The sequence below is a fragment of the Lycium ferocissimum genome, chromosome 11, assembly GCF_029784015.1.
Source record: "Lycium ferocissimum isolate CSIRO_LF1 chromosome 11, AGI_CSIRO_Lferr_CH_V1, whole genome shotgun sequence".
NCBI classification, from domain to species: Eukaryota; Viridiplantae; Streptophyta; class Magnoliopsida; order Solanales; family Solanaceae; genus Lycium; species Lycium ferocissimum.
Genome location: NC_081352.1, coordinates 169446 through 241534, shown reverse-complemented (window position 1 = coordinate 241534; position 72089 = coordinate 169446). Strand labels below are relative to the sequence as shown.

Sequence of the window (72089 nt, the reverse complement as noted above, 5' to 3'; positions counted from 1 at the left end):
TAGTAGAGGCTCGTAGATACAGATGCGTGGGTAGTTGATGTCTTATGGATATATGGGTGTACATTTTGTATATCATTTTGTAGCCATGAGGGCTTATGTATATATATTTTTATGTGAATGAAATGTTGCCTTCGAGTTTGTGAATGTTCAAGCTGGGAATGTTGATTAGCATAATGAGTAGTGCTCGGTAGTAAGCTCCGAGTACCCGTCATGGCCCCTAGTCGGGTTGTGATAAAAGTGGTATCAGAGCAGTTCCGTCCTAGGGTGTGTCTATGAGCCGTGTCCAGTAGAGTCTTGTTTATGGGTGTGAAGCGCGCCACACTTATAAACAAGAGGCTGCGGGGCATTTAGGAAAATGACCATTCTTCTTCTCATTAGATCGTGCCATAGAGCCATGTTATAAGATTTTCTCCTCCCTAATTGTGCCTTGTGATTTCAGCGATGCCGATAAAGAGAAAAACAACAGCCGCCCAGAAGGGCAAGACTGCGGCAGAAAGGCAGATCGAAAGGGAGCCACCAACAAATATAGAAGAAGGTGAATCTCATAATGAAGCTCCATCCAATACCTCTCACACTCCGCCTATTCTACAAGAACAAGGGGGGGCTTCAGCTCCAGCTCCTATGCCTCCAGTTCCTCCACCGGGTGCTTCGGGTTAACAAATGACCGAAGCTATTTAGCTATTGACACACCTAGTTGCCGATCAAGCACAACGGCAGAGTACGGGTCCAGGTGACAGGGCGACTAGTGCTAGAGCCCGTGATTTCATTGTTACACGCCTCGTGTTCATAGTAGTAGAACCTACGGTTTCCTAGTCAGGTATGCCCTTGGAATAAAGACCCGAGCTTGAGTTTGGAGGTAGAAAATGTCTTACCCCGTGTGCGAGGGTACTAGCAGATATTCCTGGCAATTTATAGAGTTAGAAGTTGAACGAATCGAATCAACGCGATCTGAACTGAATCAAAAAAAATACGGGACACCGGTCATCGTCAACGGTGCGACATGGTCCGCGGCCTCGCATCCGAGGCGCAGGTCGACGAAGCAATTCGACGGACCGTCGACACGTCGACGGGTCGACACGTCGACCCGCTCGTCGAATCGGACCGTTGTAGCCTTTTTAGTTTCCAAGTATAAATAGGTGGTTCACGACCTTATTTCATATTTTACTCCTTTCCAAATCAGAAAAACCCTAAGATATTCTCTCCCAATAATTTTCATCATATTAGTGAAGATTTGACAAGACCCGGACCCCATAAACCCGAGATGGTGAAGAAGAAGGTTGCTTCTAGGGTTTCTTCGAGGTTGTGAAGTTTAGGGAGTTGAAGTTGAAGTGGTTCTTGGGATTCTTGACCCCTCAAGGTATATAAATGATTTCTACCCTTGTATTTTAGTTGGTTATAAAGAGTTTTAGTGATGTTAAGTGAAGAGAAGGTAATTGTGGAAGTGTTGAGTTGATGAAGGGAAATGTAGTGACATAGGGTTATTTTAAGAGATGATTAGAAACGGGTTTACGTATATTTTGATATATATATATATATCTGTGTGTGTGCGTGTGTGTGTGTGTTGTCATTGTTGAAGTGAGTATTGTAGTTGATGTGGGATCGAATGAGAAGTTGGAGAGTTGTAAGCTTACAAAGAAAATTATTGTCTATAGTTCATTGAGCTTTATACGTATTTGAGGATGGTTAGTAAGCGAAGTAAATAACCTAATTGAGGCCTATGTTATCTTAATTGTAGATTTACAAGTCCAAGAGGTAGAGGTTGGGCGATTGGAGATACTCCAAGGTACGTTAAGGCCATTCTTTCCTTCTTTTGGCGTGATCCTATGATATGATCCAACAAGCGAGTAAGCGAGCTTCCATATTTCTCTACTCTTAGAAGCATTAGAAGTACTTCAGTCTTTGATGTTCATGTACCCCATTTATGAGTAATCCTTCTATTCATGGGTCCAGTCTTATGTATCCAGTTCTGTGCAAACAGTTTAGTCATGCATTACATTCATTATATATTTATGTACATTGACCCGTGACTAGAAGGCATTATATACACGAATATTAGATATATGTAAAGTATGAGGAGAGATATAGGCGTTATATACGCATTACTACTATGATAATGCTATTGATTATGGCCACAGAAGACCCAATATGATATGACGAGATGCCATAGAGGCTTACAGGCGTTATATACGCACACATATCAGGCGTTATATGCGCACACATATAGATGCACGACCATCACTGATAGGTATGAGCATGCATATTATATGCCTCGGAGGCATTGTCGATTCGTGATTTATGCGTATTTGGCGGATACTAGCTCGTACAAGTACATGCGATCAGTCATTTCAGTTTATGAGTTCAGATCTTATCCATGATTCTTATGTATATATGTTGTTCTTATGCCTTACATACTCGGTACATTATCCGTACTGACTCCCCGTTGCTTGGGGGGCTGCGTTCATGCCCACAGGTATAGGGAGACAGACAGGTGGTCCAGCTCAGTAGGACCTCTAGATCTAGCAGTGGTCAGTACGCTCCATTTGATCCGGAGCTACAGTCAGTTTTGGTATGCCCCTTTTTGGATGTGTATACATATGGGTATGACGGGGCCCTCTCCTCTCCTTTCTACAGATTTTATTCCAGTAGAGTTCTGTAGACAGTTGTATGTAGTAGTCAGATGATGTAGCCTTATCGGCTTCTATTCTTTTGTGTACGATATATGTAGCGGCCCTGGCGGCTTGCCGTTCTTCCGCATGTCGTGTATATATATGCAGATTGTACAGAGTCCTGATGTTTCTCTCTTATGAGATCAGTTTATGCCTTTTATGGGCTTTTGATGTTCAGTATGTTTCAGATACGTGTTTAGGGGTGTTTGGTCGCTAGGGGTCAGACTCCCGTCACGGCATATCGGTTTGGGTCGTGACAGAAGTGGTATCAGAGCAGTTCTGTCCGAGGGTTGTCTACAGACCGTGTTTAGTAAAGTCTTGTTTATGGGCGTGTTGTGCACCACACTTATAAACAGGAGGCTACAGGACATTTAGGATAATTGTCATTCTTTCTCTCTTAGATTGTGCGATAGAGCCCTGTGTTAAGCGTTCGCTTCTGATGAATTGTCTTGATTTCAGCGATGCCCCGCAAGAAAGCTACAGCTGCCCAGAAGGGCAAGAGAGCGACTAGTAAGGCCACTATTCGTACTCGACAGGCCACGAGGGCCCAAGATAAGATTCAGAGTGAGGGCGGGTTCGAGACATCGCATGCCTCGCCTCCGGTGCAGAGCCCCGGTTCCTCGGCCGATGTGATAGGGCCGGGATGTACGGGATGCGTACGGTTGTTGACCGTATTAGTAGCCGCCGGGCTCAGCGGCAGGGAGTCGGTGTTGACCCAGCAGACAGGGCCAGTAGTTCGAGGGTTAAGACCTTCCTTGGGTTAGGTCCTCCCGAGTTTTCTGTGGTAAAGCAAAATATGAACCCCCAGGATTTCATTGATGGTATGCAGAGGACCTTGAGGGTTATGCACGTGGATGAGGTTGAGTCGGTGGAGTTGGATTCATATAGACTCCGGTATATTTCGATACAGTGGTATCAGGCATGGGAGTTATCTTGAGGAGAAAATTCCCCTCTAGCTGTGTGGCGAGAGTTCTTAGATGCTTTTCTTTGCCATTACTTACCTCCAGAGGTCTGACGGGCCCGAGCAGATAGGTTCCTACATATTGAGAGGCGGTATGAATGTGCAAGAGTATTGTGTACACTTCGATTCTTGGCTAGATATGCCCCATCCATAGTGGTAAGATGGAGGATAGAGTTCATCGCTTTGTGGCCGGTCTAGGGCCACACTTGATAGATGAATGCACGGCTATTTTGCTACCTTACGGCCAGCATGGACATCTCCCGTATACAGGAGTATGCACAGAATTTGGAGGATCGTAAATGCCAACGGAGGATAGAGCGTAAGCGTGACCGGAGCCGTGGTAAGAGGGCTAGATCTTTTGATACGGTTGGTGAGTTCAGGGGATGACAAAGGTAGCAGCATCCCAGGTGTTCTTATCAGCCGGCAGGGAGTGCACCTCCGCGGTTCCCAGGTCCGAGATTTGATCGGTCTTCTTATTCTGGAGTGAGCCAGAGTTCTAGAGCTTCAGGTTCTCAGTTCCGACCAGAGTCAAGCCAGATGAGGCCCCCTTTACCGCGATGTACTCAGTGTGGCAAGTTACATGCAGGTCAGTGTCGGTTGGGTTCAAATGTTTGCTATGCTTGTGGACGACAGCACGGGATGAGCGGTGCCCGGCGGGGGTTGGTTCCGTATGGTCCCGACCCTACGGGGTACGTAGGTGGATGGCTCATCTTGGCGCTCGCGCGCCCTTCGGGGGCAAGTTTTTCAGATGCCAGCAGGGCGAGGTAGGGGGAGGAGTAGAGCATCCAGCTCGAGCGGTCCTCAGCACCGCGTGTATGTATTGGCTGGTAGACAGGATCGCGAGACATCTCCCGATGTTGTTACAGGTATATTATCAATTTTCTCCCATGATGTTTATGCACTGATTGATCTGGGTTCCACATTATCATATGTTACGCCCTTTGTTGCCGGCAAGTTTGGGATAGAGCCTAAGTTGATTAAACCTTTTGAGGTGTCTGCCAGTTGGTGATCCGGTTATAGCTAGGTGGGTATACCGAGACTGTGTTGTTATAGTTTGTGACCACCATACCGTAGCAGATCTAATTGAGTTAGATATGATTGATTTTGATGTTATTATGGGCATAGACTGGTTGGCTTCTTGTTATGCTAATGTTGATTGTAGAGCAAAGATGGTTCGATTCCAGTTTCCAGGCGAGCCGATCTAGCAGTGGAAGGGCAATGCTGCTTCGCCTAGGGGTAGGTTTATTTCCTACCTTAAGGCAGAAAGAATGATCCGAAAAGGGTATATTTTTCACCTAGTTCGAGTTCAAGATGTGCAAGCAGAGTCGCCGACTCTTCAGTTTGTTCCTGTGGTTAATGAGTTCCCAGAAATATTTCTAGACGAGCTTCCAGGCATTCCCCCAGAGAGGGAGGTTTATTTCACTATCGACCTTTTGCCAGACACTCAGCCAATATCTATCCCTCCTTATAGGATGGCACCTGCGGAGTTGAAAGAATTGAAAGAGCAGTTGAAAGATTTGCTCAAGAAGGGCTTTATCAGGCCTAGTACATCACCGTGGGAAACGCCGGTGCTATTTGTAAGAAAGAAGGATGGCTCTTTCCGAATGCGTATTGAATATAGGCAAGTGAATAGGGTGACTGTAAAGAATAAGTATCCGCTCCCGAGGATCGATGATTTATTCGATCAGTTGCGAGGCGCTAAATATTTCTCGAAAATAGATTTGAGATTAGGATATCACCAGGTCAGGGTCAAGGAAGAGGACATCCCGAAGATGGCATTCCGGACTAGGTATGGCTACTATGAGTTTCGTGTTATGTCGTTCGGGCTGACTAACACCCCAGCCGTGCTCATGGATTTGATGAATTGCATATTCAGGCCCTTTCTAGATCTGTTCGTGATTGTGTTCATAGATGATATTCTGGTTTATTCGTCATCAGAGACCGATCATGCAGAACATCTGCGGACAGTGCTTGGAATTCTTCGAAGTAAAGAGTAGTATGCCAAGTTTTCTAAGTGTGAGTTCTGGTTGAACTCTGTGGCTTTTCTGGGTCACAACATTTTAGAGGAAGGCGTTAGAGTGGATGCCCAGAAGATTGAGGCTGTGAAGAATTGGCCAAGGCCCACGGCACCAACGGAGATACGTAGTTTCTTGGGCTTGGCAGGTTATTATAGAAGGATTTTCCTCTCTTTCAGCCCCATTGCCCAAATTGACTCAGAAATCAGCTTAGTTCCAATGGACAAATGCTTGTGAGCAAAGTTTTCAGACGCTGAAGGATAAGTTAACTTCAGCACCAGTTTTGACTCTTCCAGAAGGAGCAGATGGCTATGTGGTATATTGTGATGCTTCAGGTGATGGAGTACTCAGGTATTGAGACAGATTATGTGTCCCTAATGTTGCAGGGCTCCGTCAGCAGGTTATGGGAGAGGCACATTACTCCCGATATTCTATTCATCCAGGCTCAGCAAAAATGTACCATGATCTCAAGGAAGTTTATTGGTGGAATGGTATGAAGAGAGATATAGTAGAATTTGTCGCTCAGTGTCCAAATTGTCAGCAGGTCAAAATAGAGCACCAGAAGCCTGGAGGTCTATTGCAGGCTATGGAGATTCTGACATGGAAGTGGGAGGTAATTAATATGGACTTTATTACAGGGTTTCCCCGTACTCAGCGGAAGTGTGATTCGATATGGGTTATAGTTGATAGACTCACAAAGTCAGCTCGGCTTTCTGCACGTCGAGCTGCTTATGCGGCACCGAGGATTATGCAAGGCTTTATCTTAAGGAGATTGTACGACTTCATGGTGTTCCTACAACCATTATTTCAGATAGGGGAGCACAGTTCACAGCTAAATTCTGAAAGTCTTTTAAGCAAGGATTGGGGACTCAGGTGAGTCTTAGTACTGCATTTCACCCCCAGACAGATGGAGAAGCAGAGCGTACTATACTAACCCTTGAGGATATGCTTAGAGCTTGTGTACTTGACTTTCAAGGCAGTTGGGATGATCATTTGCCTCTTATCGAGTTTGCATATAACAATAATTACTATTCCAATATTCAGATGGCTCCTTGTGAGGCCTTATATGGGCGGAGATGCAGATCGCCCATAGGATGGTTCGATGTCGGGGAGAATTAGTTAGTAGGCCCGGACTTAATTCGGCAAGGTTGATAAGGTAAAAGTGATTTAGAGAGGGTTGCTAACGACTTAGAGCCGACAGAAATCCTATGCGGATAATCGGCGACGTAAGCTATAGTTCGAAATAGGCGACTGGGTGTTCCTATAAGTTTCGCCTATGAAGGTAAGTTGAGCCCTCGATATATCGGGCCATATAAGACCATTAGTATAGTGGGTACAGTGGCATATGAGCTAGGATTGCCTTCTGAGTTAGAGTCGGCACACCCAGTATTTCATGTATCAATACTTCGTAAGTATATCGGAGATCCTTCGAGAGTGGTACCAGTGAATGACATTCAGGCAACCGAGCAGTTATCATACGAAGAAATTCCAGTGGCTATATTAGACAGACAGGTATGTCGGTTGCGAACCAAGGATGTAGCTTCTGTTAAAGTCTTGTGAAGGAATAAAAATGTTGAGGAATGACTTGGGAAGCGGAAGAGGCAACGAAGATTAAATACCCGCATTTGTTCCCAGCAGTACAGGAGGTTCGATCTGAGGCATCATCACCCCCAGGTATTATTTCATTTTAGTTATCGTGATTAGTTGTGTGAGGCCATGGTATTGTGTGTTATAGTATGTATCCCTGTGTGGGATTATTTTAGGTTGCTGCGTGCAGGATGGATTGGTATAAGTACAGGGGAAGCTCTGCCGATTTTTTTTTATAACCCTGGATTGTTCGAACATTCGAGGTTGAATGTTCCTAAGGGGGAGAATGTTACACCCCTCGTGTTCGTAGTAGTAGAACCTATGGTTTCCTAGTCGAGTATGCCCTCGGAATATAGACCCGAGCTCGAGTTTGGAGGTAGAAAATGTCTTACCCCGTGTGCGAGGATACCAGTAGATATTCCTGGCAATTAATAGATTTTGAAGTTTAACGAATCGAATCGACGCGATCTGAACTGAATCAGAAAATCTGCAGGACACCCGTCATCGTCGACAGGTCGTTGCCATGTTCGATGGACCCTCTACGTGCGACGTTGATAGGGTCCCGCAGCCTTGCATCTGCAGGCGCAGGTCGACGGACCGTCGACACGTTGACGAGTCGTCAACCCGCTCGTCGAACCGGACCGCTGTGACCCTTTTGGCTTTCAAGTATAAATAGGTGGTTCACGACCTTATTTCATATTTTGCTCCTTTCCAAATCAGAAAAACCCTAAGATATTCTCTCCCAATAATGTTCAACATATTAGTGAAGATTTGACAAGTCCCGGACCCCGAAAACCCGAGGTGGTGAAGAAGAAGGTTGCTTCTAGGGTTTCTTCAAGGTTGTGAAGTTTAGGGAGTTAAAGTTGAAGTGGTTCTTGGGATTCTTGACCCCTCAAGGTATGTAAATGATTTCTACCCTTATATTTAAGTTGGTTATCAAAAGTTTTAGTGATGTTAAGTGAAGAGAAGGTAATTGTGGAAGTGTTAAGTTGATGAAGGGCAATGTAATGACATAGGGTTATTTTAATAGATGATTGGAAACGGGTTTACGTATATTTTGATATATATATATGTGTGCTGTCATTTTTTATGTGAGTATTGTAGTTGATGTGGGATCGAATGAGAAGTTGGAGAGTTGTAAGCTTACAAAAGAAATTATTGTCTATAGTTCGTTGAGCTTTATACTTATTTGAGGATGGTCAGTAAGTGAAGTAAATAGCCTAATTGAGGCCTATGTTATCTTAATTGTAGATTTACAAGTTCAAGAGGTAGAGGTTGGGCGATTGGAGATACTCCAAGGTATGTTAAGGCCATTCTTTCCTTCTTTTGGCATGATCCTATGATATGATCCAACAAGCGAGTAAGCGAGCTTCCATATTACTCTAATCTTAGAAGCATTAGAAGTACTTCAGTCTTTGATGTTCATGTACCCCATTTATGAGTAATCCTTCTATTCATGGGTCCAGTCTTATGTATCCAGTTCTGTGCATACAGTTTAGTCATGCATTACATTCATTATATATTTATGTACATTGACCCGTGACTAGAAGGCATTATATACGCGAATATTAGATATATGTAAAGTATGAGGAGAGATACAGGTGTTATATATGCATTACTACTATGATGATGATATTGATTATGGCCACAGAGGAGCCAATATGATATGACGAGATGCCATAGAGGCTTACAGGCGTTATATACGCACACATATCAGGCGTTATATACGCACACATATAGATGCACGACCATCATTGATAGGTATGAGCATGCATATTATGTGCCCGCAGAGGCATTGTCAGTTACGCAGATTTATGCAGATTTAGGCAGATACTAGTTCATACAAGTACATGCAGTCAGTCATTTCAGTTTATGAGTTCAGATCTTATCCATGATTCTTATGTATATATGTTGTTCTTATGCCTTACATACTCGGTACATTATCCGTACTGACTCCCCGTTGCTCGGGGGGCTGCGTTCATGCCCGCAGGTACAGGGAGACAGACAGGTGGTCCAGCTCAGTAGGACCTCTAGATCTAGCAGTGGTCAGTACGCTCCATTTGATCCGGAGCTACAGTCAGTTTTGGTATGCCCTTTTTGGATGTGTATACATATGGGTATGACGGGGCCCTGTCCCGTCCTTTCTACAGCTTTATTCCAGTAGAGGTCTGTAGACAGTTGTATGTAGTAGTCAGATGATGTAGCCTTGTCGGCTTCTATTCTTTTCTGTACAGTATATGTAACAGCCTAGCTGGCTTCCACTGTTCTTCCGCATGTCGTGTATATATATGCAGATTGTACAGAGTTCTGATGTTTCTCTCTTATGAGATCAGTTTATGCCTTTTATGGGCTTTTGATGTTCAGTACATACGTGTTTAGGGGTGTTTGGTCGCTAGAGGCCAGACTCCCGTCACGGCTCATCGATTTGGGTCTGACATTCATGAGTTTAAATCCCCTAAAAATTTTTGGGTCAAAGCCGGATGAGGACCCGCAAGGTTTTATTGATAAGATGCTGAGAACGTTGAGAATTATTCATGCCTCCGATACTGAATCTGTGGAGTAGACTCCGGGATGTGGCAGTTCTTTGGTATAATAACTGGATATCTTCAAGAAAGGAAAATGCACCTCCCCCGGTTTGGCAAGAATTTTCAGATGCTTTCCTTCGTCATTATTTGCTACCCGAGGTTCGAAGGTGTCACGACCCGACTAGGGCCATGACGGGTACCCGGGGCTAACCACCGAGCACCACTCATTCTATTACTCATTCTGCGGTCATTCATTAGTCTCATGCTTATAATCACAGAAGAACCATTTCTACTTGAAATATATTTACATTATATACATAAGCCCTCCGGCCATCAAAATATAATATATATATATATATATATATACGAGAAGAAACCGTGATATCATACTACCCACACATATGTATCTACGAGCCTCTACTAGAGTACTAAACATATGGACGGGATAGGACCCCGTCATGCCCAAAACATATATATACACAAAAGAATAAATCAATGGCACCTCCGGAACAATGGAGTGCTCTCAAGTCAGCTAATAGCTCCTACGAGTCCGGATCACCTCCCTGTCTACCTGCGGGCATGAACACATCGTCCAAAGAAAACGGACGTTAGTACGAACATTGTACTAAGTATGTAAGGCATCAACAATAATAATACATCAATGAAATAAGGAAGCATCAAATGAGGAGAAACTCAGAATCGATCGTCAATTATAAAAAGAAATGATGCATACGCCATTTACTATAATAATCATCATATCATGTATTCATATATGTATAAACCCGCCCGACCTTATAGGTACGGTGTGATAATCATTAGCTCGCGTCTGTGCCCCGCGTACCGGGTACCATCTCATGCCGCCCACTAGTGGTGTCTGCCCATGCCATCTAGATATGGTGTATACGCTGCGCACCTTAGCGGTGTCTGTCCAGCCATATAGGCGCGGTGTAATATCATCATCATGTACTCATCATAATGTATGCATAGAAACTCAAAGACAACTATACTTTATCGGGGTGATGTAAGGTCGTCAACCCCCAATTCCATTATGGAGCATTCGGCCTCACCTTGAAGGAATTAGCATATAAGGTGAGTGTATACAATAAACAACATCAATGGATCGTAGTTAACATCATTAGCTTTGTAGGAACATTATATCATGAACTCTAGAATTTTTAGACTTAAGCTCATCATCATCATTATCGTGCTCATAATGTATCTCTTATCTTTATCTCATATGGCTATTCATGAACATAGACTCTTAGTTTTCGAAATGTAGGAAATTCACGGAGAAGGAGGGAAAATCATGTCATAAGATTCATGCCTTAGAAAGAAAGGACAAGCCTCACATACCTTTTTTGTTTAACTATTCTATCGCTTGCTCGTTCTCCTTCAATGCCCACGTTTCTACCTTCAAGAGAATTCGCATTAACATTAGCTAAACGATTATATGAACGTGCTTACTAATGCTAGAGAAAATTGGGCAAAGATTTCCTTTGTTTATACAACTTTCCCCATATTCCATATCAACTTCCAAACATCCATACCAACATTCACAATATTATAAGCAACAATCATCATTCATCTACGTTATCCACATTTCTCAATTTCACTTCAATTTCTCCATAATCATGGTCATAGTTCACTATTGCGTTTTCTCACTTATAATACTTATCCCATGTTCTAAATGTCATTCATAACATACTTACAATCACAACATATCAATATTCATGACTCATTCCAAACTACTACTCAAAATCTCATTATTCCTATCTTTGTGACCCATTTTCTATCTCCCTCCATAATCTAAGTCTCTCAACCTCTCATTACCTTAAACAACATGAAAAGATCATAAAACTTACCTTAGATAGTGTAGGAATAATCCTTGAGTGTAAATACTTCTCTTGCACCAAAACCCTAGTTCACTTCCATTGGAATTTCTTGGCTTGGATGAACTTCAATGAGTTTCATACACTTAATTTGTTGGTTTGATGAAGTTGATCATAGATTTCTCTTGGGTTCTTGTGGATGAAGAGTGGAGAGGGTTCTAGAGGATTCTTGAAGTGTGAAGTGAGGAAATGAAATGAATTAAATGAGATTGGGTCCTTTATCAACATTTAAAATGCGACCGGATCACATAAACATACGGACCAACATACGGTCCGTATCTTTTATACCACCGTATGTCCGGCCGTATGTTTGGTCCAAGATGAAGGTCTCGTGCGGCGAACATACGGCGTATGTTTGACCGTATGTTACCCAACTTTCCGGAATTCGTTCTCGTCGACTCGTTTGATCTCCAATCCTTATGGAACCTTCTTAACACTTGTTTAACACCTCATTAAAAATCTAAGGGACATTATCACTCTTCTCCAAAACATCATTAAGCTATCATTAATTCGATACTCATAAATCTTGCCTGACACACAACATGTACCTTGCTTTCCTTAACAACTTCCGTCTCCTACCTCGAATGTCTTTGAAATCTCATTTAGAATCATCAAATGCTATTTCTTACTTATCAAGACATCGTATACTTCGTGCCCTTAGTTAGTCTATTCACTTCACGTTAACGGGAAATTTTTGAGGTGTAAATGTAAGAGCCCGTGCCGACGACGGTTTTTTAAAAGCGAGGGGGAATATAGTGCTCGGAAAGTATAGCCTTCACTTTAATTCATTGGCTAGATATGCTCCGATTATGGTGGCTGATATGGGAGATTAAGTACACAGATTTGTGAGTGGCTTAGGGCCACATTTGTTCAAAGACTGCTTGACAGCTTCATTGCAAGAAGGGATGGATATTTCCCGTATTCAGGCTCACGCCCAGAACTTAAAAGAGCAGCAACATCCGCAAAGGGGTGAGCGCGATATTGATAGAGGGCAGAGTAAGAGGGCCAAATTTGTTGGTGCCGGCAACGACTATAGAGGGGGATCGAGGAAGTCATATTTTAGACATTCAGGCCAGTCGGCGACTAGTGCACCTTCTCTATTTGCGGGCATGAGATTTGACCGCCCCGTTCATTCGGGAGATGGGTGGTCGAGCTCGAGAGCTTCGATTTCCCAGTTTAGGGGTAATTATAGTCAGAGGAGACCATCGATCCCACGATGTAGTCAGTGCAGAAAGTTATATTCAGGCTCGTGTCGCCAAGGTTCAGATGCTTGTTATGTTTGTGGACAGACTGGGCACTTGATGCGTGATTGTCCCTTGAGGTACGGTAGAGGTGGGATTCAGCCCACAGGATCAGCAGCTGGTTCTTCCTCGTCGCGCGCCGATAGGCGCGTACTACCCCGACTCCCGGCGAAAGCCGTGGTAGGGGCGGCAGGGGGAGCATCCGGCCCACCAGGGGGTACTCAGCCCCTTATCTACTCTTTAGCCGGACGCCAGGATATTGAGTCATCCCTAGATGTGGTTACAGGTATATTGACTATATTCTCTCATGATGTTTATGCGCTGATTGATCCGGGTTCCATGTTGTCTTATATTACTCCTTATATTGCTGACCGTATTAGGGTGAAACCCGAGCCAATTAAACCCTTCGAGGTATCTACTCCGATTGGTGATCCCGTAATAGCCAGACAAGTATACAAGAAATGTGTAATTGTGGTATGTGATCGTCAGAGTAAAGTTGATTCAGTAGAGCTAGAAATGTTAGATTTTGATGTGATTATGGGCATGGATTGGTTGGCCTCTCATTACGCTAATATGGATTGTAGGACAAAGATAGTCCGACTCCAATTCCCGGGAGAACCCGTGCTTGAATGGAAAGGTAATACATCATCCCCAAGAGGTAGGTTTATTTCCTACCTTAAGGCAAGAAATATGATAGCTAAAGACTATATTTATCACCTAGTCCGAGTTCATGACACCGAAGCAAAGCCGCCGACTTTTTAATCCGTCCCGGTAGTAAATGAATTTCCAGAAGTATTTCTAGATGAACTTCCAGGCCTTCCTCCAGAAAGAGAGATTGACTTTGCTATTGATGTGTTGCCGAACACCAAGACTATATCTATTCCTCCTTACCAAATGGCTCCTACAGAGTTGAAAGAGCTGAAGGCGCAATTGAAAGATTTGCTTGAGAAAGGATTTATCGGGCCCAATTCATCACCGTGGGGAGCACCCATCCTATTTGTGAGAAAGAAAGATGGGTCCCTACAGATGTGCATTGATTATAGGTAGCTGAACAAGGTGACGGTAAAGAATAAATATCCGCTTCCAAGAATTGATGATTTGTTTGATCAGTTACTGGGTGCTAAGCGGTTTTCCAAAATTGATTTGAGATCGGGGTATCACCAAGTGAGAGTTAGAGAAGAAGATATTCCCAAAACGGCTTTCAGAACAAGATATGGCCATTATGAGTTTCGGGTGATGTCATTTGGGTTGACTAATGCTCCGGCGGTGTTTATGAATTTGATGAACAATGTATTCAGGCCTTTCTTAGATCTGTTCGTGATCGTGTTCATTGACGATATTCTAGTATACTCTCGAACAGAAGCAGAGCATGCACACCATTTGCGTATTGTCCTTGGGATTCTTCGGACTCGTGAGTTGTATGCTAAATTTTTGAAATGCGAGTTTTGGTTAAATTCTGTGACTTTCCTGGGCCACATTATTTCAGTAGACGGCATTCGAGTAGATGTTCAGAAAATTGAGACTGTGAAGACTTGGCCAAGGCCTACAACGCCTACAGAAGTCCGTAGTTTTCTAGGATTGGCAGGTTACTATAGAAGATTTGTGGAAGGGTTTTCCTCTATTTCAGTGCCATTGACGAAGCTAACTTAGAAATCAGCAAAATTTCAATGGACTGATGCTTGTGAACGCAGTTTCCAAGAATTGAAGGATAGATTAACTTCAGCCCCATTTCTGACACTTCCAGAAGGGCCAGATGATTATGTTGTGTATTGTGATGCCTCTAGTGTTGGGCTAGGTTGTGTGTTGATGCAACACGGTAAAGTCATTGCCTATGCTTCAAGGCAGCTGCAAAAACATGAAAAGAACTATCCGACCTATGATCTTGAATTGGTTACGGTTATACATGCGCTAAAGATGTGGAGACACTATTTGTACGGCGTTCATGTTGACATTTATACAGATCACAAGAGTCTCCAATATATTTTCAAACAGAAAGAGTTAAATCTTTGACAGAGGCGGTGGATTGAACTACTGAAAGACCATGATGTGAGCATTTTATACCACCCCGGAAAGGCAAATGTAGTAGCTGATGCACTTAGCCGCAAATCAATGTGTAGTCTATGTGATGTCCCTCCAGAGAAGGAAGAATTAATCTGTGAGCTTTACCAGCTAGCTAGTCTCAGAGTTCGTCTAATTGATTCAGGCAATGCAAGAATTGGTATTCACAACCCAACTGTTTCGTCTTTAGATATGGAGGTGAGAGAGCGCCAATACGAAGACCCTCAGTTGAGTCACTATAGGAATACATTTCCTGAGAAAGAGAAGCCACCGTTTGAAATTTCTGCAGCTGGAGTTCTTAGATACCGGGACAGGCTATGTGTTCCAAATGTCACGGGACTACGTCGTCGGGTTCTAGAAGAAGCTCATTATTCTCGGTATTCCATTCACCCAGGAGCGACAAAGATGTATCACGATCTTAAGCTGATGTATTGGTGGGATGGAATGAAGAAGGACATAGCAGAGTTTGTAGCTCAATGTCCAAATTGCCAACAAGTGAAAATTGAGCATCAAAAGCCAGGAGGATTGTTACAAGCCATGGAAATTCCAGGCTGGAAATGGGAAGTGATTAACATGGATTTCATTGTGGGTTTGCCTCGTTCTCGATGAAATTATGACTCCATATGGGTGATTATTGACAAACTCATTAAAGCAGTTCATTTTCTTCCAGTTAGAACCACATATTCGGTAGAAGATTATGCAAGGTTGTATCTTAAGGAGATCGTGCGACTTCATGGTATACCGATATCTATTATCACATATACAGGAGCACAATTTACCGCTAAATTCTAGAAGTCCTTTCAAGAAGGTTTGGGTACTCAGGTAAGACTTAGTACAGCATTTCATCCACAAATCGATGGGCAAGCCGAACGCACTATTCAGACTTGGAGGATATGTTACGGGCATGTGTGCTAGATTTCGGTGGTTGTTGGGATGACCACTTACCTCTTATTAAATTTGCCTACAACAACAGTTGTCACTCAAGCATCCAGATGGCTCCATATGAAGCTTTGTATGGAAAGGAAGTGCAGATCGCCGATTGGGTGGTTTGAAATTAGGGAGACACAATTAATAGGTCCAGAATTGATTCAACAAGTGATGGAAAAGATCAAGGTTATCCGACATCGATTGTTGACAGCTCAAAGTCGCCAGAAATCTTATGCGGACAACCGCCGGCGAGACTTAGAATTCCAAATTGATGATTGGGTATTCCTGAAGGTATCACCGATGAAAGGTGTGATGAGATTTGGCAAGAAAGGAAAACTAAGTCCTCGATACATTGGACCTTATAAGATCATCTGTAAGATAGGCCAAGTCGCTTATGAACTAGACTTACCTCCAGAACTTGAATCAGTCCATCCACTCCGTAAGTGTGTCGGAGATCCTACTAGGATCGTGCCGGTAGATGATTTTCAAGTGACAGAAAAGTTGACTTATGAGGAGGTACCCATTTCCATACTAGATAGGAAAGTATGGAAACTTAGAAATAAAGAGGTAGCCTCAGTTAAGGTCTTATGGAGAAACAATAACCGAGAGGAAATGACTTGGGAAGTGAAAAAAAATATGAAGTTCAAGTATCCACACTTGTTTCCACCCCCGGAAGAGATCCAAGATGAGACATCAATGCTATGAGGTATGTATGCTTTCTTTTCATGCTTTTGGTCGTGTGTGGCTATAATTGCTTGCTATTTTGGTGTAGCCCAGTGAGGCGTTGTTATTGTGAGTTGTTGTGATAGGATGGTAGCACCATATTACAGGAGAAACTCTGGCAAAAATTTTGCAGGATTCCCGAGAACTTAACATTCGAGGACGAATGTTCTTAAGGGGGAAGAATGCTACACCTTCCGTTTTGTTGCAAGGAGATTTTGGCTTATTGGTGGCGTGAACCTTCGGTTCGGTAATCCGCACCAGAGTTTTGGACATGAGATATTTTACCTTGTATGTGTACAGGAGTATAAGTGTGCATTCTTGACATTACGAGGGAATTAGAAGTGAAACGAATCGAATCAGAGCAAGACGGAACAGTTCAGAAAAAACTGTTGAAACCAGTCAGCGTCAATGGCCCAAAGGACGACCGTGGACAGTCGACGAGCCATCGTCTGGCACCGTCAATAGGGTTCTACAATTAGATCTCTCAGGCGGCAGTTCGACAGGGCATGTCGACGACCGTCAACGTTGACCCTGCTCGTCGACCTGCGGATCTGGAACTTTCCAGCCCTGATTATAAATATAAGATCCCACATTTTTATTCCATTATTCTGCTAAAAACATATCCTACATCTCTCTAGAACTCTCCAAAACCCTCCCTCTATTCCTACAACAAACCTATACCAAGAAACCAAGGTCAAAAGCCAAGATTAAGAGATTCATGTGCTAGGAAGCCTATTAGGGTTTGCGAAGAGTAAGAATTTCTTTGGTATACAAGTGAGGGATTTCATTCTAATGGAGTAGATTGACTCAAGTCTTATTCCTAAGTGACTAAGGTGAGTTTTATATTTATTTCATGTTATTAAGAGTATTGAGGGGTTGAAAGACTTGGGTTATGGAAGGGAGAAGAATATGGAGTGTAAATATGAAAATAGTAATATTCTTGAATCATGACTTGACTTGAATCATAGTTCTAGATATGTAATGAGTATAATCTTGCTATGAATAGTATTAAAGATGTTGTAGAGGCCTTATATGAGGATGGATACAGTATGGTGCCATAGCTAGAGTTATGAAGGATTTTGATAGGGAATGTTGAGGATTTAATAATGTCTAGCTTGATGAAGTTATTGATTAAGATATTGTGGGAGTTGTGTAGTATGTGGAGGAAGTCATCGAAATAAAGGAGATGTTACCCAATTTTCGTTAGCTTTAGCTTAATTGAGGTCGAAAGTATGTCTTCAATTATCTAATCTTAGTACGAATTCCCTTGAAGGTAGAGATCGCAAGCTTGAAAGGCACGCAATTAGACGATAGAGTTGAAGAGATACAAAGGTATGTAAGGGTAGTCCTTTCTTTTCCAAAGGCATGATTCTCTGATATATTGTAACTTCCTTTCGATAATCTCCATGACCTTCTTACACCCCAAAAAATGAAAGCTAAAGAGTATTAAAAGTTTCCTACGAGATATAGATGGGATATGTCCCACAATAATGAGATAATGTTATTATGATATTAATGATCTTTACACGATTCCTTGATGCTATTCATTGTTGATGGTCTCACCTTATAGTGCTAGTTCCTTCAAGGTGGGACATGATGATTATGATTACTCCATAATGGAATCGGGGGTTCTCGACCTTACATCACCCCGATAGAGTTATAATTTGTACTTGAGTTCTAATGCATGATATATGATAACTATATGATGACGAGATTACACCGCGCCTAGATGGCTGGACATGTCACCACGAAGGCGGGCTGCATACGATTACACCGTGCCTAGATGGACGGACATGACACCGCGAAGGTGGGCTGCTTACAATTACACCGTGCCTAGATGGCCGGACATGACACCGCGAAGGCGGGCTGCTTATGATTACACCGTGCCTAGAGGGCCGGACATGACACCACTAATGGGCGGGGTGTGATGGTTACCCGGACGTGGGTTAACGAGGACGGTATATGTGATATGCATAACATGTGTTTACTTTTAAAGGTTAAGCAGGTTATATCTTCGCCCCATGTTTCATGATTCCTTTATAATGCTAGTATTATTCATACCTTACATACTCAATACTTTATTTGTACTGACGTCCTTTATTTTTGGACGCTGTGTTCATGCCCATAGGTAGACAGGGAGACGGTGCGGACCCGTAGGAGCTCATCTTATAGGCGGATTTACAGGGGCACTCCACTACTCCGGAGGTGCTACTTACGGTCATATTATTTTATGTATATATATTCTAGATATGATGGGGTCCTGTCCTTATGTCACAACACTCTAGTAGAGGCTTGTAGATACAGATGTGTGGGTAGTTGATATCTTATGGATATATCGGTGTACATTTTGTATATCATTTTGTAGCCATGTGTGTGTGTGTGTGTGTGTGTGTGTGTTATGTATATATATGAAATGTTGCCTTCGAGTTTGTAAATGTTCAAGCTGGGAATGTTGATTAGCATAATGAGTGATGCTCGGTAGTCAGCTCCAGGTACCCATCATGGCCCCTAGTCGGGTAGTGACAGCAGTGGTCATCGGGCAGAATAAAAAAATAGAGGGGGGTGAACTGATCACTTCCCTCATCTCCCATAACCGAAAACCTCTCCATTTCCCATGAAAATTCTTCCCTCCTATACACTTCTCAACCCCTCATCTCCCTCCCCACTCCCTTATAACCACCCTACCCCTTACTATTTCCTAAAAATCTTTTCACAAAATCTGAAAAGCAAAAGTTCCCTCTACACCCCAAAGTTCATTCTTCGCTTGCCAGGCTTGCAGATCTCTCACCATTTCAAGGTATAGGCTCTCCTTTACTAACCTATAACTTGTATATGGCTATTTATTTCAAAAAATCCATGCTTAACTTGCTAGATTAGAAAGAGATTCGGTTTTTCTAGACAAAAAGGGGTTTTTGGTCCTTGGGGAGGGTAGTTCCGTGGATCATGGAGGGTTAATTCACATTCAGAAAGTCTTAGCAACACCTTATACTGAAGATCTGCTAAATATGGGGTAGTTTATGTTGGGGTGGGATGATTTGTAGTGGTGTAATTTTTTGGTGTTCTTGCTCAAAATTTTGGTATTTATGGTAGTTGAAATAGGGTAGAACCAGTTATAAAAATCATGCATGCTATCATATTACTTGATCCTTGACAAAAATGGGGAAGCTGTCACGACCCAACCCCGTAGGCCGTGACTAGTGCCCGAGCTGGACACTCGTACACACCCATTAACCCGAATCAGCATACACATAACTTATACAAATACAAAGGTCGGACGTCGTCTCAAATCGTCGCATATAAACATATATACACACGAAATAAGGTCACGTCATAAAACATAACATCCCAAAATATATACATACGCAAGCCGATAAGGCTGCCTTGGTGAATGGGACCGCCCAAAACATAAATCACACAGACATAACTGAACAGTAACTATTCACAACCCACACATATGTCTACGGAGACCTCTAAGAGTAACAACGTAATCATATGACGGGACGAGGGCCCGCCGTACCCCGAATAGACGTACGCATATACAACGAAAAAGTACGTACCAAAAATATGGGCTCCGAACAAGGAGCGCTCCAAAGTAGCGGAATAGATATCCTAGGCTGGCGGATCACCAAATCGAGCGTCTGTACCTGCGGGCATGAAACGCAGCCCCCGAAGAAAGGGGGTCAGTACGAAATATGTACTGAGTATATAAAGCATGAGATACAGTAAACAGGATCATAACCGGAACAAGAAGTACAAAAAATGAGTACAATATCCAGAATGCCAAAATGCTTACTTTTGAAACACAAATCATGCATATCAATATCATATATCATATCCGGCCCATTATGGGACTCGGTGAACAGAACATGGTCGCCACCCCGTCTTTGGCGCCATAACACATCATACTCCAGAATATTGCATATCTCCGTAACACAGCATGTCTCCATAACACATCATAACACCATAACACATCATAACACCAGAATATATATATATATACGGTACCCGGCCCTCTAGCGAGGGACTCGGTGAACCATAACACATCATACTCCAGAATATAGCATAGTGCGCACGATGACATAACCGGCCCGGGACTCGGCGAAAGATGTAACAACAGAATGCACGAGCAGAGTAGTGAGTAACCATATGCATATAAATCATCATTCCAGACTCAATAGATAAGTAAGTAATCAACGCTCGAGGGTTAAGACGATAGTCATGCTAAGTTCTTTCAAGAAGTCGTTAGAACTGTACAAGGAAAGTCTCGGGGACCATGGACATGTATCAAACCAATCCGAGCCCGCCTATGAAAGTTACGGGCATTATTCGTTATAGAATCCCCTACGAACGTGTCGAAGCGATCCGAGCCCGTCTATGAAAGTTAGAGACATTATTCAACATAGAACCCTTTAGGAACAAGAACTCTTTATGCAACACTTATTATCCAATCATACAAAAGACACAAGGATCATAGCTCGACTATATTAGGAATGCTAACATCAAGAAGTGGAAAAGAATCGTAGACATGCTCGGATCTTATGAATAGAGTTACCCCAAGGCTCGTATCATATCTTACTTACATCTAAGACATGCCAAAAGAAGAAAGGGTAAGCTTTACATACCTCGTCCGCTTCCTAAGCTAATCCAAACTTAAGTCTCGGGCTTCCCAAGATCTACAACAACGTCATTAGATACCAAACATTAGCTATAGACACTTAGGAATTCAATCCCAAGCTAGCACTTTATTTACAGAAATTTGGGCAGCATTTCCCCTATAAATTCAACAAACCCTAAGAATTCAACTCGGCCAAACCATCAACAACAATACCAACAACCATATTAACAACATCCACAATTAATTCAAAACGCATTCTAACGTTAGTAACTCTTTCCTACATAATTCGACAACATTCCATTTATATTCAAATCAACCACATACAATCAAGCCAACACCAATGCTCACACATTCAAGTACTAATCCGAAACCATTCAAACAAGACTCAAGAACACTTCAAACAATCCGCACAATATTCAAAACAACCCAACCAATATGCAACACCACCCGAAACCTCCCAACTTCAATAGGAACAACAACAACACATTTCTTTCTTCCAAATTCATGAACTACACCAACAATTCACACGTTGACAACATCATTCCCATAAATACAAGAAACTATATTAAAATCACATTAGCTTCTAAAACAGCCCACAAACGATTACAACCTCAACTTGAACCATTAAACCTTCATTTTCATCATAGAATCCATAACAACAACAACCAAAATACTAAGTGAAATTTGTTCATTCCTCACACAAAACGCTTGACCCATACACACGGCTCAACATCAACATACATGATTTCATGAATTTCATCCATTTCTACACACTACAACATGTACAAACCATCCATAACACATGTAAAAGGAGATTAATCCTTACTTTTCCACTTAACTTCTCAACTTGGCTAGGGTTTGTGCTTTGCAAAAACGAATGGTTTGATTGTTCCAACAACTACTCCACGTTAATAAGGACCTTCCAATTGGTTGAGCGCTAGAAGAAAATTATTTTTTGATCAATTTTTCATGGACCAAGTTCTCGGCTAGCCATGGCCGAATGGTCTTCTCTCTTTTTCTCCAAGTTTCTCCAAGTTTCTAAGTGTGAAAGATGATGAATATAATTTGTTTGTCATCTTTCATCTACATATATGATTAACACAAGTGGACCATGCCCCACTCGTGGCTTGGATCAATCAAATTTGGCCAAGCCATGGGTGGTAGCCCCGTCCCACGCCACACGGCCACTTGGCCTTTATTTCATGAAATATTAATTCTTAATTTTCCTTAATATTCCATACCAATAAAATTATAAGCAACTTGTGCCTTAAAACAAAATCGGAGGTTAAAAGTCTCTACCTCGTATCCCGAAATAGTCTTGTCCCTAACTTATCGCGGTTAGCTCGTAATGTCTCAATGTACAAAATACGGGATATAACAGAAATCATGGTAAAATTTGAGTTTTTGAAAAACATTGGGGTATGAATTTTTCCGACTGGAGAAGATTGGACCGCAGCGACGGTCATTCCACTGCTACAGCGGTAGCGATGGAACCGTCGCTGGGAGCGGCCCATCAAGTCTGGGAGATGGCCGCTATAGCGGTGACCTGCTCACTATAGCGAGCCCGCTACAGCGACAAAGGCACCGCTATGGGGACTCTTGCGGCCCTCTTATCGTTATAGCGGGTTGTTGCGGCAATGTCAGCGGAGCTCGCTTGCTGAGCGAAATCGAATTTTTGGCTTTTTATCCTATTTCATGCATGGCCTATCCCCATTAATTCTTTACGCCGCAATATTATAACTGCGCTTTTCACTTTTGCAGGTTAACTCTCTCACTTAATCATAGCAGATCAACAACAACAACAAGAAAAAGGGCAACAACCCCCGGCTCCCCTGCATACGTTAGGTTCCCCAACAACGCCTGCAAGCGGAATTTCATAGAGCAGTTTGCTGCATGAGAGGGCTTTTGTTATGGACCGGATCGAAGAAATGGCCCCAGAATTTTACCAGGTCCTGCATCGTATTGGTTGGGCCCGATTGGGAGCAAACGGTGATGTCCGCTGGCCGGGTCGGTCGAGTTTTATGCTATGCTCGCTACTGTGGATTGGACTACCCTGGCCCGCAGATTACTATTCGGGGGGACGCATTGACGGTGAGTGCCGAGGCCATCAACACTGTTCACGGGCTGCCCAATCCACCACAGGATGAGCTTCGAGCCACGGATGTTGACGGTAACGGACTGTGGCTGGTAAGGATGTTGGCACGAGAATCAAAGAGGAAGAAGGCTACTTGGGTTGTCTCACGATTGTCTAAAAAGAGCTGGCACTTTACTACTGAGGCTCAGAGGTGACTAAACCTCGTTGCCCGGCAGGTTCGCCCCTCGAGCAATATTATTGATGTCACTTACCCACGGGCCCTCATGGTGGCTTGCATTCTGGATGGTGTGCCCGTGAATGTGGGTATGCGGTGATCGAGGAGTGGCGGGGGTTTTATGGCCAAGGCGGCCCGAGCTTGATGTTCCCTCCCCGATTACCCGTCTGCAGTCGTAATGTCGGGGTGCCCACGGAGCATGGGGACCATATTGTTGAGTGTGATGTTGTTTTTGACCCATTGAAGGTCAAAGGGTCACGAAGCGAGAGAGCAAGAGGAAGAGGACGGGCTCAGATGACAACGAGGATAGTAGTGGCCCACCAGATGGGAGCGGTCAGTCACAGACCCGAAGTACTCTAGAGCGCATGGAGACTGATATGACTGCGGTGAGGGCGGCCATGATAGGATTTACACGGCCTTCCATGGAGGTCAGGTCGTATAGCGACGGCTGCCGGAGTGCGGCTGCTACCACGGCGGCGGATGAAGGCTTACATGGAGACCCGGACTAAGATGGGGCTGTTGATACACGACGGGCGCTATGGATCTCGGCTCAAGCTCATGTGGATCTTTGTAAAGATTTGGACGAGGAGAAAAAGAAGAGCCGGGCTAGGGACAAGCTATTTGTGAGGACGTGGAAGGGTGTAAAAAGTCTCCGGAAGGCCCTAGTTCTGAAGGTGAATCCTCCGAAGGTGACTACCAGAGATGCCTCCCAGTTCTCTTTTCTCAGCGAGTCAGGACTTGGTAGCGAGGACTCTAGTGACTCGTAGGATGGTGTCGATGAGGTGACTAATCGAGGAGTGGCTTAGATATCCCCCCCCCCCTTTTATCAGCTTGGTTAGCACTTGCCCGTGTTGGGCCCTGATGTTTAGACAATTTGATGCTTTGGTTGTGTTTTGATTTGTTTGGATAATCTTTATTTTGGTTGTTTTGACGCGGGTGCCCTGGTTTAAGGGTATTCGTAAGACAATTGCCCTCGTGGGCGGATATTTTTATGGATGTGTGTGTTTTGGAAATTGATTTATTCTTGTTTTGTTGATAGACTACACAACTTGTCAAAACAGGGGAGAAAGGAGGAGCTACTGGTCAGATAGTACCGCTGTGGCGGTCACTCAACCGCTGCAGCAGTACCGCTATGGCGGTAAGTGCACCGCTATAGCGGCCCTGGCAGAAATTCTTGGCCCTCTATAGCGATTTGAGGCCCGCTGTAGCAGTCCCTATACCGCTACAGCTGTGCTATAGTGCCAGTGACTGAATATTTTTTTGTTCTTTCCGGTATTCCAGCCCAGATCGCGCAGGGGTTTACTTAATCGCTTAGCACGTAAGTATGAATGCGCTATTAACTTCGGTAATGGTCCCAGAATAATCACCCGATCTCTACAACACCAACATTGCTACGGAACTTTCACTTGGTCACATAATTATTTACGCATGTACTTATGGAAGGTCTTCCTTGAGTCGAAATAGAGAAACACCAATTGGAATCGACATATACCAATTAGCTCGTCAAGATACCAATTGGAATCGACCAGATACCAATTGGAATCATCCAACTAGGGGACGGCGTATTGGGGTGGCACGATAGAATGAACGAAAAGAAACTTCTAGATGTCCTATAGCCTCTTGCGGACGAGTACGGACATCATCGTACCATTTCGCAAGACTCTACTAGACATTTGCTCTTGTACTTGTGAGACAGGTAACCTAGGGCTCTGATACCAACTGTCACGACCCAAACCGCGGGTCGTGCGGGCACCTACCATATTACTAACCTAGTAGGCGAACCCTTACCAATAACCTAACCCTTAAAACATACGACCACCATCTGTAAAATTTACAAGATTCAAAGTAGACACTTCTTACAGACTCGCTTCAATTACAACAAAAATCCGAAAGAATTCCCTGGGATCTAGTCTAGACAGGTACAAGAGCTCCTAAAATACAAGAAGACTAATAAAAGACACAGCCCCCGCCGGAAGTGAGATAGGCGAAGCTGTAGAAGAATATCCGTTAGATCCACGCGACGAAACTTCAGCTAAGACCTACAACACATCTACACCCAGAAAAGGGCGTAGCAAGAGTAGTATCAATACACCACACGTACTGGTAAGCATCATAGGTCGACTAAGATTAGTTCACGCAATACAATATAAAGTCAATAAGATAAGCAATTAAGTCCATGAACCTCAAAATTCTAAATAAAGATTACTACAACATCAACTCGCGTGCCTTGTTACGCTCCAAGCTCACTTCTTTTATTTCCAAAATATAAGGGATTCTACTAAATCATAACCATTCCCTACCTTCTTCCAACCTAGTAACTCTCACTCTCCCACTCTTCGTATGCTATACTTTTACCCTTGTTGTTAAAAGAGTTCACCTACTCACATTACTATTATAATACACTGTATCCGCGAAAATAAATCACTATCTGACAACCAACACTACACCTAACTTGTGTAACCCCCTCTCCACCAGACTCTCAACAACATACATGAAATAAACGAGCACTGTTAACGACAGTAGTACACACATGTATAACGTAAAATCATGAGATGTAGTGCTATGCAAATGCGATGTAGGGCCCAAACACACCGTACATACACGCTAGCTGATGTCTTAGCTCAGTAGCCATAACCTGCAGGGGACCCATTGTGTCCATGTACCACTCGTTCCAGAATAGCCCTCGGACCCGAGCACAAACCTCCGCCCCGGAACGAAACTCGGTCGCGGATTCCAGTTCATATGCATATATGCAATTCAAGTACTCAACTCCAAGGTCACAAGGCCGGATAACACAATGCTCATACTTAGCCTTGCACATTGCACTTTATCTCACGCGTAAACCATGCGGTCTGATACACGAAACTAAATGACAAATCAATCATAATTCCAGCCCTTGATGGGCGTAACGTCAACCCAACTCAATATACTTCTTTAATACGACCTCTTATTTTCAAGGAAACAGCCTTATGAACGTTCAACAAAATAGGACATACAGACTGAATTTCACCCCCTTCTAGGGTTGCATAAAAGTAAACACGAGGTATCTCCTTAGCGACAACATCACTTCCTATTAACTAAATCATTATTATTATAACCATAATTATACCATATTTTAGTCACATTGGCAAGTCCGTCCATCCAAACTCCGTGTCCAAAGACCTAAGCATGCATTCTCCAGTCAACTCTAAGTGTATATATGATTTGCTAATCAAAGTCTAACTAAAGTAAACCATAAACTACCTCTTTGACGAACAAATATTTGATTCTCCAAGAATTTCTTATCTGCTTAGCCTTTATCCGATTCCATGAGCAATAATGTTCGCAGGGAAGGGTGGAAAAGAAATTAGAAGGTTTTTCTTTTTCTTGGGGACCATGGTTTTTCTTTCATGAGGAACCCTAGGAGCAGACCTTGAGAGTCTTTTGTTGAAAAGGGAGAGAAAAATAGACTAAGTACAGAAATTCGGGCTATTGTTCCGCGTGGACTGCTGCGGCGGTCGCTAAGCCGCTATAGCGGTACGCATTATGGCGGTCACGACCGCTATAGTGGTCAGCTTTATTTACGGCACGAAATTTCCAAATCCTTCCGAAATTGATTTTTTCCACTCTTAACTCTTAAAACACATCATGAAGCTTATTATTGACAATCCTTGACCTAGATTGGGCATGGTTTCGCGAGATATTAAATAATGACCGGACGGGTCGTTACAACTTATGAGTAAACTTTTACCTTTAAAAAATTTGAAATCATAATTTAGAATCCAAAATCCTATTTTTGAAAAATTTATGGTTTCACAAATTTGAGATTTGAATACAAGATATGAAGTTGAAGTTGAAATTTTATGTAAATTTTATAAACAAAAGCTGATTTAAAATTAAAATTACTATTATATATAAGAGGGAATGTGAGGACTTTTGTAGTCCTCACAATAATTTCCCAAATTTTTAAAAACTTTTTCATTAATTACTTTTATGTCCTAATTTTATTTATTTAAGTCAATTTTTTTTTTTTTTGTTTTTAAAGTCTACTTTTCAAAAATTTATCGAGCAGGGACTTTTGTAGTCCTTACAATAATTTTCAAATTTTTTTAAAACTTTTTAATTAATTACTTTTAGGTCCTAATCTTATTTATTTATGTCAATTTTTTTATTTTTGTTTTTAAAGTCTACTTTTCAAAAGCTATCAAACCTCTACCTCATTTTTCACGTTCTTTGATTTTACGATTGGTGCTCGATATCCGCATTTGAGCCCAATTAATCGGATAATTCGCCTTTGCATCGCCTTTATTCGGGGGAGCGCTTCCTCAAAAGATTTTTTCATATCCGTATTCGAACCCACTAATCCCTAATTAAGAGAAGCGACTCCATCTGTTGCTGCACAAGTTAAATTATGTATTTGTCTTAAAAGTTCATTAACTATGTATAGATTATTTATTTAGAACTAAATAACTTGAGAAAATTAGGATACATAAGTTATAATTTCATCAAAATGGAAGTTAAAATATTAAAGGAGTGGAATGAAAATTTTGCTTTTATATAGCTACGCTTGTGGGGCTCTGATAGGTATATGGTGGTTGTTGTTGTTGTTGTTGTCTTAGCATTAAAATTATATTTCTTTAGTTAAAATATCTGCTTTTATATCTTGAGATCACGTAACTAGTAGTATGAAATAATCGCAGGGTGAAACGCCTACTTTTAAATGGCCAAACGTACAGTCGGTTTGTAAAACCAAATATCCGCTACGACTTAAGGGACTAGATTGCACGTTTAGAAAGCCTTTAGGGGACCACCTTCTGCGTCGTTGTTCAATTGTTGTCTTGTTGGTCACTAGTTCTCCATTCAACGATTCAACTCTATTTGTATCAGCGTCGTCATTGATATTTGCGATGGCACTGATGCATACAATCTTGCTCTCTTTAATCCCACTTCTTGCTTTATGCTCTCTCCTACTTCCCTCCGCATCTGGGTACTCTCTCTTCAACTCCATCTACAACCTTTTTACCTGTTTTCAAATCTGGGTTTTTGGTTGTCTATGTGGATCTGATACTATAACTATATATATTCTTGTAACTATATACTTTTACTTGAAAAATACTAGTAGGTGTATAAAATTGTTGAAGCTGGGTCTTTTATTGTTATGTTGCTTTGATTGTTATGGCAGGAGCACTGATGGTTATACTATTAATGGTCGAGTCAAAATTCCTGGTATGTACTCTTTTAATTTTGATTTACTTTTTGGGGATAAATACAAGAGCCCAGTTGCCAAAAAAAATGATTTTTCTACTTGGGTTGTTGATTGACAAGGTTGTAACTTTGTGAGATAATTTACTTCTTATTGTGGGAGAAACTTAGCATTCTTATTCAGTTTGGAACTTTGGATGTGCTATTCAAAAGTACTAGTTCTTGTATTTACTTGAACAAGAAGGCTGGTGTTTGTCTATAGGGGCTAATTTGTTTGTTTTAGAACAAGCACGGGTACTGGAAATTGAGATGAGTTGAGAACTACCCTGATATTGGCTTGCTTCGAGTCTGTAAACTTTTCAGTTGCTATTTTTAATACTTGTTAAATGGTCTGTGCAACATGGAAACGATAACTATCTAGGATCTTTGAAACAACCAAATATGTTGGAATGTTTAAAGTATTCTGACTGGTAAAAACAAAACAGACGCTCTATGTTTGTAGTAATTGGTAATCCAAGAACCTGACACTTTGTTTGGATAGAGGGATAGGAGAATGTGTAGCAGGAGGTGAAGTAAAAGAGGACATAGAGTTATCTCTTTCTTTTAGTTCTTACTTCTCTTAGGTGTTAGTGACCTGAAGGACAAACTGATACGGAAAGTAGATTAGTGATTTCCTACCTGTACCATTTCCTTTTACTTCTTGGAACAACTGCATGGATTGGTGAAAACGCAAAGTAAATTCAAGAAGAGGATATTGATCCTAGCATATAAGTAAGTGTAAAGACTATAAAAATGGACAAGAGAAGGATAGCATAATTATGGAAAGGACCCTCCATGTCCATTCATGGGTTGGGGTTTGAGTCACCAACAGGAAGTGGGAAAAGCCACTGTTGGCCCCTAGGAAAGAGGGGGGAGGGGGGGTGTTCGGGGGAGGGATTTACCATGTAATAATAACAGGAATAAAATTTTAAAGACTAGAGAAAAGAAAGGAAGCTCAGTGTGGGATGATCATGTAAAGATATGAATCGAATGCTGTAATGTTGACTTGGTTAGTGGAAATTATAATCGGGTTATATGTAATCTAGCAACTAGAAAGAAAAGACACATTTAACATCATTATATTGCTGTACCAATTATTAGAAGAAAGAAAACATTGTTAGACTGCAAATGATTTAGATGATCAGACTAGAACATGGTTCCTTGCAATTTTGCTTTAGAAGTTTGCCACAGAGGAGGAAGGAAGATGACCATTCTATCTTTGGTATTGAAATAGTGAGGCTACTTTAGATGTTTAAAGTGGCTAAATCTAATTATCTGATGATTGGCCTGCTGAATTGGATTATAAGAAGGGATATAGTGATGTCCATAAAATCTTAAGGAATGGAGTGGTGAGATATCAGCCGAATAGGACAGCTCTTAAAGGCTTATCCAAAAAATCAGTCTTGTTGAACTCATTTCAGTTCCAGCAAGCTATGAAATCAGATTTCTTAGAGGATTTTCAATGAAAAAGTACCTTCCAGATATGTATTGTTTAGAACGTTGTGATCTTGTCATAACATATACCTGAAATGTCCCCAGTTAAGACAGTTGGCACTGAGCACGTGTGGCTGAAACAGCAAAGTTAATTTAGGAGAAAGTACCGCATGTTGTCATATTTTGATGAAGTAGAAAAGGTGAACACTTTTAAAGGGCAGTAACTTTGTTGACGACACTTAAGGTCTGCAAAATTCTGCAGTACGGTTGTCCGCTGGTCTTCCTATCAGCTTGCTTTCTGGCGACTTTAATTTCAAGAACACTCATTAATCATTATACATTTGAAGCTTCAGTATCGTTGTGTTGATTGGAAAAGCTACCTCTTTTGATCAATTCTATGCTTGAGCTAACTTAGACATCTGTTGTTTAGGTGGAATCTAAGTTGAAGTTCTATCTTAAGAGAAGTGGCCAGCATTTGAATTAAATGAGAGATTTTATAAGATTAAAATTAGATTGAGTTTCATGACCCGGAGACCCTGTTACAGTGTATAAAGAATTTGCATGAATAGTCAGGGTTTCTTCTTTTTTGGAATGTAAACAGGCTCAAGCTTTGTGCTATTCCTTTTTTTTTTTTTTTTGTTAATATTGAAACTGCTAACCTAGCTTTGTGCTATTCTGATTCTGTAATATATACCAACAACAACAACAACATACCCAGTGGAATCCCACAATGTGGGATCTGGGGAGGGTAGAGTGTACGCAGACCTTACCCCACCTTGAAAGGTAGGGAGGCTGTTTCCGAAAGCTGTAATATCTACCATCTCCAAAAAAAAAAAAATGGATTGAGTTTTATTGTTTGAACCAATATTATTTTCTTGAGATTATTGTTTTAACCAATATTATAGTCAGAATGTTGTCAATGGAGAAGAGAAAATGATCATGGAAAGAGAATAGGATTTCAGTTCGGTCACAGTAAGAAGTGAGACTATCAGTTGGCTTGAATAGAGTATAATTTTTGGTTACATTTTCCTACTTTTATATTGGAGTTGAGTCTTTCTACGTTTTGTTTCGTCACTTTTAGATTACAATGCTATAGTTCTCTTTATGTTTAGAAGTTCACCTTACACGAAAGTGTGCTTCAAAACCTTTTCTTGATGTGTTATCAGGTGTTAACATTTCTACCTTCTTTTTTGTGTGGCAGGTTTTAGCTTGAAAGGATCTGGTTTGGCAGCTAAAGCATCAAATGTCAAAGTCATACTCAATAGTGGCCAAAGAGTTACTTTCCTGAGACCTGATGGATATTTCTCTTTGTATCCTTCTTGTGTCCATGTATTTTCAGCTTTGATATCAGAGTAGTCATTTTATTTTTGTTATTCCACTAACATTTAACTGCCGCTCTATCTCCCAAAAAAGGACTCCTTATGCTGATATTCTTACATTATTTTATGCATTGGTTTGCCCGCTATGTTCTTCTCTAGAGGTTACTTGACATATTATGAAATAACACAAATAAGTTGTTTGTATTTCTTGTGACATTCAACCAGGTTGCCCGTCAAATTGACTGCTAAGCTAGAATTCAATTTGATGCCTTTATTTTCCTTCTTTCTGTTGTTTGTTATCTCATTTAATTTCTCTGTATCGTCTACTGTTGGCCTGATATATATCTAATATAAGAGCAAGAACAAATTGGGGGTATTAGCTATTAAGAATGATGTGGCCCTAATCGTGATATCTGATGTAGTAATCACTATACTTGTTACATGTCAATAAGCTGACTTCATTTCTGAGCACTAGCTGTTGCAAACTTTCCTGATTAATAAATTCGGTCTCCCTTTCTACTCTGTATGATGAACCAAGAGAGAAGCATGCAGACGTCTTGGCTATAGCAGTTGATGCTAAGATTAATTATAAATTTGGCAAGGCTTTGTAACTGGAGGGAAAGAGTGAAACTAGAAGCATGCAGATGTCTTGGCTATAGCAGTTGATGCTAAGATTAATTATAAATTTGGCAATAGGTTTCGTAGATTACTTCCAAGAATAACATGGGATCAATAAATTTATGCATCATGTTTCCTGTCACATGCTTGCTGCTAGCCATATGCTTAAGCATTGTTAGGCAATAGACCTTTTTATCTATTATATGCCTTTTGCCATCTCTTTTGTCATTAGCCTTTTGATTTACTTCCATGTGTTGTCTGTAAGTAATCTTCGGAACCTTGGTGATAACTGTTGCACTAGACAGTCTATGCACAGAGCATGAGAGGATTATGCTGTTCTTTTAGTAATTCCTTAACCCTAGTCTTCACAAGCCACGATGTGCCAGCAGGAACGCATCTCATAGAAGTATCTGCAATTGGCTACTTCTTTTCTCCAGTGAGCTTCTTTTCCCACGACCTCTATTTAGGTAACAACAATTCTTTGACAAACATTTTTAGGCTAATAACCTTCTTCTGGCCTTCAGGTTCGAGTTGATGTCAGTGCCAGAAACCCTGGTAAGGTTCAAGCTGCATTAACTGAGAATAGGAGGAGCCTGAGTGAACTGGTTTTGGAGCCACTGCGAGATGAGCAGTATTATGAGGTCAGACTTTTTCTTATCTCCTTGTTTCCCCTTTTTCTTCATTCTATTAGTTTCCCAATTACTATGTGAATATTGCTTGCAGATGAGGGAACCCTTCTCCGTTATGTCTCTGGTGAAGAGCCCGATGGGTCTGATGGTTGGATTCATGCTGGTTGTGATGTTTTTGATGCCAAAATTGGTAGAAAATATGGGTGAGTGTACTCTTTGTTGTTTTTCTACCATTGTCAAAATAAAATTGCATTGAATTCCAGCAGGGTCCAAATCCACAAATTCAGTTCCAGTTATCCATCTGCAATGGTAGCTTGTTGTGTTTTTAGATGACTGCACTGATATGTGGTTTCCCAGGGGTTTACTCCCCACAGTGATTATGATGTGTATCTGTTTATCTACCAGCATCTTAGCTTTTATTGAATTGGATGATGAATTATGAATCATCCTTATCCATTTTTCAAGCGTCAAATATGAGCCTAGGATGGAAATCCAAATCTAAATAAGAAAGGGTGGTCATACTCCCTTAAGAAACATCAGCTCCGTCATCCTTATAACCAACAGGACCCCATTTGTCTCGTAACATTTTATTCTTTCTGTCTCTGAAGGTTTCTTTACTTGCAGTGACCTTATAATTGCGTCAATTTACCTGTATTTGGATTTGTATGTTTGCCTATATTACTAACTGCATGTTGTTTTTATTTTTTACATCTATCTATTAGATAGGTAGCATGTGCATTTTAGGGTACATGTTTTTTTTAATGACCGGGAAATTCATTTGGAGTCGACCCTTTGGGGCAACCGCAGCCTTCCAAACTCGTGGATGATGGGCCCGCCCCTCTACCCTTCTCCACTTAAATACCAGAGTTAGTTCGCTTGGCGTGGGCCTCTAACCTTTGACCTAAGGCACAAGTCCCTCAACCTTTGCCAACTGAACTAACCCCTGGGAACAAATATTACAAAAACAGACAAATTTGTAATATTTGTCTTAAATGTGTGGCGTTTGTATGGGTCTGATAGAATTAACGCGTCTCAGTTGTATATTTCGCAAAAGAATTATATCCCTAGACTTATTTAAATTGTTCTTGAGCCATACTCCTCCTAGCTCAAGTTAGTGTTTTATTGCTGCTTAACCCTGCTCCAAATATCCCGAACCTTGGAATTAGCAGCTATTAGCCTATTACCAGACTATTGCACACTGAATGGAAAAAACTCTGATTTATGTATATGCTTCAGGGTTTTGCTTGAAAAGTAGGCTCATTAAGTGTGAATGGCATTGGGTTATTTGCTTCTCTCTCTCACACACACATTTTATCTTTTGGTTCTCTAGTAAGTGATGGCGTAAGGTTCTTGTAGTATGACTTCTGCACAATATGAGATGTGATGATTTTAGAACTTAGTATTATGTGACAAGAACGAAATTAAAGGAACAAGGAGATATGTAGAAGGCGATAATGGAGGCAGATAGACGGGAGAGAAAGTAAAAAACACTACCTATGGGTCAAATATTTTTCTCAGTATAAAATTTTGTCCGACTATTATTATGCATAAAAGTTGGATTAATCTTATTTATGTTCACAATTCATCTATTTGAATGCAACTCCTCTTAATCAGTTTTGGTCCCTCGAAGTCTATCCACTTGGTAACACACTGTTTGCAGTATATTGCTAGAGCTAGAATTTTCTTTTGGTGAACCCTACTGCCTCTTTCGACCTTCTGAATCAGCAAAAAACTCTTAGGTGACGTTTGGCCGCCAGGTATCATTGTTACCTTATCAAGGCTATAAATGGCTGAATGCCTCTTTTTTACCAACCGTCACCAAATGTTGTATTGTAGAAATACTTCTTTGCAGTGGAAGAAGTAGAGACACCGATATGTGGGGAAACTTTCGTTTATCATTTCAGAAGTTGCTTTCCATTTTAATGCTTGAGTAGTATCCAGTCCGTTCTCAGAGAAGACTGAGAATACGGGTAAGTATCTTTGGTTACACTGCTGATTGCACTTGTTTTTATGCGGCAGATCCTGAAGAAATTAGGAAAGCACAAGAGGAAATGAGAAGCCAAGGAGTTCCCAGTCTTTCAAGCTTGTTACCTGGGGCCCAAAGGAGCAACTAGTGATTGTATGAAGAACGTTGAAGCTTTGCATTGATACCAAGGAGAATTCATTTGCTGCCATTTTATGGAAAAAGTTGAAATGATGTAAAACCTTAGTTGCAACGATTCATCTCTGAGGCTGTCACAAGTTTATAATGACCTTAAGTAGTTCAATTGTTAATCTTAAAGATCCTTTGTTTCCTTCTGGTTAAATTTCAGATCTTTAAGTCACCGTCATTAGGTTTTAATGTGGATTTTGTTCTTTTCCCCCCATTTTGATGTAGATTAACCGAAGACATTGAGTACCTGGTAGTTGATGGTGTCTTTATAACAGATTTGGATTCAGTACCATGTAACCGATTACCGATTTAATCGTATGCTGAAGTATTGGTATCTTTATGTGCGATTATGCTGAGCTCTAGCTTTGTAGTTTTTGTTGGTAGGCAGGTTGGATACTTGGTGGCCACAAGGGTATGTACTTGGTGCAGGGACGTGCAGTTTTCCAGTACTTATATTTTACCTGTTCAACATGGAGATGCCACTGCTAATCCATTCAACTGATGCTACAAGTTTATATGTGTTATAAAATAAACGTTATAAAGTAAATACACCAGAGAGAAGTATATAGGGAGAAACTGATTGTGTATATCTTTCTCATCTTATACAAATGACTTACTATATATAGTTGCAAAAGGTACTTGGTGGCCAAGTAACAAACTTGGTCACCAAGATAATGATATAAACTTGGTTATCAAGTTTACGTTGCCTCCAAGTTAATGGACAAACAAAAGATGATATTTACAACACTCACCCTTGGATGTTCATTAATAGATGGTGTGCTTCGTTAAAACCTTATTAGGAAAAGCTTTGTGGGAAAAAGCCCTAATGAAGAAAAAAGAGTACACATATCTAGTAATACACTTTGAGAGCTGCCTCATTAAAAACCTTACCAAGAAAACTCAATGGGACAAAATCTTGGTTAAGGGAAAAAGAGTACCACACGTATTTCACTTCCCCTGATGAAGATCAAAATTCAGATGTCGGAGTCTTCGCATTCCAATCTTTAATATCATCTTCTCAAAAGTTGAAGTTGACAAAGATTTGGTGAACAGATCTGCAGGATTGTCACTTGAACAGATTTTGTTGCACATCAATATCACCATTCTTCTGGAGATCATGTGTGAAGAATAACTTTGGTGAAATGTGTTTCGTTCTATCTCATTTTATGAAGCCTCCTTTTAATTGAGCTATGCATGCAGCAGTGTCTTCATATAATACCGTGGGTATTTTTGTATCACGCTTTAAACCACATCTTTCTTTGATGAAATGTGTCACTGATCTCAACCACACACATTCTCTACTTGCTTCATGAATAGCTATTATCTCGGCATGATTCGAAGAAGTAGCAACAATGGATTGCTTTGTAGATCGCCATGATATAGCAGTACCTCCGCATGTAAACAGATAGCCTGTTTGAGATCGAGCTTTATGGGGATCAGATAAATAACCTGCATATGCATAACCAACAAGATCCGCACTACCATTGTTAGCATAAAACAGACCCATGTCAATAGTTCCCTTCATATATTGCAGTATATGCTTGATTCTGTTCCCATGTCTTCGTGTGGGAAAAGAGCTATATCTTGCTAGCAAATTAACAGAGAACGCTATGTCAGGTCTTGTAGCGTTCGCAAGATACATAAGTGCACCTATTGCACTAAGATATGGTACTTCAGGACCAAAAAGCTCTTTATTTTCTTTCTGGGGTCGGAATGGATCTTTACTCGTTTCAAGCGAGTGAATAACCATTGGAGTACTTAAAGGATGCGCATTGTCCATGTAAAACCGTTTTTAAAACTTTGTCGGTATAGGCAGATTGATGGATAAAGATCCTGTTTGCCAAATGTTCAATTTGTAGACCAAGACAAAGTTTGTCTTTCAAAAATCTTTCATTTCAAATTCTTTCTTGAAATATTCAATTGCTTTTTGGAGCTCTTCGGGAGTTCCAATGAGATTTATGTCGTCAACATAAACAGCAAGTATAACAAACTCTAATTTTGTTTTCTTAATAAACACACATGGACAAATGGCATCATTTATATAACCTTCATTTACCAAGTACTCACTGAGGCGATTGTACCACATGCCCCTTGATTATTTCAGACCATATAATGATCTTTGTAATTTGATTGAATACATTTCTTGAGACTTTGAACTAATTGCTTCAGGCATTTTAAACCCTCCAAGAATTTTCATATGTTATATGTTCCAATATATACATCAACAGCACATTAAGTAAAGTATAATGCATACAAATGTTACTTCAACGTGTGGAGTTCCAAAAGTTTAAAAATTATGTTTAGGTAAAAGTTGCAGGAATGTAATTTGGGGAGAGGCAGGACCGACAGGGAAGGGAAAAGTTTCATCTAGGATTTCAATTACTAGTTTGTAGATAAGCTTTACAAAGTACCTTTTTGCTTTAAAATTTGTATCACTGATATGGAGTGGAAAAAGACAAACTACTAGTAGTTTTTAATGTGCAGATTTATATGCATTATATCAAGGCAAGGTTTCATTTCAAAGTAAGTGATGATTATACAAAATAGGTTACGCAAAATGCAAATATTGTATTTCACCAGCTTTTCTTATTTTGGAATTCGGTTAAAGGCACCATTACTGTCACGACCCAAGTAACCGATCGTGCGGGCACCTACCTTAGTATCACTAGTAGGCGAACCCTCACCCGTTAACCCATTAATCACTAGCCAATTTTAACTTCTTTAATCATTTATACTTAAGCAATCAATGATCATGTGAATGAATAAATAGATAAAACATGTCATAATTTGTTACACCTCGTAGTTTTGTACATTGAGAATCGTTAGGTGTTAGTTGTTCAATTGTAGACACTGGAGTTATTGTCTAGGATATATGAGATTATATGCGCCTATCTTATGGTTATGAGGTTTTAAGTTCATGTCATAGGTTATGGAAGGATTGGAGAGCAAGTGAATCAAGGAGACTAAGTTTTGGAACTTTAGAGAAAAGTTGGGCAAGGTTTGTACGACAATTTTGGTCTAAATTGAGAAAGGAATATCTCCTAGTATATCAGGAGTTTTGAAGTGAAACACAAGCCTAAATTGAAGTTCAGGAAGTCTAGTTTCCAGCGCAACAAACTGCGTGTCGATCCGACATCGGAATCAAACGTTATGAGCATTTTAAGACGGACTGCCAGAGCAGAGATTAACTCTGCGCGAACGCGCAGAGGAGCAAGGGATAACTCAACGCGAACGCGCCCCAAGGAGGCGTGAACGCGCTGAGCAAATTCTAGGTTAGTGCAAACCGACTCTAGAACGATATAAAATTGGGTTTACCCCCTTATTTTTCATCAAAACACCCCAAAAACTCTCCCAAACTTTCTGGAATCTTTCCCCAATTTCCACCCATAAATTTTTAGTCCAAATCAAGTGGAATCTCCGGATTTAGGTTCGGAGAGCGTATAGTTGCGATTATAATATCGTATTGCGAGGAATCTTGGCTTGGATTCAAGGCGGATATTAAAAATATTGCGGTTCTAGTGGGAACAAGGTATGAATTTTTCCTTATTGATATCGATTTAGGTTTAATTGCGGAGATAGAGCTATTAAATAATCGTATAACGAATTTGCTGGTTGAGAAATTGGGGAAACATCGTGTGGGATGTTTTATTGAGCATATTGATGTTGATGATGGTGTTGTTGATATTGGTGTTGCTATTGTTGTTGTTTTGTTGGTATTGTGATTTCGGGCTAGAGATATAAACAGGGGAGATGCTGCCCGAATTCTGGCAGATTCTAAGAGGATTAAATTTGAAGCCTTAAGACAAGCATATGACGATAAGCCTAACAATAGTATGAATTCTCTTGAATGTAGATTTACGAGCTTGGGAGGACAAGCGTTAAGTAGTTTAAGTTAAGGCGACCGAAAAGGTATGTTAAGGCTAATCCCTTTTTTCTAAAGGCATGATTCTTTTCCTATGATCCCATACATGTTTTCCATAACGTCCTTATTTACCAAAACCTAGAAGTTCATGATTTTCAAAGTTCTTATGATGCCAAAGATAGATGTTTTCTATGATGATGATGATCCCATTTCTAGAGATTCCAAAGTTTACAGTCTTGATGCTATTATGAGGTTATTGAGTTTATTTCATGAATTTCTTGATTTGATTCATTGTTGTTGATCTCACCTTATGATAATTATTCCTTCAAGGTGAGATATAGAGATAATGATTGCTCCATAATATAAATCGGAGGTTGCTGCCCTTACGTCACTCCGATAGAGTTGTAGCTTTTAATTGGGCTCTCATGCATGATATATATATATATATATATATATATATATATATATATATATGTATATATATATATATATATATATATATATATATATGTATATGGGATATGGGAAGAAGGGCGAGGCGTTATATACGCATAACCACCTGATCAGTTAGCATATTATGATGTCGTCCCGGACGCAGGATGCCCTGACGTGGGATATATGGGTATATGGATCGGGCTACACGTTCCGCAGCAATACTATGTTATATATGTAAGAAAAATGTTTTTTTTTTTTAAAAAAAAAAGAGACTAAGCATGCACGGTATCCGCCTTAAGAGGCATTCAAATGTACAGGTTTTCTCTTTAACTCATGTTATGTTTCATATCATTTGTTATGTTATTATTCATGCCTTACATACTCGGTACATTATTCGTACTGACATCCCTTCTTATGGACGATGTGTTCATGCCCGCAGGTAGATATATAGACGGATATGATCCTTAGGGCCTTTATCAGCGGAGTTTCAGAAAGGCTCCAGTTGTTCCGGAGCTGCAGCTAATTGGTACTACTCTTGTGTGTATATATTTGGGCATGGTGGAGTCCTACCCCGTCTTTATGGATTCCTGTATTCGATATATAAAGGCCCGTAGGTAGATACATGTATCTAGATATTCCATAGCCTTATCAGTTCATATTGTTGTATAATATTTTGAGCCTCGTTGGCTTATGATTATGGGCATAGTTGTTGATGATATAGAGATGTGTCGTTATCTTGTGATGTATGCCATTACAGATTATGATACCCATGAGCTATTTTTGTGGCCCACCTAGAAATGATTATGAGATGTATGTTCAGAGGTGCTCGGTAGGTTAGCTCCGGGTGCCCGTCATGGCCCTCTGGTTGGGTCATGACAAAAGTGGTATCAGAGCAGTTCGTCCTAGGGTGTGTCTACGAGCCGTGTCCAGTAGAGTCTTGTTTATGGGTGTGAAGCGCGCCATACTTATAAATAGGAGGCTGCGGGGCATTTAGGAATAATTGACCTTTCTTTCTTATCTTAGATCGTGTGATAGAGCTATATTATCTGGATCCCCTTTTTCCTAATTATATGCTATGATTTCAGTAATGCCTGTGAAGAGGAAAGCTACAGCGGCCCAAAAGGGCAAGACGGTGGCCGAAAGGGCAAGACGGTGGCCGAAAGGAGGACTGAACGGGAGCCACCGGCAGAGATAGAAGAGGGTGAGTTCCAAAATGAGGTTCCATCTCGAACCTCTCTTATTCCACCCATTTCAGGGGAGTATGAAGGGGCCTCAACTCCAGTTCCAGTACCCCAGGTTCCTCCGACCGGTGCTTCGGCCGCGGATGAGAGAGGCCATTCGATTCTTCCGAACCGATTGGTTGCCGTTCGAGGCTCGACGACGGGGTGCGGGTCATCGTGACGGAGCGGTTAGTGCAAGGGCCCGTGATTTTATTAGCTTGAACCCTCCAGAATTCTACCGGTCAAAGTCGGATGAAGACCCGCAGGGCTTTATAGATGAGATGTTGAGGACGCTATGAATAATACATGCCTCTGATACTGAGTCAGTTGAATTGGCCTCTTATAGATTGCGGGATGTGGCCGTCCATTGGTACAATACTTGGATGTCTTCAAGAGGGGTAAATGCACTTCCCCGGTATGGCAAGAGTTCGTGGATGCCTTCCTTCGACATTATTTGGCACCAGAGGTTCGACGGGCCCGAGCCGACAAGTTCTTGAATCTCCGACAGGGGAATATGAGTGCTCGAGATTATAGTCTTCGCTTTAATTCCTTGGCTAGGTATGCTCTAGCCGTGGTAGCTGATATGGGGGACCGTGTACACCGGTTCGTGCGTGGGTTGGGGCCACATCTGATTAAAGAGTGTTTGACGGCCTCACTCCAGGATGGGATGTATATTGATCGTATTCAGGCCCATGCCCAGAATTTGGAGGAACAGCAGCAGCCGCAAAGGGGCTAGCGTGATTTAGATAGAAGGTATAGTAAGAGGGCCAGATCTTCCGGTTCTGCTCGTGAGTTCAGAGGGAGTCAAAGGCAGTAGTATTCCAGTCATTCAGGCCAATCAGCGACCAGTGCACCTCCTCGATTTGCGGGCAAGAGATTTGGTCGTCCTATTTATTCTGGACCGGGTCAGAGCTCCAAGATTTCGGGTTCTCAGTATAGAGGTGAATCCGGTCAGATGAGGCCGCCCTTACCACGGTGCAATCAATATGGTATGCCGCATTCGGGACAGTGTAGCCAAGGTTCGAACGCTCGTTATGCCTGCGCGATCGGATTGGTCATATGATGCGGGATTGTCCTTTGAGAGGAGGTAGAGGTATGGCTCAACCGACGGGGTCTGCAGTTGGCTCTTCATCATCTGTGCACCCTCCTGGGCAGACTTCCCCGCATTCCCGGTGAGGCCGTGGCGAGGCACGAGAGAGCATCCGATTCAGCGGCCCTCAGAACCGTATGTATGCACTAGCTAGACGACAGGATCTTGAGTCCTCCCCTGATGTTGTCACAGGTATATTGTCAATATCCTCTCATGGTGTGTATGCATTGATTGATCGGGGTTCTACCTTGTCATATATTACTCCTTATATTTCCAATAGTATTGGGGTGAAACGTGAGCCAATCAAACCTTTTGAGGTGTCTACACCTGTAGGTGACCCAGTGATGGTTAGACGGGTATATAGGAATTGTGTGGTTGTAGTTTGCGACCGTCATACTATGACTGATTTACATAAGTTGAAAATGTTAGATTTTGACGTTATTATAGGTATGGATTGGCTGGCCTCCTGTTACGCCAAAGTAGATTGTAGAACAAAGATGGTTCGATTTCAGTTTCCGGGAGAACCAGTTTTAGAATGGAAAGGTAATACAGCGTCCCTGAGAGGTAGGTTTATTTCCTATCTCAAGGCGAGGAAGATGATTGCTAAGAGCTATATCTATCATTTAGTCCGGGTTCAAGACACAGAAGCAAAGCCGCCAACTCTTCAATCTGTCCCAGTAGTGAATGAATTTCCAGATGTGTTTCCGAATGAGCTTCTCGGTCTTCCACCAGAACGAGAGATTGAGTTTACCATTAACATGTTGCCGGATACTAAGCCTATATCTATTCCTCCTTATCGAATGGCCCCTGCGGAATTAAAGGAGTTAAAGGCGCAACTGAAAGATCTACTTGAAAAAGGCTTTATTAGGCCTAGTTCATCGCCATGGGGAGCGCCGGTGCTGTTCGTAAGAAAGAAAGATGGTTCCTTGAGGATGTGTATTGATTATAGGCAATTGAACAAGGTGACGATAAAGAATAAATATCCACTTCCAAGGATCGATGATTTATTCGATCAATTGCAGGATGCCAAGTGGTTCTCAAAAATAGATTTAAGATCGGGATACCACCAAGTGAGGGTTAAGGAAGAGGACATCCCAAAGACAACCTTTAGAACTAGATATGGCCATTATGAGTTTCGGGTAATGTCGTTTGGATTGATTAACGCCCCAACGGTATTCATGAATTTGATGAATAATGTGTTCAGGCCTTTCCTAGATTTATTCATAATTATGTTCATCGATGATATTTTGGTATATTCTCGATCGGAGGCAGAGCATGTAGATCATCTACGTACTGTTCTTGGAATTCTTCGGGCTCGGGAGTTATATGCCAAATTTTCAAAATGTGAATTTTGGCTAAATTCTATAACTTTTCTGGGGCACATTATTTCAGCTGACGTTATTCGAGTAGATACCCAGGAGATTGAAGCTGTGAAGAATTGGCCGAGGCCTACAACACCTACGGAGGTCCGTAGTTTTTTGGGACCGGCCGGTTACTACAGGAGATTTGTAGAAGGATTTTCTTCTATTTCGGCACCATTGACAAAGCTAACTCATAAATCAGTAAAATTCCAATGGACCGACGCTTGTGAGCGCAGTTTTCAGGAGTTGAAGGATAGATTGACTTCGGTTCTAGTTCTAACACTTCCAAAAAGATCGGAGGGCTATGTTATCTATTGCGATACTTCAGGTGTTGGGCTGGGTTGGGTGTTGATGCAGCATGGCAAAGTTATTGCTTATGCTTTAAGGCAGTTGCAGAAACACGAGAAAAACTACCCGACTCATGACCTAGAGTTGGCTACGGTTATTCATGCGCTAAAGATGTGGAGACATTATTTATATGGTGTTCATGTGGACATGTATATAGATCACAAGAGTCTCCAATATATTTTCAAACAGAAGGAATTGAATTTGCGGCAAAGGCGGTGGTTGGAGCTATTGAAAAATTATGATGTGAGTATTTTATATCATCCTGGAAAGGAGAATATAGTAGTTGATGCTCTTAGCCGCAAATCCATGGGTAGTTTATGCGATGTTCAGCCGGAGAAGAGGGAGTTAACTCGAGAGCTTCGACAGCTAGCCAGCCTAGGAGTTCGCTTAATGGACTCAGGCAGTACGGGAGTTACTGTCCAGAACCCAACTGTGTCATCTTTAGTAGATGAGGTAAAGAAGCGGCTGTATGAGGACTCCATGTTAGTTCATTATAGGGATGCACTTCATCAGAAGAAGAAGTCACCATTTGAGGTTCCTGCAGATGGAGTTCTCAGATATCAAGGCAGATTATGTGTTCCTGATGTTGTAGGGTTACGTCAACAAATTCTGGAGGAAGCTCATCATTCCCGTTATTCTGTTCATCCGGGAGGAACAAAAATGTACCATGATCTCAAGTCAATTTATTGGTGGGATGGAATGAAGAAAGATATCGCAGAGTTTGTAGCTCAATGTCCTAACTGCCAACAGGTGAAAATTGAGCATCAGAAGCCCGGAGGATTGTTGCAAGCTATGGAAATTCCAACTTGGAAATGGGAAGCGATTAATATGGACTTCATTATAGGCTTACCCCGTTCTTGGCGTAAGTACGACTCTATATGGGTGATTGTGGATAGACTCACAAAATCAGCTCATTTCCTGCCAGTCAAAACTACGTACTCAGCAGAAGATTATGCAAAGCTGTATATTAAAGAGATAGTGCGACTTCATGGTGTTTCAGTATCCATTATCACTGATAAAGGATCACAATTTACAGCTAATTTTTGGAGGTCCTTCCAAGAAGGTTTGGGAACACAAGTGAGACTTAGCACAGCGTTTCATCCACGCATCGATGGGCGGTCGAGCGCCACTATCCAGACCCTTGAAGATATGTTAAGGGCATGTGTGCTAGATTTTGGAGGTAATTGGATGATCATTTGCCACTCATTGAATTTGCATATAATCATAGTTATCACTCCAGCATTCAAATGGCCCCATATGAAGCTCTATATGAGAGGAAGTGTAGATTGCCAATTGGATGGTTCGAAGTAGGGGAGACAAAGTTAGTGGGGCCAGACTTGATCCAGCAAGCGGTGGAGAAGATCAAGCTTATTCAAGATAGGTTATTAACAGCTCAAAGTCACCAGAAATCCTATGCGGACAATCATCGACGAGACTTGAAATTTAAAGTTATTGATTGGGTATTCTTGAAAGTGTCGCTGATGAAAGGTGTAATGAGATTTGGCACTTGGGCAAGCTTAGTCCTCGGTATATTGGGCCTTATAAGATTGTGCGCAAGGTAGGCCAAGTAGCTTATGAGTTAGATCTGCCTTCGAATTTGGAGTCAGTTCACCTAGTTTTTCATGTGTCAATGCTTCATAAGTGCGTTGGAGATCCTTCGCAGTTATGCCTGTAGATGATGTCCAAGTTACTGAGAAATTGTCTTATGAAGAAGCACCCATTGCCATTCAAGATAAGCAAGTTCGGAGACTCAGAACCAAGGATGTAGCCTCAGTTAAAGTCCTATGGAGAAACAATAACAGAGAGGAAATGACTTGGGAAGCAGAGGAGGATATGAAGTCCAGGTATCCGCATCTATTTCTACCCCCGGAAGAGCCCCAGACAGGGACATCATTATCCTCAAGTATGTGATGCTTCTTTAAATGATTTCTTGGTCGTGTGTGGCCAATATAGGTATTGATGTTGTAGCCTCGTGAGGCACTGCATATTTTGGGTTGTTGTGACAGGACGGTAGTGATACAATTACAGGGGAAACTCTAGCGAAATTTTTGTAGAATTCCTAAGAGCTTAACATTTGAGGACGAATGTTTCTAAGGGGGAGGAATACATTGAGAATCATTAGGTGTTAGTTGTTCAATTGTAGACACTGGAGTTATTGTCTAGGATATATGAGATTATATGTGCCTATCTTATGGTTATGAGGGTTTAAGTTCATGTAATAGGTTATGGAAGGATTGGAGAGCAAGTGAATCAAGGAGACTAAGTTTTGGAACTTTGGAGAAAAGTTGGGCAAGGTTTGTACGACAATTTTGGTCTAACTTGAGAAAGGAATATCTCTTAGTATATCAGGAGTTTTAAAGTGAAACAAAAGCCTAAATTGAAGTTCAGGAAGTCTAGTTTCCAACGCAACAAACTGCGCGTCGATCCGACATCGGAATCAAACGTTATGAGCATTTTAAGTCGGATTGCCAGAGTAAAGATTAACACTGCGCGAACGCACCTGGAGGGAGCACGAACGCGCAGAGGAGCAAGGGATAACTCAGCGCGAATGCGCCCCAAGGTGGCGCGAATGCGCTAAGCAAATTCTAGGTCGGTGCAAACCGACTCTAGAATGATATAAAAGGGGGTTTACCCCCTTATTTTTCATCAAAACACCCCAAAAACTCTCCCAACCTTTCTGGAATCTTTCCCCAACTTCCACCTATAAAATTTTAGTCCAAATCAAGTGGAATCTCCAGATTTAGGTTCGGACAGCGTATAGCTGCGATTATAATATCGTATTGCGAGGAATCTTGGCTTGGATTCAAGATGGATATTAAAGATATTGTGGTTCTAGTGGGAACAAGGTATGAATTTTTCCTTATTGATATCAATTTAGGTTTAATTGCGGAGGTAGAGCTATTAAATAATCGTATAACGAATTTCTTTGGTTGAGAAATTAGGGAAACATCGTGTGGGATGTTTTATTGAGCATATTGATGTTGATGATGATGTTGTTGAAATTGGTGTTGCTATTGTTGTTGTTTTGTTGGTATTGTGATTTCGAGCTAGGGATATAAACAGGGGAGATGCTGCCAGAATTCCGGCAGATTCTAAGAGGATTAAATTTGAAGGCTTAAGACAAGCATATGACGATAAGCCTCTAACAATAGTATGAATTCTGTTGAATGTAGATTTACGAGCTTGGGAGGACAAGCCTTAAGTAGTTTAAGTTAAGGCGACCAAAAAGGTATGTTAAGGCTAATCCCTTTCTTTCTAAAGGCATGATTCTTTTCCTATGATCCCGTACATGTTTTCCCTAATGTCCTTATTTCCCAAAAGCTAGAAGTTCATGATTTTCAAGGTTCTTATGATGCCAAAGATTGATGTTTTCTATGATGAAAACGATGATGATGATGATGATCCCATTTCTAGAGATTCCAAAGTTTACAGTCTTGATGCTATTATGAGGTTATTGAGTTTATTTCATAAATTTCTTGATTTGATTCATTGTTGTTTGATGATTGCTCCATAATGTAAATCGGAGGTTATCGACCTTATGTCACTCTGATAAAGTTGTAGCTTTTAATTGGGCTCTGATGCATGCTATATATATATATATATATATATATATATATATATATATATATATATATATATATATATATATATATGGGATATGGGAAGAAGGGCGAGGCATTATATAGCATAAGCACCGATCGTTGGCATATTATGATGTCATCTCGGACGCGGGATACATGGGTATATGGATCGGGCTGCATGTTCCGCATCAATATAGTATATTTATGGATCGGGCTGCACGTTCCGCAGCTATATAATATATTTATGGATCGGGCTGCACGTTCCGCAGCTATATAATATATTTATGGATCGGGCTGCACGTTCCGCAGCAATACTATGTTATATATGTAAGAAAAATGTTTTTTTTTTTAAAAGAGACTAAGCATGCATGGTATCCGCCTTAAGAGGCATTCAAATGTACTGGTTCTCTCTTTAACTTATGTTATGTTCCATATCTCTTGTTATGTTATTATTCACTTACTACTCGGTACATTATTCGTACTGATATCCCTTCTTGTGGACGCTGCATTCGTGCCCGTAAGTAGACAGGTAGACGGATCTGATCCTTAGGGGCTTCATTAGCGGAGTTTTACGAAAGGCTCCAGTTGTTCCGGAGCTGTAGCTTATTGGTGCTACTCGTGTATATATATTGGGGCATGGCGAAGTCCTGCTCCGTCTTTATGGATTCCTGTATTCTATATATAGATGCTCGTAGGCAGATGCATGTATCTAGATATTCCATAGCCTCATCAGTTCATATTATTGTATAATATTTTGGTAGCCTCATTGGATTATGATTATGGGCATAGTTGTTGATGATATGGAGATGTGCCGTTATCTTGTGATGTATGCCATTACAGATTATGAAACCCATGAGCTGTTTTTGTGGTCCACCTAGAAATGATTATGAGATGTATATTCAGAGGTGCTCGGTGGGTTAGCTCCGAGTGCCCGTCATGGCCCTCTGGTTGGGTCGTGACATAATTAATAGATAATATAAGTGCGAAAGTCTTAACTATTACACCCCAAGATTTGAAAGTCATTGTACAAGGATTCTAACCAACAATGTCTGAAGAATGTAGTATATCTCGAATATAATAACAAATAATGTCTGGAATGAAAGTAGACATCTGGAAAGAGTGATCTTCAGGTGGCATGGCATAGATAAAAGCTCACCCTCGGATCCGATCAAGCTCACTAGCTTTAAGCTAGAGATGTAGTCTGGATGAAATCTGTGAAACACAATCTGCACTCAAAAAGGGTGCAGCAAGGTAGTATCTGTACAAATACTATGTACCGGTAAGCATCATAGGACGACTAAGATTAGTTCATGTATATAAGCATAAAATCAACAAGATAAACAGATAGGCACTTAATACTCGAATCCTAGTCACAAAATATCCCATAACAGAGTCAAAGCCTAAGATGAAGCTTCTAAACCACAAGTCTGTCAAGTTTTAATAATTTCACTTAATAATCACGAGTCCAAGTTCCGTCCCTAGGTAGAATCACTAATCCACAATTTAACTCAATCAATGGTCATATTTATATCCCAAAAGCCATTCAACAAACCATAGCAAGATCGAACTAAACGTGCATATAATAATGCGAGAAAAAATGTAATGATGTGCAATGCAAAATATGATGAAGCGTACATGCAATTGGCCAAATATGCTACTATACACACATAGCGATGTCATTGCTCGGTGGTCATGACTGGGGGGACCTATGGTGTCCATGTACCACTCATTTCGGATACTCATCGGACCCGAGCCATAAATCCTCCGCTCCGGAAAGAACCTCGAACGCGGATCCACATCATGTACCACTCATTTTCGGAACGAACCTCGGACCATGAGCTCATAATCTAGGTCAGATCCTCACCCCCAGTCAAATGTGCCTTTTCATATACATATATCTATATATTGTTCTATATATTGTCACATCACTTTTATTAAGCGATTATCAAGTACCATGAATCAAACAGTATCACAAGTACAATAAGAAGATTATATTAACTTCTTCACTAATTTCACATCACAATATATGTATCAACGTATTCCAGTTCATTAGTATGTATGGACTATGAACAATTAGCAATATCAATGTCAAACACAAGGTATCATGCCACAAGTCTTTCATGAATCGTTTCCGAACCATTTCCATCATGTATGAGTGTATGAATGCATGAATGAGTGTAAACATGGAAAATCAATACAAACCCATAAAGCAACAATGAAGGTACAAGTCACAAGCCACAAGTCGTATCAAGACTTAGATCAACTCAACCATGAAATGAATCATACAAACCGTCTCAACCAACATAAGAGTCTATGTCCCTCTTTACTTCCACATATAACAAGTACGCCTCACAACTACGTCTTGTATCACCAGAATGCTCCATTTTTCTATATTATCACCAACAATAAATCATACATCAAGTTTTCATCTACATACTGTCACAAGTTTATATCATAATTCAAGTCCAAACTCATTATCCTTCCTTTCTCCGATGATATGTGTCATAATAATAGAGAATTGGGTACAACACGGCAGGTAATAAGTCTAATCACAATAGCAGGGCAACGAGCCACCATCAACAACAATCAACCTAATAGAAATCCATCCCGAATAGCCTCAGTATGAATAGAACTATACCTCATATTTCAGTACATAAAGTAATGGCGACGAGCTCACAAAATCAGAAGTCATACCAACCTAGCTAATATCCAACCAAAACACCATGTCCGAAGACCTAATCATGCTTTCTCCCATCAATTCTATACAATACATACGTTTCGCTAATCAAAGCCTAACTAAAGTAATCTGTAACCTACCTCGAATGCAGAACAGGAGCCACGAACTATTCCACACGAGTCTTCTATTTTCGAAGCGCCTCATAACGGTCAAAGTCTAACAATATGATGCTAAGTAAGCAACAAACCATGTATTTAAACAACAACAATTTAGGGAAGAAGACCCATTTACTTCTACCCTTTTCAATGGATGAAACTATCCTTTAATGGTGAATTTATCATAAGTTCTATCTCTACAATTATTAACCTTCAATTCATGGGTTTCTAATCAATTTATCCTTTCAAACAAATTCTAGGACAAAATTTCCATTTTTATTAGAACCCTAAGTCTCAACATGCAATTTCAACTATAAGAAATCAAATTCCCTTCCTAGAAAGTGATAATCTATACTCCTAGATGATTAATTAACAACAAAATCAACAACCTACCAATTATTTAAGGGTTTATTAATTCTAGGGTTCTAGGATTTCAACCCACCATTGATGGACCTTAAAATAATCATGGAACTTGAAGAAGAAAGGAAAAGGAACAAATAAAGGTGGGGACTTACCCTCCAAGATGCTTTCACCAATTAATGGAATGAAGTTTGACTCTTTCTCTCTTGAAAACTGACTTTGGGGTCTTGTGGGTAATGGTTTGGAGTTGGTATATAAAAATAGGGTGTTCTAGCCCCGACGGTCGCTGCAGCGATCATCATGGCTGCTGCGGCGGTCCCGCTATAGCGGCCATGGGTCCGCTACAGCGGACCTGCTGGGAAAGCCCGAACGAAAAAGGACATAACTCCCTCATACGGAGGCAAAACGCGATGATTATTTTTGCTATAGCTTCGTAATTACGATACGGATCTAATGGTTCAAACTTAACACAAAAAAAAGGTCTTTTGATCTATCTGGACCCCTTTCTATCCAAAGACCTACGACGAAAACATCGAATACCAGCGCGACAAAACCCAAACCCATCTGAAACTCTTCGGAACCTCACCAAAACTTGTGGACAAGTTCAAAATAATCATACTAACTCATTGAAATTTCAAAATATTAACACGGGGTCATCCTAACCTAGAGTTGACCGTGGTCAACTCTAACTTGTTAACTAAACTAGCTTCTCTATTAATGACTCAATTTACACTTGAACCTTGCGGGAGCCAACCCAGTGACTTCACTAAGTTATAGATCATACTAACGAGACTTTGGGAATGGTCAACAAGGTTATACGGGTCAAAAAACTATAACAACCAAAAGGGTCGTTACAATTACCCAACCTTTATACCAACCTATGTGAGGGAAAACATTCGTACTTGGAATATTATAGGATAGCCGAGCAGGATAGATAGCCTACTAGACTTTAAACTTCCATTGAAATTAATAGTAGTAAATAGGAAGATTGAGGTGGCACGACCCCAAAAGTTTTTATCTAAGTGGCATGGCCTCAATTTTCTTTTTCATTTATTTTCGCCCCAAAAATTACTAATGAGGTGATTAGCAAACACGCGGGGGTCTCTTTGTATTTTTTAAAACTCTAGGTTTAGTTTTAAACTAATAAAATACTTACAATTTAGGCTCCAACTGATCGATCTTCACCGTCATCTTCCCCCCATATCCATTGTTTGATCTTCCCGCTTCTCGAAACTACAAAAACTTGAGGAAATCCTAGATACATTAGCAATTATTCTAAGTTCTTGAATATCCCCTTCTTCAACTTCCTTGAAAGGTGCGATTTCAGGATTTACTCTACTTTGAAGATATAGGTATGGAACCCTAATTTTATTCTTTTTTAATTTATTTTTGGGATATCGGTTTGTAATATTTCCTATTTTTATTCACAGTTTGTATCTTCGAATTTTCATTATATTCATGGCTAGGATGAAAAGTGTGTCGAAAAAAGTCTAGAAAGATGAATCAACAATTAAAATATCTATTGGGAAAGGTAAATCGTCGGTGGAGTCCGCTGGAAATAATAGGAAAGGTCAGAAAAGGTTGAGAGTGGGGGAGGAAGTAGATGAAGACTTTGTCTTTTGCATAATTACATAGATAAACAAAAAAAGGATTCTAACAAACGAGTAGAAAAAAGAAAAGAATGGTGATGTTCGGGAAGAAGAACCTGTTGAAAAAGAAAAGAATGGTGATGTTCATGAAGAAGAAGAAGTAGTGGAAAATAGTGTTCAAAATAAAGGGGAAAATGATGATGATGATGTTGAAGAAGAAGAAGAAGAAGAAGAATGTGGATAAGAAGAATAAAAGGTACAAGAAGAAAACAATGTTGATAAGATGATCATAGACCTCACAAGTTATGGATTGACCACATGAAGGGCTAAGCTTGGTGGTACTTTCCCTGGCAACATCTCAGTAAGGTCTGGGATGTCAATTTTTTTTTGAATTACTAAAAATTATTAATGTTAAAGAACTTACCGAATATTTTGAACACTTTTATTTTGGCCACTTCACGTCAATGTCAACTTTATGGAATGGATTCAATGAAAAATTTATTCATTCTCTTCTTTTTCATCAAGTTACGAAGAATGAGAAGAAGCATGAGTTGTGGTTCATGGTGGACGGAGTGCCCTATTGTTTTGGATTGAGGGAGTTTTCCTTTGGTCACAGGTTTGAATTGCGGAGCTTTTCCCAGTGAGGAGATGAAGAAGATTATTTTCTCAAGAGGTTTGAATTTTTGGAATAAACTAAAAAAGCTTATCGGACCCATGAGTTGACCACTGCTGAGCTGCTGAAATTGGTTAAAAAAAAGGTAAATTGACCAATTTAGAGAAGTTTAAGACTGTAATGGTAGTATTTGTCCATACCGTCTTGTTGGCTCACCATGGCGGCTAGTATTAATTTCTTTGAGAAATACCCATGGGCAAGGAATGCTTCGAGCAGACCTTTGAATATTTGAAGAAGGTGGACATTTCGAAGATGTATAAACTATCTTGTGAACAAAAGCAATCACCACAGTATGCTCTTTATGGTAACCCCGTGCCTTCGTTGTAAGTATTTTATTACGAACTAATATGCAGATTATATTATTATATATTAGTGATTGCTATCTTACTACTTATTCTACTTATTTGTTTATTCTTGTTTACTCTAGGCATGGGCATATGAAGCTATGTCATTTGCTGGGAAAATTGTTGCCTTATCTAAACAACGTCCTTTGCCGATTCTAAGGATTTTGAGATGGCGAACGAAGGAGAAGCCCGAAGCTGTTGATCTTTTCAAAAATGCAATTGACAATCATGCGGTAATGATAAGAACCTATTAATGCATTAGAACTTACGTTGGTGATTGTCTATTCTTGTCACGACCCAACCGGAGGGCCATGACGGGCACCCGGAGCTGACCTGTTATATCCTGTATTTTGTACCTCGGGACAATCCGAGCTAACCATGATAAGATAAAGGCAAGACTATTCCGGGGTACGAGGTAGAGACTTTTAACCACGATTTTATTTTAATGCACAAGTTGCATATTCATGTTTTCATTGGCATGGAGTGTTAAGGGTAAAATTGGAATAAGAAAAGTTTGGGGGGTTAAAAGTGAATTATGGAAAGTTATTAATTTTTCATGAAATGGCCATGTTGGCCGTGGGAGGTGGTGTGGGTCCCACCCTTGGTTGGCCAAATTTGACTAGTCAAGCTATGAAGGGTGCATGTGATCACTTTACAATTGTAAGGACTAGAAGTGACAAAAATTAATTCTTGAGGGGGCCTAAGTGGCCGGCCAAGAGGTGTGGGCCATAGGGCCACATGTGTAAATTTTATATGGACACAAAAGATGACAACTTATGTCATCTTCATCATTTCCATTTCCTAGAAGTTTCAAGAAAAATATGGAGAAAGAAAAGGGGGAGTATTCGGCCAAGGAGGAGGAAAAATGAAGATAAAAAATCTTCATCAAAAAAATTATTTCTTCTAGGTTTTCTACTAATTGGAAGGTCCTAATCAACATGGAGTGGTTGTTGGAGCAATTAAACCGTTCGTTGTTGCAAATCACCAAGCCTAGCCGAGAGAAGAGTGGGGTGAAGAAGGTAAGGTTCAATCTTTGTTTTCATATATTATGCATGGTTTGTGTATGTTGTGAAATGTATAAATGAATGAAGTTCATGAAAATATGGTGTTGTGTGTGTGGCCGTGTATGTGTGGTTTAATGTAGAAGTGAAGAGCTAATTTCATTTGGTATGTTTAGGATGTTGTGTTGTGGATTTTATGTTGTAAAATGAAGGTTTAATGATCAAGTTGAAATTATAAGTCGTGTGGGCTGATTTGGAAGATAATGTGACTTCAATATAGTTTCTTGAATTTATGAGAGTAATGTTGTTAACATGCGGATTATTGATGTAGTTTATGAATTTGGAAAAGAATGTGTTGTTGTTGTTCCTATGGGAATCGGAAGGTTTTGGGTGATGTTGTAAGTTGGTTGTGCCGTTGGGAATGTTGTGTGGATTGTTTGAAATATTCTTGAGTTTTGTTTGAATAGTTTTGGATTGGTATTTGGATGTATGAGCATTGAAGTTGACTTAATGGTATGTGGTGATTTGAAATAAATGGAATGTTGTCGAATTATGTAGAAAAGAGTTATTGACGTTAGAATGCATTTTGAATTGATTATTGATGTTGTTAAATATTGTTGTTGGTATTGTTGTTGAAGATTTGTAGAGTTGAATTCTCGGGGTGTTGAATTTACGGGGGAAATCTTGCCCAAATTTCGTAGAATTAAGTGCTAGTTTGGAATTGAATGTCTAAATGCCTTTAGTTAATGTTGGTATTTAATGGCGTGTTGTAGATTTTGAGAAGCCGAGACGTAAGTTTGGATTAGCTTAGGAAGCGGACGAGGTATGTAAAGCTTATCCTTCTCTTCTTTTGGCATGTCCTAGACGCAAGTAAGTTATGATATGTTATGAGCTTTGGGGGTAACTCTATTCTTAAGGTCCGAGCATGTTTACGATGCTTATTTGCTCCTTGATGTTGGCATCCTTAGTATGGTCAAGCTATGGTCCGTATGCCTTTGATATGATTGGATTTGAAATCTTTGTGTAAACGGTTTTGTTCCGAAAGGATCTTATGTCTAAAAATGTCCATAACTTTCGTAGACAGAACCGGATTGCTTTGATATGCTCGTAAATGATTTCATAACATATAATGACTTTAATTTTCATAGGCGGGCCCGGATTGGGTTGACACTCGTCCGTGGGTCCGGCCACTTTTCTTTGTATAGTGCTAACGACTTTTTGAAAGAACTTAATATGACTATCTTTCTGACCCCCGAGTATGATTATATATTTATCTGTTGAGTCTGAAATGATGATTCTTATACTTATGATTCCGATACGTAACTATGATTTCTAAAAGCTCTATTTGATGTGTTCCCGAGCTACATCCGGAAGAAACTTGATTTGATTTATGTCTTGGCTTTTAAGTGATGGTTTCTTTTGACTATCCGATTGAGTCTTTGAAATGTGATATATGATATGATATATGATAACATGATGATATGATGATCTTATTTACCGAGGCCCTCACTGGAGGGCCGGGACGCGTTATATGTTATATATATGTATTCTGGATTATGATCAGTTGGTATCAGAGCCGGTGGTGGGGCAAACCCAATGGTGGGGCAAACCTCAGCAAGCACGCTGAGTCCCAAAGCAGGGGGGAGGGGGGGTGAGCGTAAGGCTGCCTTAGGCGAATCCCACATTGGTTTAGGCGAATCCCACATTGGTTTAGGCAAATCCCACATTGGTTTAGGCGAATCCCACATCGGTTAATGTCATCTCATATGATAGGTTATGATGTGTTACGGTATGTATATGATGATCTTTTACTTATGTCACCCATTCCCATTATGGGCCGGATATGATACATGACATTGATACGCATGATTTGTATTTTCAGGAGTAAGCATTTTGGCATTTACGATTATTATATTTGTCTTCTGTACCTCGTATGTGCGATTTGTATTTCAGATGCAAGCATTTTGGTATTCTGGTTATTATGCTCACTTTCTGTACTCCTTACTTCGGTTATGACCTCGTTTTCCGTATTTCATGCTTTGCATACTCAGTACATATTCCGTACTGACCCCCTTTCTTCGGGGGCTGCGTTTCATGCCACGCAGGTACACCCAGATGAGTAGAAGATGTTCCAGCTGGATTGGCGAGCTCCATTTTCCCCGGAGTGTTGCCGAGTCAGAGTGCTTTTGTTATGGCATCTGGAGCTATGTTAGAGACTTTGCAGACAGTGTCGTGTGTATAAGATGTCAGTTTTGTAAGCGGCTATGTAAGCCGATGTATCATTACGCTTTACGTTACAGATTTGTTATGATTACAGGTTTTATTTGATTTGATAAGATGAAAGGCATGTTTGTTTTCGGAAATTTTTTTTCGTTATGTACTTATGTCATGTTCTGCGGGCCCAGTATAGTTATGAGTATCATGAGAGTCAGCGGGTTCACTCGGCCCTAAGTAAGGGTCGGGTGCCCATCACACCCTATCAGGTTAGGGTGTGACAAATTCGTATCAGAGCAGTTCGTCCTAGGGGTTGTCTGCAAAGTCGTGTCCAGTAGAGTCCTGTTTATGGTGTGAAGCGGGCCACATTTATATACAGGACGCTACGGGGCATCTAGGGTGGTTACTCTTCTTTCACATCTGAGATCGTGCCATAAAGCCGAGTCATAGGAAATGAGATTCCTTACCCTGATCTTTGATTTCAGCAGAAGAATGGCATCGACAGAAGGAAGTGACTGACGATATTGGAAGTTATAAAGCACGCAGGTAAGCAAAGGTATGAAAGGTATATGTCGGGTAAAATATTGAAGTGCGATCGAAATGTGAAGTTGAAAACTGAAAAGGGAAGTAAACTGAAAAATGTAACAGGCGCAGTTCGAGTTGGACACACGAGGTAAGTATATCATCTTCGTATTATTATTGATATTGGGAGCCCTGTGTGGCCGTGATATGATATGATATGTACATATATATGTTGGCCCTGTGAGGCACTGTTGGTATTTCCTGCGTGCAGGTTTGAGATAGTAAGAAATATAGGGGAAACTCTGCCGAAATTTTTCCAAAAAAAAAAAAAAAAAAAAGAGAATGAGATATGGATTTGTGATATGACTTGAAAGGTTGTACTAATAGTAATGATAAGATTTGATTAAGTTGCAAGTACGGCCGATCCTGAGAAATAAGCTAACTGCTGAATCGATGGTAAAAGTAATTAGAAGGTCGATACCGACATGAAAAAAAAAGAATTTGGAAAGGGCTTGTGATATTAAGAGATGAGTTAGAAGAGGTTGGCAAATCTTGATAGAGTGTTACATTAAGGTACCAACTGAATTGATAAGCAGGGGTGAAGTATGACGAGCTTATGGTTAAAAGAAGTAATAGTATGATTAAGACAAGAACACGGAGGAAAAAGAATTGCGACGGATATGAATGTATGGATAATACAGTTGTGAGATATTAAGGTTAAGAAGTGTTACACTATAAGGTTGATTACGAACAACTTACTATGTGAGTATAATAAGGATTGTTATGAAATAAGCAAGGCCTAGCGGGGAAGCGACTAAAAGATATGACGTGATCTATGTGACTAAAGTACAACGGCGAGCTATTGAGAAAAAAAAAGAGGAAGTTTATGAAGTCCTTCTATGGGGAAAGTTTAGAATAGAGATTACGAGAACGTTTTGGGATCTGTTAAGACTTTGATTTATTTCAGATTATGTGATGAAGGTCATACGGTGAGGTGGACGCGATCATATTCGCATTAAAGCATCGTATTTCATCAGAGTTCCAAAGTTAAGCGTGCTGGAGTGGGAGAAATTTTAAGATAGGTGACCCCCTGGGAAGTTTTCTGAAAAGTCTTACAAATTCAGACGTAAGAAGCAAAGGAAAAACTAGAGTAATCTAAGAAGAACTAAAGTCTGCGGAGTGGGCAGAAACCTTAAGAGGTCGCGCAGAACGGGGCAGATTAGACCGGTGAAGGGAAAGAAAGTGCATCACAGTTTTAGAATTAGGGTGAGTGTGAGTAGCTTGTGGGAATATTTTGTAAACGAGATGCTAGTAGCCATGTATACGTAGAAGTGCGTCTGTGATATCCCGTACGTGGCCATATCAGCGGATGTATGTATTCCGGCAATCAACGTGGCGGTATATGGAAGGCATTAATCGGACAGAGTAACGAAGTTCAAGTGAGAAGAGAATAAAAGGCACGAATGTTATAGGGCAAGCTGATCTTTGTTTTCGCTATAGAATAAGCTTGGGAAGTACTAACACAAAGACATTTGGAAAAAGGAACAAAGCGAGTAGATGAACGGCAAAAGGATCAGAGAGTCGGAATGAAAGTACTGCCTAATTAAGATTGGAAATGCGGACATAGGACAAAGTATAGTTGGGTAACAGTATAAGTACACCCCTTAAAGGGGGGAAGTGGATGCGAGAGATGCAAATGTAAGATGGGGACAACCGACACTACAATACATTTGATACGGATGTTCGGGCTATAGGTAAGATTCCTTGCCGAGACAAGTTAGTAAGACCCAAAAGCCTCCAAAAGAGACGACGGGCGAATCACGACATTGTTTGGATAAAAATTCGAGGGGAGACGTGCGAGAGGGACAGAGTGTGGTAGTATGGGATTATGGCGTTGGGGGTAAAGGAAAGGATGAATAGGCCGTGCAACGATGTTAAGAGATTCCTAATTTTCGAAAGATAAGTGCCGAAGACGATGGATAGCTAAAAACCATTAATGTGTGAGGACCTCCTAAGTAAATGGGGGAAAAACGTATTAGACTTGAAAGGGATTATGGCATCCTCATGCCCCGAAGGGCAAACTTATTAGCTTGGAGCTAGAGTTCGAAATGATCTCCGGTACAAGGAAATCGGAAACACATATACTTGTGTTATGAGAGAATCGTAAAAGAGTAAGAATTTTCGCAATTTGTCATGCATTTGAGTTGTGTTATAAGATTTGAGGCATAAAGGTTAAAGGAATAGCTGTGGCAAGAGCCCAAGAATTTAGTTTAAACTCGAATTATGAGTTGCCATAAGTGTGGCGGTACTGTGAAGAATAGCGAAGGATGTAGGACCATTTCGTATAGACATAACCATTATATTCACTGGCGACAAAGTCATGTGAGTGAGCGTTTGAGTGTAAAGATGAATGGTAACAAGGATGCAAGGACTAACGACGCTGACCATTGGACCGCAAGTGAGTCTTAGCACGACATTTTACCCGCAGTCTGACGCGCAGACCGAGCGTACTATTCAGACGCTAAGGAATATGTTGCGGGCCTATATTATTAATTTCAGAGGCAGCTGGGATGATCATCTGCCACTTATGGAGTTTGCTTATAATAATAGCCACCATTCTAGTGTTATGAGGCTTGTATGGCAGATAGTGCAGGTCACCGATTGGCTGATTCGATGTCGGCGAAACTAAATTAATTAGGCCGGATATGATTCAGCAAGTGGTTGACAAAGTGAAACTCATTCGGGAGCGGTTATTAGCAGCTCAAAGTCAACAGAAGTCATATGCAGATAGTCGACGTCGACACCTAGAGTTTCAGGTCGACGATCGGGTATCTTTGGAAGTGTCACCCTTGAAGGGTGTTATGAGATTCGGCAGAAAAGAGGGGCTCAGTCCGAGGTATATTGGACCTTATCGGATTATCCGTAAGATAGGCAAGGTTGCTTATGAATTAGACCTACCGCCGGATTTGGAAACAGTGCATTTGGTCTCCCACGTGTCAACGCTTCACAAATATTTAGGTGACCCTTTCAGAGTATTTCCCCGAGACGATATCCAGGTAACAGAGGAATTGGGCTACGGGGAGCGACTTATAGCAATGCGAGTCCTCTGGGTGAGAAAATTGAGTACTAAAAACATAGCTTCCGTTAAGACGTTAGGGCGGAACAATATCAGGGAGGATATGAAGGCTACGTATTCCTACTTATTTCCTATGTCTTTAGGTAATCCAAATTTCCGGATGGGTTATGTTGACTGATTAATGAACTGTATGTGACGGCTATAAAAGAAACTCCCCCGAAATACTTATGAAACCCTGTAAGACTAGTTTAACATTCGAGGACGAATGTTCTAAAGAGAGGGAGGATGTTATATCCTGTATTTTGTACCTCGGGACAATCCGAGCTAACCATGATAAGATAAAGGCAAGACTATTCCGGGGTACGAGGTAGAGACTTTTAACCACGATTTTGTTTTAATGCACAAGTTGCATATTCATGTTTTCATTGACATGGAGTGTTAAGGGTAAAATTGGAATAAGAAAAATTTGGGGGTTAAAAGTGAATTATGGAAAGTTATTAATTTTTCATGAAATGGCCATGTTGGCCGTGGGAGGTGGTGTGGGTCCCACCCTTGGTTGGCCAAATTTGACTAGTCAAGCTATGAAGGGTGCATGTGATCACTTTATAATTGTAGGGACTAGAAGTGACAAAAATTAATTCTTGAGGGGGCCTAAGTGGCTGGCCAAGAGGTGTGGGCCATAGGGCTACATGTGTAAATTTTATATGGACACAAAAGATGACAACTTAAGTCATCTTCATCATTTCCATTTCCTAGAAGTTTCAAGAAAAATATGGAGAAAGAAAAGGGGGAGTATTCGGCCAAGGAGGAGGAAAAATGAAGATAAAAAATTTTCATCAAAAAAATTATTTCTTCTAGGTTTTCTACTAATTGGAAGGTCCTAATCAACATGGAGTGGTTGTTGGAGCAATTAAACCGTTCGTTGTTGCAAATCACCAAGCCTAGCCGAGAGAAGAGTGGGGTGAAGAAGGTAAGGTTCAATCTTTGTTTTCATATATTATGCATGGTTTGTGTATGTTGTGAAATGTATAAATGAATGAAGTTCATGAAAATATGGTGTTGTGTGTGTGGCCGTGTATGTGTGGTTTAATGTAGAAGTGAAGAGCTAATTTCATTTGGTATGTTTAGGATGTTGTGTTGTGGATTTTATGTTGTAAAATGAAGGTTTAATGATCCAAGTTGAAATTATAAGTCGTGTGGGCTGATTTGGAAGATAATGTGACTTCAATATAGTTTCTTGAATTTATGAGAGTAATGTTGTTAACATGCGGATTATTGATGTAGTTTATGAATTTGGAAGAAAGGAATGTGTTGTTGTTGTTCCTATGGGAATCGGAAGGTTTTGGGTGATGTTGTAAGTTGGTTGTGCCGTTGGGAATGTTGTGTGGATTTTTTGAAATATTCTTGAGTTTTGTTTGAATAGTTTCGGATTGGTATTTGGATGTATGAGCATTGAAGTTGACTTAATGGTATGTGGTGATTTGAAATAAATGGAATGTTGTCGAATTATGTAGAAAAGAGTTATTGACGTTAGAATGCATTTTGAATTGATTATTGATGTTGTTAAATATTGTTGTTGGTATTGTTGTTGAAGATTTGGCCGAGTTGAATTTACAGGGGAAATCTTTGCCCAAATTTCTGTAGAATTAAGTGCTAGTTTGGAATTGAATGTCTAAATGCCTTTAGTTAATGTTGGTATTTAATGGCGTGTTGTAGATTTTGAGAAGCCGAGACGTAAGTTTGGATTAGCTTAGGAAGCGGACGAGGTATGTAAAGCTTATCCTTCTCTTTTTTTGGCATGTCCTAGACGCAAGTAAGTTATGATATGTTATGAGCTTTGGGGGTAACTCTATTCTTAAGGTCCGAGCATGTTTACGATGCTTATTTGCTCCTTGATGTTGGCATCCTTAGTATGGTCAAGCTATGGTCCGTATGCCTTTGATATGATTGGATTTGAAATGCTGTGTAAATGGTTTTGTTCCGAAAGGATCTTATGTCTAAAAACGTCCGTAACTTTCGTAGACAGAACCGGATTGCTTTGATATGCTCGTAAATAATTTCATAACGTATAATGACTTTAATTTTCATAGGCGGGCTCGGATTGGGTTGACGCTCGTCCGTGGGTCCCGCCACTTTTCTTTGTATAGTGCTAACGACTTTTTGAAAGAACTTAATATGACTATCTTTCCGACCCCCAAGTATGATTATATATTTATCTGTTGAGTCTGAAATGATGATTCTTATACTTATGATTCCGATACGTAACTATGATTTCTAAAAGCTCTATTTGATGCGTTCCCGAGCTACATCCGGAAGAAACTTGATTTGATTAATGTCTTGGCTTCTAAGTGATGGTTTCTTTTGACTATCCGATTGAGTCTTTGAATGTGATATATGATATGATATATGATAACATGATGATATAATGATCTTATTTACCGAGCCCCTCACTGGAGGGCCGGGACGCGTTATATGTTATATATATGTATTCTGGATTATGATCAGTTGGTATCAGAGCCGGTGGTGGGGCAAACCTAATGGTGGGGCAAACCTCAGCAAGCACGCTGAGTCCCATAGCGGGGGGGGGGGGGGGGTGAGCGTAAGGCTGCCTTAGGCGAATCCCACATTGGTTTAGGCGAATCCCACATTGGTTTAGGCAAATCCCACATTGGTTTAGGCGAATCCCACATCGGTTAATGTCATCTCATATGATAGGTTATGATATGTTACGGTATGTATATGATGATCTTTTACTTATGTCACTCAGTCCCATTATGGGCCGGATATGATACATGACATTGATACGCATGATTTGTATTTTCAGGAGTAAGCATTTTGGCATTCTGATTATTATATTTGTCTTCTACCTCGTATGTGCGATTTGTATTTCAGATGCAAGCATTTTGGTATTCTGGTTATTATGCTCACTTTCTGTACTCCTTACTACGGTTATGACCTCGTTTTCCGTATTTCATGCTTTGCATACTCAGTGCATATTCCGTACTGACCCCCTTTCTTCGGGGGCTGCGTTTCATGCCACGCAGGTACACCCAGATGAGTAGAAGATGTTAGTAGAAGATGTTCCAGCTGGATTGGCGAGCTCCATTTTCCCCGGAGTGTTGCCGAGTCAGAGTGCTTTTGTTATGGCATCTGGAGCTATGTTAGAGACTTTGCAGACAGTGTCGTGTGTATAAGATGTCAGTTTTGTAAGCGGCTATGTAAGCCGATGTATCATTACGCTTTACGTTACAGATTTGTTATGATTACAGGTTTTATTTGATTTGATAAGATGAAAGGCATGTTTGTTTTCGGAAAAAAAATTTCGTTATGTACTTATGTCATGTTCTGCGGGCCTAGTATAGTTATCAGTATCATGAGAGTCAGCGGGTTCGCTCGGCCCTAAGTAAGGGTCGGGTGCCCATCACACCCTATCAGGTTAGGGTGTGACATGACCTGTCGAGCACCTCTTAACATACATCTCATAATCATATCTAGGCGGACTACAAAGATAACTCATAAATATCATAATCTGTAAGGGCATGAGTCCAAGAGATAAATGCACATCTATTCGTTCGATAACAAACTATGCCCATATATATATATATAGACACAGACACACACAAGCCGACAATCTTTGCCAAAATGATATGACACAATGTGGACCGAAAAGGTCATAGAACATCAAACTATACACATCTGTCTATGAGCCTCTACATAGAGTGCATAACATTATAAAGATGGGATAGGACCCCGCTATGCCCATATATGTACACAAAAGAATAATACCAACTGAACCGCAGCTCCAGAACAAATAGAGCGCTCTTGTACAATCGCTGAAGAAGCAGCCTAGGGATCTGGTCCGTCTCCCTATCTACTTGCGGGCATGAACGCAGCGTCCACAACAAAAAAGATGTCAGTACGAATAATGTACTGAGTATGTAAGGCATGAGTAATGAAATAATGGAAGGATGAAGATAACATAAGATAAAGAGATCAATATGTACCTCTGAATGCCTCTTAAGGTGGATGTCATGCATGCTTAGCTCTTTAAAAAAAAAACATTTTCATACATACATATATAATACCGTACCTGGCCATATAGGCTCGGTGTTATCATCATATCATCATCATCCCGCGTCCGGGATAGCATCATAACGTACCCACTGCAGTGGTGTACACATCTACGTGCCATACCCATCCGACTATAGAGCGGCTCGGTGTGAGAAAATAGCTACATATAAATAAAGCATGCATGAGAGCCCAAATAAAAGTTATAACTCTAGCGGAGTGATGTAAGGTCGGTAAACCTCCAATTATCATTATGGAACTATCATCATGAACATATCTCACCTTGAAAGAACAAAAATCATAAGATGAGATCAACATCAATGAATAAGATCAATAACCATAAGATAAAGATCAATCAATCATGAGACAATTATCAACAATAACATAAGAACCTCAAGAACTATAAGCTTCTATCATTTTTTAAAATAAGGACATTATGGATATCATGTGAATGGGTTTGTATCAAAAAGATCATGCCGTAAGAAAGAAAGGGACAACCTTAACATACCTTTTCGTCTCCTTAACTACTTAATGTTTTTCCTCCCAAGCTCGCAAATCTACATCCAAGAGGATTCATACTAGAGTTAAGTCTTGAAAACACTCATAAGTTCAAACTAGAGTAATTAGTGAGCCAGCGGAATTTGGGCAGCACTTCCCTTATTTTATCTACTTCCACAAAATTCCCAAACAACTCCCAAACGACAATAACAACATCAACAATACCATAATCAAAAGATTTCATTCAAACTAAACTCAATTCAATCCCAAAACTTCTTTTCATAACAATCCATAACAACAACTTCAACACAACCCCTTATACACTTGTATACGACACTTCCTTAACATCATTATTATGTCTCATAACAATATTATGCTCAAAACATGCTAATAATTATAGCTCAAGTTAATTCACAACTCAAAATATCATCAATTTCATATTTGAACTTTTCCTCCAATTTCTTTTCTTCAAATCTTGACATAATTACCAAATAAACTCATAAGCATGAAACTAAGATGAAATCTTACCTCAAAATTCAAGAACACTTCAATTTCAAGGTTATTCCACCTTACAAACACTCACCCAAGCACCTTCAAGAAGAGGCTACAAGTGTAAAGTTCACTTGGAAACCCTAAACACTTTAATCTTCACCTTGATCTTTGATTTAGGCTTAGAAATATGTTTGAATGTGTTTGGAGAGGTCTCTAGAGGTTTCTAGGACTTGGGGCTATGTCTAAAATGATTAAAATGAAGAGGGGTCATCATACTTAAATTCTGGAAATTTCCACCGACTTTGTATTATACGGTTCATATAACTTGGTCGTATAACATTATTCGATTCGTATAACTTGGTCATATAATATTATACGGGCCGTAACTTTGGCCTCGTATATGAGATTTGCAATCTATTAGTTGCATTAGAAAGAAGACTCTCTGAACTTGAATTTACATAGGTTATGCATTTCGTAACTCCTCATATGCTAAGAGATATACCTCCCTCAAGTTGGTTCAAAAATCCTATCCAAAATTCTGCCAAGTTTTCGCAAAGTTTCGACAAACTTATTTTCTTTGATTCACTTGATCCCGGAACCTTTAGATACTTGCTTAACTGTAATGACTTGTTTGGTCGTTATAGTCTTTTTGGTATTTTGGCCCCTTTCCGAGCATTAGTTAGCTCACTTTTGACCGGAGGGGACCGTTGACACACTTCCCGAGGTGTCTAGATTTGATTCGGCTGACTTTTTGTAAAATTTGGGCTTTAAGCGCAAAAGTGTTGACTAAAGTTGACTTTTGGGTAAACGGACCTTTTTTTAAAATCCGTCGATTTCGAGAGGTCCGGATGGTCATTTAGAACTTGTGTGTATATCTGGTTCGATTCTCAATGCACTCGGATGCATTTTGGGACTTGGGTTGGGAAATTGGAATTAAGGTATCGGGGGTTGACTCGGTCAACGAGACCTCCGTTGGAAATTTCGAGGCCACGAGTGCGTTCGTAGCGTATTTTTATGTGGGTCTGTGTATGTGGTTTGTGAGCAGATGGCCTCGGGAGTGGTTTGGGATTTCGGTTGAGACTTAGAAAAATTATTGGGTTTCTGGTACCTGGTGTCCGCCGTAGCGGCACCAGTGCTGTCCCAGCAGCACCGCTGTTGCGGTGGAATGATCGCTGGGCCGGCGAAGCTCAATTCTTCCTAGACACCCCGACGGTCCTGGAGGACGCTGGGGCCGTGGCGCTGTAGCGGCCCTGTTGCCGCTGTGGCGGTATCGGGTCTGTTATTTTATTAATGTGTATTAAATAAGCCCTTAGTCTATAACTTATTCCCATTACGAAAATTGAGCTTTTGGGGACTGTTTTAGAAGATTATTGGAGAAAACTCTTAGTGGTAAGTTTTGCTAACCTCTTTACTAATTCCTTGTTCCTAATCATCATAGATTCCTCTTTCCTTAGTAGTTCCTTAGTAATGGAAGATTAAAAGTGGGTTTTGATAGATTTTATATCTAGGCTTATTAATGACAGAAATTGATTGGGTTTATGCTAGATTGTGATGTATCTAAGGTTGTTAATCATATATCTTCCATTATTAGTGTTGAATTCTTGAATCTAAGAGTTAGGGTTTATACCCAAAATTGGGGGTTTTGCTTGGATTTTGAATTTGGCTAAATCCTTGAGTTAAATTAGCAATTAGTTATTGGGTTATGATCACCTAGTGCTTAATTTGATATTTTACTCCCAAACTTCCCGTTTTGACCTGGTGGGCCCCGTTTTCGCAAATTCTAGGGTTGGATTTGACCTAAATTGAATGATAGAAATATTAGTATCGTTCTTCATTATTTCTAACCTAGATTTCAAACATGCCTAGACTTCTTTGATATTAAGGCTTAATGGAAGGGCAAGGCTAACGAATGATTGATTGGTGTTGCTGTTCGGCCATCCAGGTAGGTTATGGCTTACCTTTGGTGAGACTTAGTGTAGCGAAGGATATATTTAGATGATATTGTCGAAGAAAGCATGTAAACCTTCGGGTATGAAATTGGGTTGGATATTGCCTTAGGTTGGGCCCTGTTGCGTGATTGGGGCTAGCCACCCCGTTGTGTTGTGACTTGATTGTTCTATTGTGTTGGCTTGATGCCATGTGCTATTAGTAGATATTGGAATTTGTTGTTGCTTCTTGATTATGATATTGTAGTATCTTACGGGTGACGTTGATATGAGCATAGAGATCTCTATGACTTGTGTAGTTTTTCATGATATTGTTGGCGTACCCATGTTGGTACTTATGACACTGATATATTGTTGGCGTACCCCTTTGTTGGTACTTATGAGATTGATCTGATTATTGATGTTGATACATGCATTGCACGCACTCTCATGATATACTGTTGATACATTGTTGGTACATCATGAATCATTGTGATGAGCTGGGCTCGATTTTTAAATGAGAGTGATGGGAGAATCCGATATCTGATGTTAGTTCCGGAATCGGGGATTGAGTGGGTGCATGGACTCCGCGCGTCACCCAGGGTGGTGCCGGTGAGAACCTCTGTGGGCAAAGATCCGGGTCTCGTCTGTCTATTAGGCAAAGATCCGGGACGAGTGGCACTTGGACTTCGCGGGTCACCATGGGTTGTGCTACTGAGACGCCGATATTTTCGTCTGGAGTACATGTGTACACAGCATTTGCATGGCATTGCATTGTATTCATACATTATTGCATTGCATTGCATCACAACTTATACTGAGATGAGTTGGTGTTTTTACTTGTGATGTTGGATTCGGATTGCACATATTGAGATTTGGCACATTTGGGATTAGGTGCTCTACTTAGGCGATGACGTGTACTTGGTTTCAATTATGTTTGACTTATACTTGTTGATTTATCTGCTTATCTTGCTTTATTGTCTAAATTATGTTAGCTATACTCAGTCGGCTTATGATACCTACCGATGCATCGTGGTTTTGTAATCGATTCGCACTTGCTTTGCATTCTTTTATGAATCTTGTGTATCGGAGTTGGGTCTACCTCCGTCTCCGTGTGGCGATAGTCGCCTTCGGCATTAGCATCGAGTTTTGGTGAGCATGAGTCGTTCGCCGCCTTGAAGACTCCTTTCTTATTATTATGTCTCACTTTACTACCGAGACATAGACAGATTGATGTATTATTATACTCCAGACTTGTATTATTTCATTTAGATGCTCTTGTATGACTTAGATCAGACCCTGGGGACATTTTCCTTATTCCGCACTATTTTTATTATATATTATTGTGAGACTTACGTAATAACTCTCTTCCGCTTGATTGATTTATTTGTTATGTCTTTACTTATCGTTGGATTGAGGGTTCGCTTACCTAGGTGGGAAAGGTAAGTGCCCGCATGACTTCACCAAATTGGGTCATGACATTAACACTTGCTAAAAGTCTTCCTTAACCTTATAAAGGTTCCATGGCCTTTCCGGCTTACGCTAGTTTATCTCACAACCAACGCGAAAATTTACGAGGTGTAACATCATATATATACGGTCTGTATCCTTGGCTGTATAACATTATACGACCAACATTCTGGCCGTATAAAATTATACGGTCCGTATAGTTGGCCGTATAATACCACCTCTAAAACTTCCTTCTTTGGAAATTTTTAAAATCTTTAAATACGGCCCATATACCATATTTTCCAAAAACAACTTTTGACGAACCTTCCCACTTCGATTCACTTATTCTCCAATCCTTCCGTAACTCACCAAACATGAATTTAAACACTTATAAACATAAGTCAAGCATGTCTAACCTCATATATCCTTGAAACAAATCCCGGTGTCCAAAACATAAACACCAACGTACTATGAATCTCAATGCACAAAACTACAAGGTGTAACAGTTCTAATTTAATCTGTTGTTGTCTTTGTTAACTTAAGGTGGTGAGACTTTTCTACACCCCGATGATGCGGAGAAGAGGAAGGACTACATTAAAAATCTTGTATATTATGACGATGAAGTAACACACCAGAATATTGATGCCGTAAAGAGGGAGATTGGGGATACTCGTCAATTTCACATGAAAAAGGAACTTGCATCATGTTGTGGGCATGAACATGATCATGATAAAGACCAAGTTCAAGATCGAGATCTTAGAGGACTGGGCAAAGAGACGTGCGACCATTGTGGTCGTGGGCCAAGTGTTATTGTAAATAGATTGACATCAATTGAGGAAGAACCAGTTTGCATTGGAAAATTGCTCGAGGGAAAACCAAGAAGGCGGTCTAAATGCGTTTCTCCTTCAGTTAGGTCCAGTAGGAAGAGGATCAGGAAGGCATTGTAATGTATCAATGCTAAGAAGACCAAAGGTAATGTCTACTTCTGTGACATTCGAGTTAGTTAGTAGAAACTTTTATGGTCTGTTGTCAATTTCTGTGTTACTCACCTTTGTTAATATTGACCAGTGAATGCTCTTGCAGGTTCTCATTTAGGTAATGGGAGTTCTAAACTACACATTTCTTCTTCAAATAGGTCCAGTAGGAAGAGGATCAGAAAGACATTGCAATATGTCAATGCTAAGAAGCCAAGCGTAATATCAACTTCTGTGACATTCAAGTTAGTTAGTAGAAACTTTTATGGTCTATTATCAATTTCTGTGTTACTTACCTCTGTTAATTTTGATCCAGTGAATGCTCTTGCTGGTTCTCCTTTGTGTGATCCTGCCTATGTCACCAATGTTGATGGCTCTTCTAGTCCTTTGCTTGATCATGCTGATGATACTAATTGCAAGGCTCTTCCTTGTTCTCCTTTAAGTGATTCTGCCCATGTCCCCCATGCTGATGGTCCTTCTAGTCCTTTGCCTGATCATGCTGATGATACATTGGGTCTTCTTGCTGATTTTATTGTTCTTGGTGAGGTTGTTGATTCTCATTGTTGCAAATGAAGATAGATCACTCGATGGAAGAATAGCTGAACCATTAAATCCCTTCGTTTTACGAGTTGATTTGATGAGGGGAAGATGAACAGCTGGAGTCTATTAATAATAGTTTTTAGGATATTACTGTAGCATATTATTATAATTATAATATAATAAAATACTCATATACAATAATACTTAAATTTGTAAAAACTTAAAATGGTGACTAAAAAATATATTAACAGCATGAAATTGGTGACTTGATGTATTAATTATTAGAAATAATGTGTAGTTACATATAAGCTATGACATAAATTACACTTCAAATATTACATTATCCAAGGATTATCTTTACAAACTTGTAATGTCGATATTAATATTGATGTTTTTTGTAATATTTCATAAATAATGATTTTTTTTGTTGTTGTTGTAATATTTCAACAATAATTATGTTTTTGGTCATGTATAAACAAAATTCCATGTGATGAATATTTTGATAATCATGTGTTTGAATTAAAAAAGACAATTTATGTATTAATTTGGGGTTTTGTGTTGTGATCTTGACTATTTTAATAAACTGTTCGTCTGGATACAATAAATTCACCTGCACGCCTATTCTAAATAATCATTTCATATATTAATATGAGTTCACGCGTTTCTCAAGTCCCAAAGCACCTCATTAAGTAGTTTCAACTATTCGATACCCAAATCTTGATAAGGTTAAAAGATAAATACCATAATTATCCGTAGACTAAGCTTATTTTGAAATACCATAATTAATACATAATTGGAATTTTTTTGTTTTGGGGGGGGGGGGGGGGGAGTTAGAATAGAAATGGTCCTTATGGTGTACTAGAATCCAAATACAATCTATTAGAAGACACACTTATGAAACCTCTCTTATAGGGTGCTGCTTCACGTAAATGTGCTTTGTAAGGGGAAAATTAGAACGGTCTTGATAGTGTAACAGAATAGCAATGGTCCTTATGGAGTAGTAGAATCCAAATACAGTCTATTAGAAGACACAGTTATGAAACCTCTTTTGATTAGGTGCTGCTTCACGTAAAGATGCCTTGTAAGGGGAAAATTAGAACGGTCCTGACAGTGTATTAGAATAGCAACACACTTATGAAACATCTCCTGATAAGGTGCTGGTTCACGTAAAGGTGCCTTGTAAGGGGAAAATTAGAACGGTCCTGACAGTGTATGAGAATAGCAACAGCCCTTATGGTGTAGTATAATCCAAATACAGTCTATTAGAAGACATAATTATGAAACCTCTCCTGATAAGGTGCTGCTTCACGTAAATTTGCCTTGTAAGTGGAAGATTAGAACGGTCCTGATAGTGTATTAGAATAGCAATGGTCCTTATAGTGTAGTAGAATCCAAATACAGTCTATTAGAAGTCACACTTATGAAAACATCTCTTGATAAGGTGCTGCTTCACGTAAAGGTTCCTTGTAAGGGGAATATTAGAATGGTCCTAATAGTGTATTAGAATAGCAATGGTCCTTATGGGGTAGTAGAATCCAAATATAGTCTATTAGAAGACACACTTATGAAACCTCTCCTGATAAGGTGCCGCTTCACACCTAAAGGTGCCTTGTAAGGGGGAAGTTAAAACTGTCCTGATAATGTATTAAAATAGCAATGGTCCTTATGGTGTAGTAGAATCCAAATACAGTCTATCAGAAGACACACTTATGAAACCTCTCCTGATAAGGTGCGAATTCACGTAAAGGTGCCTTGTAAGGGGAATGATCCGGATAGTTAATTACAATATCATTATAAGGTATAGGTTATTAGAATACGCATAGATTCTAAGGCACATGAAAAGGGTCCGCCTCACTTGAAGGTGCCTTTTGACCTTTCAAGGCACCTTTTTGCCTTTCGAGGTGCCTTTCAAGCTGCCTTTTTGCCTTTCGGTTCTATAAATACTGTGCCTTACGAATTTAGTGACATTCACAATTCAACTTCATTACCCAAATGACCAGACGACAAAATTACTATGGATCAAGCGAACGACTAACCAAATGGACTACCAAACGGTGCACCAAATGGACTAGCAAATGGTGTACCGAATGGACAACAAAATGGTTATGTACAACGAATGATAAGCTGCTTGTGTTACATCCCGTATTCTCATTCAACATATATACGACTAAGTTGTTGTTGACGAATGCACTTAAACATGAGAAATGAGATTTTGGGCAAATAAATATGAGCTGCTTGCTTACCCGACGTGCCTGCTTCACCAACTTACTTCCCATCCTACTTGCTTGAGCTACTTGATACATATCTTAACTACGAATTAAGGATGAAACACGTGTTTAATAGATCAAGGAACAGCATGTGACACCTATTAATTAAGCAAGTAGGTGCATCACCTACTTGCAAAAAGGAGAGGCCGAAATTAATCCACCAAAAAAGGTGAAGAGTGACACATCCAAGGGCCTTTTAGAAAAGGCTGATTGCACACATATCTCTTATTCACTTTTCATATTTTAAGATCTTAAAAGAGAGAGACCAAAATATTCTCTCAAGGGTTTCATAAAAACCCTAAGCGATTTCAAGGGTTACAAGGGATTCCAGTGCCGAAAAACCCAAAGTTCTTGCTAGTTTCTCTTCCTCTTTCTTGGAGCTGCGTTGGAGGTTATTTCCAGGTGAATATATCCTAGGTTTTAGCTGGTTCAAATCAGTTCAAGGTGATTTTATGCTTCTCCTTCCCTTATCTAAGCTTC

The 72089-nt window shown here is 40.4% G+C and overlaps 2 protein-coding genes across 2 annotated transcripts; one reads left to right on the top strand and one right to left on the bottom strand.

Moving 5' to 3' along the window:
* Window positions 1-28287: 28287 nt before the first annotated feature.
* Window positions 28288-35222, top strand: LOC132035947 (ER membrane protein complex subunit 7 homolog). The gene is made up of 7 exons (XM_059426126.1): window positions 28288-28482; window positions 28678-28721; window positions 31372-31480; window positions 32480-32543; window positions 32632-32748; window positions 32831-32939; window positions 34756-35222. Exons 1-7 carry the CDS (start codon window positions 28403-28405, stop codon window positions 34848-34850), a joined length of 618 nt encoding a protein of 205 aa, XP_059282109.1. The 5' UTR covers window positions 28288-28402; the 3' UTR covers window positions 34851-35222.
* LOC132035946 (secreted RxLR effector protein 161-like) lies at window positions 35084-37770 on the bottom strand. Its single transcript, XM_059426125.1, has one exon. It carries the CDS (start codon window positions 36666-36668, stop codon window positions 36048-36050), a length of 621 nt encoding a protein of 206 aa, XP_059282108.1. The 5' UTR covers window positions 36669-37770; the 3' UTR covers window positions 35084-36047.
* Between the last annotated feature and the right edge of the window lie 34319 nt (window positions 37771-72089).

Excerpts from the sequence above, each read along its gene's own strand:
- LOC132035946 (XM_059426125.1), bottom strand. The coding sequence starts at position 36,668 with ATGGACAATGCGCATCCTTTAAGTACTCCAATGGTTATTCACTCGCTT.
- LOC132035947 (XM_059426126.1), top strand. The coding sequence starts at position 28,403 with ATGGCACTGATGCATACAATCTTGCTCTCTTTAATCCCACTTCTTGCT. Across the intron at positions 32,544-32,631 it reads TTGGCTACTTCTTTTCTCCA|GTTCGAGTTGATGTCAGTGC; the intron begins GTGAGCTTCTTT and ends TCTGGCCTTCAG. Across the intron at positions 32,940-34,755 it reads AAAATTGGTAGAAAATATGG|ATCCTGAAGAAATTAGGAAA; the intron begins GTGAGTGTACTC and ends TTTATGCGGCAG.